Consider the following 69,915-nt stretch of genomic DNA (forward strand, 5'->3'; position numbering starts at 1 on the left):
TTGGGGAGGCGCATGAAAAGGGCAGGATTTGGATATCAGCAAGATATCAGGCCAGAGTTGACCTTCCCAAACCATCCACTTTCTCCAGGGAATCTGTATTACTGGAGATCCATTGCAATTCCAGGAGATCTCCAGGTCACGCCTGGGAGTTGGCAACCTTAGATACCGGGCTAGCTGGGCCTTTGGTCTTACCCAGCAGGGTTCTCCCGGCATCCCAGGACATGTCAAAAAAGGAGAGGGATACCTGCCCTGGATCAGATGTGGCCCTAGCAAATTTCAGTGGCATTTTAAATATGCAGCACGAATTACGGGGGATGTTCGAGGGTCCCGGGACACAGAGGAGAGGACAGCCCGCCAGTAAAGCTGTTATGGGAATCCCCCCTCTATCCAGGGCTGCGTGGGGAAGGGGGAGCGGGGCTAAAGGCACGAGGGGCTTGGCGGGTGAACCGTCTCCTCCTTCCAGCGCTTGAGAACCTGTTCAGGCTCTCTTCTGTTTATTTGATTCTTGCGTGGAGCCCAGTCCCAGATGGCTTTCTTCCCCCGCTGGCCAGCCCGACGCGCTACGTCTCCCCCGGCTGTTGCTTTCAAACCACTCTAAATATTTACTCTTTGTTTAGGCTGGGAAGGGCCGAGCAATGCGTCGTGAGCCATGCGAAAGCTGCGGCCTTCTGAACGCCGACTTGGTGCTCGGCGTGGGCATCCGTAACCATTGCCGGATTGCGGTTGGAGCACCGGGCTAGGTCCAAGAGACCCGGGTTCAAATCCTAGTCAGCTACAAAGCTCAGTGGGTCAACGTGGACCTCAACCGTTCTCTGTCTCTCTTTCTTGCAGCCCCTTCTTCCCTCGCAGGGAAGTCGGGAGGATCCCGTGGGAGCAGGGAGAGCTGCATGCACAGCCCTGGAAGATCTCTCCCCCCTTGGTAGCCGAACGGAGCTGGGTGCGAAACGTGTGTCGGAAAGAGGGGGTGGGGGCGGCGAAGTCAGAAGTCAGAACTGGCTGTCGTTCCTCGGCTCTCTCCCCGGCACGACACCAGAGGAGTCAGCCTGCCAGTCGGAGACACCATCTGCTGCTTTCCCTGCTGGGTGCCTCCGCCACAGGCTCCCCGGCAGCGCTTGGACAGCCAAGCTGGTGTTTGGGCTGCTGTCGAAAGACGCGCTAGACAAAACAGAGAGCTGTGAGCAACACTTCCCGAGAAGCCTTTCCCAGCCTGTGCAAATGTCAGGTCGGGTGATGCCACGCAAGGCTGACTCTGCGCTCGTGCGCATGCATTAACCCACAACGACGCGCAATGGAGCCCAGATGCATCCATCGTCTCGGCCCACGGGGAGAAGGTTACTTCTAGAAACCCTGGAGAGGGTTTGGGCAGGGGAGGAGTCTTGGGGAGGGGGAGATGGTGCCCTAGAGCCAAGCTGTGGCTCTCCAGATGTCCATGGACTACAATTACCATGAGCCCTTGCCAGTTTGGTGTAGTGGTTAGGAGTGTGGACTTTTAATCTGGCATGCGCTCCCCCACATGCAGCCAGCTGGGTGACCTTGGGCTCACCACGGCACTGAGAAAGCTGTTCTGACCAAGCAGTGATATCAGGGCTCTCTCAGCCTCACCCACCTCACAGGGTGTCTGTTGTGGGGAGAGGAAAGGGAAGGCGATTGTAAGATGCTTTGAGACTCCTTCGGGTAGAGAAAAGAGGCATATAAGAACCAACTCTTCTTCTTCTTTATCTCTGCTGTTGTGATTCCAGGATTTCTCCAGGCCTCACCTGGAGACTGGAAGTCCTCGCTGAGAGAAAACACACTCATCTTCCTCCGTTCACCCTGATTTTGGCATCGGGCCGGCAAGTCCGTGCCCGTTCGGCGTTCGGAACCCCCCCAGCCGTGTCCCCTTAGAAAAGCACTTTACTGAAATTGGGAGCGAACAGGACCAGCGGCTTAATACATCTTTGCCGTTCTCATTGTTTGATGTCGAAGGGGGGAAGAAAGAGAGAAAGAGAGAGAGAGAGATTTTTTTGAAAATTACCTCAGCCCTCGCTGTTTACTTTAGAAACAACAGAGCAAGAATTTGGCCCCGGGTCCCCCTCTTTTTTTCTTCTTCTTATTTTTTGCCGGGGCTTTGAGCGGGTAATTAGAGCGTCTTCCGTGGCTAATTAAGCTCTCCGGTGAATGAAAACAAATTTCCTGGAAGGATCTTTGGCTCGTTCTGGATTTGCGCAAGGCACGGCTCTCTGTGCATCTTCCGTCACTGTTCCCCGAAGGGACCTGGTGCCTTTCTCAAGCTGCTGGACTGGGCGGAGGGGGTGGGGGAGACATTTCGGAGCGTGGCTGTTCCTAGACTTACCCCCAGACCCCCTAGAAATGCCGTGCTTTAGTGCACCCTCAGCTCATGTAGGGACATGGAAAGGCCAAGCTGCCCTGGCCATTGCTCCGCATGAAAGGGGTCAAACGTTCCCCAACACGGTGCCCGTGGGCACGCCCAGGGTGGCAGAAGACCGATTGTGGCAGAGAGGCAGGAAGAGAGGCCTGGGTCAGAGAAGAGAGAGGTTGAGCCGGCCCAAGAGGCTGCCTCCCTCGAAGGCAAAATCCTGCGTTGAGCAGGGGGTTGGATTAGATGGCCTGTATGGCCCCTTCCAACTCTATGATTCTATGATTCAAAACGCAGATGGCGGCCACATGGGGAAATCAGGTGTTTCGTTGTTGGGCAGGACAATGGAAAACAGACAGAAAGAAGACACTGGATTCCTCTCCCTTTCAGGCATTCCCCTGGAACCAACGTCTGCCACTGTCCCACCAGCATGTCTTCTCCACAATCCCGCTTCTGCACCCCCACAGAAGGCCAGAGTCCGTGTCCATCTCCCTCCGTTGTCTTAGAGAGCTCCTTGGGAGAGATCCCAGAGCTGCCAAGAATAATGGAATAACAGGAAGTTGTCAGTCTGTTCGCAGAAGGGCATGCCGCATGGACGGGTCCAGGGGAGGTTAAGGGGCAGGGAAACAGTGAGGCTTGGCGACGGGAGAGAAGGCTCAAAGCATCCTTGTTCTGGGAAGGTCAACACGGGCCGTCGGATTACCTCTGTCAGCCTCCCTCAGAGAACTCCGGAGGGGGGGGCAACTCTTCATCCCCGAACACAACCTTACTTGTAGGTGCGGCTGCCAGCTTGGCTGGGTCAACATGTCGCCAGGTGATGTCCCAAATCCCACCCCACGGCTGGCTGGAAAGAGCTCCCTGAGCGTACGTGTGGGCCACCGTCCGCATAGGCCCCGTGAAGCTCAGCCGCAGAGAACGGGACAAACAAGCCGTCACGGTCTCCAGGGGGGCTCCTGACAGGACACCGCTAGTTGAGGGTGTGCTGGGGGCAAGAGGAAGTCTGGTCTAGCGGGAGAATCTGTCTCCCGTGCGTGCCATCTATTCATGCTCCCTCCGCAGCATGGCAGGAGAAGAAGAACAACAAGGGGCTCACTGCTAACCTGGGTGTATATTTAGCCCCTAGGATAGTCCTGTGAGATGGACGAGGCGGGAAATGAGGCAACAGAGGAAGTCAGCCGGTCTCGAACCAAGGAGTACGGCGCCGGGGTTCAGGCACCTCCTGGCTTGCGTTGCAAAGTCATGTCAAATCTGAGCTTTCCCCAGAAGCGAAAATGACTAAATGGAGGCTATAATTCTTTGGTCACATTGCAAGAAGAAAAGACGCAGGGAGAAGACAAGCAGGCTAGGAAAAGTAGAAGGTGGCAGGGAAAAGGATTAGGGTTAAGGGTAGGATTAGGGTTAGGGGTACCTTCCTCTCCCCACAACAGACACCCTGGGAGGTAGGTGGGCCTGCGAGAGCTCTGACAGCTCTGCGAGAGCAGCTCTCTCCGAGCTGTGACCGGCCCAAGGTCACCCAGTGGTAGAAGAGCGGGGAATCCAACCCAGTTTGCCAGATTAGAAGCCGCCACCCTTAACCACGACACCAAGATGGCGGGGTATAAATGCAGGAAATAAAATAAACCTCGGTGCCATTAAAACCTCTCCACTGGGTGCCAGGTGCAATTCAAGGTGCTGGTTTCAACTTGAACCGCCGGCGATTGTATGCTAGAAATGTGATTAGTTTTTTTTTTAATCCTTATAACCTTGGAGGGGAGAGGGTTGGCTAAGCGCAGACGCATCTTTAGATGCCATGGAAGATCCACATTCCTTCTCCAGGACCGGGAGAGGGAGAAAAAGGGCCTCCTTTTTTTTTCCGCCTGTTTTCGCAGTGCTCTCGATCTCCCCCCCCCCCCCCACATTAATCGCTCAATCTCGCATTCCAGCCGGGCCCGATGACATCTCCAAAGTAGCAGGGATTAAATTAATTTGTGTAAACATTACTCATCCCGGGGCAGACAGAAAGACGAGGCACCTTGCCGGTTGGAGGCGGCTGAGATACCTACCAGTCCTAACAAGGAGGGACGGCCGGAATGGCACCAAGCCGGTGTTCCAGAATCTGTCATCTTCGGATCGTCCTGTCTCAAACCGTTAACCCCCCCCCCCCGCACGTACCCCATGACTCCCTTTGTTGTGTTGCAAAGAACAGAACCAAGGAAGGCAGAGAAAGTCAGCGTTCTCTGTTTGGGGGAGGCCAGCCGTAACTTTCTTTGCTTTCTCTCCAGTGCAAGGTGGTGCTCTCCCGTGGTGGAGCAGAGAAGTCTTGAGTTCCAGTTCTCCTCAGCCATAGCAGCTGTGTCGGGCCAACTGAGACCATCTGGTCCAATGATTCGTACTCCGCGGGGGCCAAGCCAAAGGCCCTTCTAGCAGAAGGTGAAGGCGACAATGCTCTGCGATTCGGTATCTGTCCGTTCTGAGCTGGAAAAGACCTGGATACTTTGGGGGAGGGGCTGGGAACGGGCAGGAGGGACCACAGCGGAGTCTGATGTTGTGGTATCTACCCTCCAAAGCAGTAATTTTCTCCAGGGGAGATGCTCTCTTTAGTCTGGAAATGAGCTGTAATTCCAGGGGATCTCTAGGTCCCACCTGGAGTCTGGCATCCCTAGCTCAGTGGGGTAAAGGTAACGGTATCCCCTGTGCAATCACCGGATCATGTCTGACCCTTGGGGTGACACCCTCTAGCGTTTTCGTGGCAGACTCAATACGGGGTGGTTTGCCAGTGCCTTCCCCAGTCATTACCGTTTACCCCCCAGCAAGCTAGGTACTCATTTTACCAACCTTGGAAGGATGGAAGGCTGAGTCAACCTTGAGCCGGCTGCTGGGATCGAACTCCCAGCCTCATGGTCAGAGCTTCAGACAGCATGTCGGCTGCTTTACCACCCTGCACCACAAGAGGCTCTCTAGCTCAGTGGCGTACACTGCCACAAAAGCCATGGCAGTGGGGTACACTGCCATTCATTTTCTCCAGGAGAATCGATCTTGCTAGTCTAGATATGGACTCTGGTTCTGGGGGGTCCCCAGGTCCCACCTGGAGGTTGGCATCCCTATCTGTCTATGGCCAACATTCATGCAGAGACCCAACACCCTCTCAACCCCGAAGCCTTTGATGTGAAGTCCTTCCTTCCCCCATGATTTTTCTTCTTCCTCGCAACTGTTCTGCCTTCCATCCCTCCTCTTCAGCAGGCAGGACGTTCGTGAACATTCTGTGACGTCACGACAACTCAGCCAATGGCTTTTGGGGAGGCGGGTCCCGAGGGAACCTCAAGCGAGCCATACTGAACTTTGCCGTATTTGAAAGGATCGAAAGGGAGCGGTGCGTTTTCTCCCCCGACCCTGACTTTTAATGTTCCGTCGCATCGCACACCGTAACATGTTCTGCCTTTGCGCCAGAAACCAGTTTTGGCAGGCAGAGCTATTAAAACAGTTAAGTAGTTACCGTTTAAGGAGATTCCCCCCCCCTCCTTCCCCTAAACGGCGAGGTACAAATAAACACAACATTCGTCACCCATTCCTCCATGGCCACAGAACACCTCCCAAAAGCAACACAGAGGAGGCCCTTGTCTGAGCTTTAATGAGGGACAGAAAAAGAAGCGCTCTTTTTCGGCTACTTTCTCTCGCCTCCCGCAGCCTGCCCGCCAGCACCCCTCCCCGGGGCTGATGCTGCCACAGGGCCACGTGGGCAGGGATGCTGGTGGAAGGAGGGGACCGGCAGGCCCTCAAATACCCTCTGGCCTCACTTGACTTCGGTTTGGGACAGAGCTCACTCACTTGGGCTTGCCAGCCTCTAGGCAGGGCCTGGAGATAAGGCGGCCAGCCTACAGGTGGGACAGCAAAAGACCAGGAGGTGGCACAGTTTGTGGAGATAACACAATGGACCTGAAATAACGGTACAAAGAAGCCCCGTGTGACAGATCCATGCGCCATCAATTTGCTTACAAAATTCCATTCTGTGTTCAGTTTTTTATAGGATTCTTAGGAGCAATGCACATGAAGTTACAGAATTATTGTTATTATTAATAATAATGATATCTTGTTTCCAATGTCACACTGCTGTGTATCTGGGTAAATTCTACCCCGGGTCATTCCTAAGGGTTTAGGCCAGGCTCTCTCCTGCAGGGTTTCGGGAAAGCCTGCGGTTTCTTGACGGCTCTGGAAGGGTTTCCTGACGAGTTAATTAATTTTTATGTATTTTTTAAAAAACATTTATTGTGGTATGGCTATGTATGGTCATGTTGACCCACCCACCCTTCTCAAAATGGCTGCAATCCCAGGCAATCTCCAGAAACTTAAACTACTTTTCCCAACAAAATATCCCCCTTCCCCCCCACCTAAAAGGCAAAAACAGGGACAGGGATCAAGACCCCCAAACCAGGGCTAGTCCCTGGCCCATAGGGACAGTTGGGATGTCTGGAAAGGTTAACATGATGGATCTTCTTTCCCCGGTCCAGTTCCTGGAGGAGCTGGGAGGAGGAGTGTGGCTCCTCACGGTCTGTTTGTCTCCAGGCATTTTTTACAAAGCTACATAAATCCATGACATTATTATAGACTTTGGAGTCATCTCGGTGTAAACCGAGCAAAAGGCCCCTGACATAATCCAGACCGCTTTCGGTTTATAAACTGGACCCGTCTCTGGGAGTCAAGTTCTCATAAATAAGAGCTGCCGGGATCCAGAGCCTCGCTGTTGGCAACCCCTTTATTCGAAAGTGATGCAGCCGTCTTTCCGACTATTTGGTGCTCGGCCAGGATTCAGTCACTAAACAAGGGAGATCCTTCCAGGTCATGAAAGCTGAAGGCCACCGTGGCCTTCTAGATCAGGGGTAGTCAACCTGTGGTCCTCCAGATGTCCATGGACTACAATTCCCATGAGCCCCTGCCAGCAAACGCTGGCAGGGGCTCATGGGAATTATAGTCCATGGACATCTGGAGGACCACAGGTTGACTACCCCTGCACTAGATGGTTCCGTAGGGCCAGGAAGAGGCGGTGAATGAGGCGTACTTACGGAATGTGTGCCCTGACCCGGATGGTCCAAGCTGACCTGGGCCTAGTCTGCATACAATAGATAATGCACTTTCAATGTGCTTTCGCGGCTGGATTTTCCTGTGCGGAACAGGAAAATCTACTTCTAAAGTGCATTGAAAGTGCATTCTCTCTTGCGTGCAGACTAGGCCCTGGTCTCATCTGATTTCAGGTCAGCCCTGGTCAGCATTTGGATGAGGTACCCCCAAGAGATTTGGGGAGGACAGTGACGTCAGTGGGGTAGAATGCCTTCCAGAGCAGCCGTATTTCTCCAGGGGAAATTTGCGCGCTTTGAAGATCAGTTGTGATTCCAGGAGAACTCCAGGTCCTGCCTGGAGGTTGGCAACCGTAATGGGCCCGCCGGGTGGCTTCATTTCCCCGCTGACCCCGTGAAGCGCCTCTGCTCCCCCAACCCTCCCGAAAGCCCTTGATGCGATCTCAGGAGATGAAACGAAGGTAAATACCCAAGATGAAATGTTTATTTTGTTTTTTTTTTAAGTATAGTAAATTTTCAGGCCTATCATTTTAATTGGCAGCTTAACTTTAGCACTCAAGGAATGGGATTCTTGGGAGACAGCCAAGGATGACGCTGCTTCAACGCACTCTTAATCCTGGTTAATGGAGACCTGCTCCCTGCCTTGGGGAGTGCTGCTTCCCCGAGAAAATCAGTTCTCTCTTCCTGCCCTAGATTGAAGATGAACAGCAGAGAAGGGAAAGCGGTTAGACTGAGACAGAATATCAGACGATAATTCTGCCCTGTGTGGAAATGCTTGATGCAGACTGGGCTGATTTAGTTCCTGCTGGATTCCTTAGGTTTACATATCAAGGAAGATCGCTCTGTGTGGAACTTCCATCTCCAGGGGTAGTATACCTGTGAAGATCCACTAGATGGCCCCTTGATCTGATCCAGACAGACCATTTCACTAGGATGAAATTCAGCTGCCTGGTGAGAGAATTTTGTTCTCGGGCTGCAGAGCGAGAAAGGGAACCAGTCATAATAAAAAGGAAGAGTTATCATCTGATATTCTGCTGCGTTATAAATAGGACGGGAAAGATACGGCTGGACCACACAGTTCTGTTAGGCAGGTTTATAACACGGACGTACCGCACGGACATATATAAAAGACCAGTTCGCCTCCCTGCCCCCCCGCCCCGGCTTTTTGTAAACAGAACAAGTGTGTGGTCCAGAGACGAGTGTTGCCAAATGACTTCTCCTCCATCACTTTAAATCATCCCGAACCCACGAAGGCAGAAAGCGCTTTGCTCCAGCCAAAAGACAGAGCTGTCATGAAACGGGCGCCTTTCAAGGCCCGGTGGTTTGCCTTCTTGAAAAGACGGGACTTACAGCAGCACCCTCCTGCCAAAATGGACCTTTGAGGCCGCTGTCAACGAAAAATCCATGAAACCGAAAACCAGGGAGCGAATGATGCCTTTGCAACGAACTCAGCCCATACTGGAGCAAAGAAATAGTTAACCTACGAAACTCACCGCTACTGGGTGCAGTGATGGCCTCTTCACTTAGGTGGCTGCAAAGGGGAGTGAGACCGGTTCGTTCAGAAAAGCACCATCAATGGCTGGCAAATATCGGGATGGTGTCATGTTTCTCTTACCTGCTTATTCCCCCCCACCCCCCAAAAAAATATTTTTTGTTTTGCTTCTCCATTGTGCAAAAGGAACTCCCCATTAGTTCTCTCTCCTCGCCCCACAGGTCCCCTGCAAAATATTTCAAAGTGGTTTGAATGTATTAAGCGTCAACTGCATGTAAAACTTGTGTATATATGTACAATGCATTGTGTATATGTACAATGCAAACAAACGTGCAAAAGGAGGACATTGTTTTACCAACATCCATGCGCGACACAGGAGTGAGAAAGAAGGCGATGGACAGAAGGAGGTCTGTGGGGACAAAATCGGGTTGCCATCTCCAAGTCTGAACATTTCTGGAGGTTTGGGGGATACAGAGGCTGATTCTGTGAAGGTTCAAGGGAGTGGCAGGTGACAGTGGATGAGCAAGAGGGTTGGACTAGATGACCCATGAGGTCCCTCCTTCCAACTCTATGATTCTATGATTCTATCCTGGGGAGGGCGAGATTCAGACACACCCATTTGCTCTGCCAGCTGTGGGCTGAGAAATACCTGGAGATGTTGGGGGTGGGGCCTAGAGGGGAAGGGAAGGGCCTTATCTAGGTCCCAACACCACAGCGCCAACCCTCCAAAGCAGCCTTTTTCTCCCCCGGGGAACTGATCTTTGCAGTCAGGAGATGAACTGCGAAAGCGGAAGAGGCCGGCTACCCTCCTGAGCCTCCGTCTGAGGCAAGAGAAAACCCTTCTCCTCTCGCAGGCCTCGCCTGTCCCGGCCTCACTTTGGCACGATGTTTTCACCTCCCGTGGGAAAGTGGAGGGTCGGCCCTCGCTGGCCTTGAGAGCGCTCCAAACAGGTGGCGTTAACGAAGCCTGGTGAGGTAACGAAGGCAACACTGGCCCTGCTAATGAGCTAATTGGCAGGTGCACAGCCGGGGAGTTGTCCGCCGACCAGATGCCGAGCCGGTCAACGCGACACTCCCCTCTGGGAGAGTTTCCCAAGGTTATCTGCTAGCGAGAGGGCCGTTACGATGGCTTCCTCCAAACGGATAAGCGGCCAGGCGCTTAGGAAAAACCTTGTGATGCCTGGGCAGTGTTTCATGGGCAGGAGGTGCCCTGCAGCAGCAAGCTGTGGGGCTGAGAGGGAAAGGCCAAGTCCTTACGGGCTGGCCTCTCTTGCTTCCTAGTGGCGCAATGCCAAGCACTGCTCCAAATTCTTGTGTTTACATGGTGCCTGTTGCTGCAGGGCGGGGAGAAGATCAGTTTGAAGGTCTCCCCCTGGCCCGGTGGGAAAGCTGGTATCTGCCACTGCTCCAAATGAGCCGGAACACGGGCCGCCAAGATGGCCGTCCTCCTGCTTGCAGCCTTGTCACAAGGACAGCTCTGTCCCGGGGCTCTTCCGAAACATCTTGCACCCGTGAAACCCACACCCCCCAGCCCCCCTTTTTTTACATTCATCGATCAGCTGAATGACACCTTCGGGCCGGGCCGGCCCACGTTAATGTCTTCCAGCTCGGAGAGATGGAATGCAACCGGGGTGGGCACGCGAAGCGTCCATCATCGCCAAGTATGGACCAACTTTGGCTCCCGTGCGAAATTTCCAGCCACTGCGGAGCCAGACGCATATGCATTCTTCTATTTGAAGTTAAACCCTAATCCTTTGAAAGATTTGCAGTCTGAGCTAAGGAGTCGCTCACCAGCAGCGTGGCGTCACGTGAAGAGTTCCCACTGTGCCTCGAAACCAAGGAAGTTTGGGGCTGGGGGGGAGAGGGGGAGAGAGAGAGAGAGAGAGAGAGAGAGAGAGAGAGAGAGAGAAGTATTGGCGGTGAGGTGCATTTTGACGGCTTGCTCCCGGGGTCCAGTACTGAGACAGATTGTCCCAAGAATTTGTTCTAACGTGTAGAATAGAACAGAATAGAAATTTTATTACGGGTTGCACCAGGCGTACAACAGAGGGAATTATACAATGCATCCCAGGTAAAACATGATGTTAAAATACAAATATATATATATATATATATTATTAAAAGTTACTTTCAAACTTGGTAGTAAAATGTATAGGGGATTTTTAAAACCAGAGCAGAAATAGCTTTGAGCCTGAAACAAAATCCTCATATTTCATTTTTCATGGCGGACTCTACCAGCTCCACGAACTCTACATAATACTGAACGAAATTTAGCAGCAGGTTTAGTGATTCTGGGGGATTCATCAGACAGTAATTTATTAATAATGTCTGTGTTATGTGTTACAGTTTGTCTTAACTTTTGCTTTACAAAGGGATGGATGAACTCAGCTCGGGCCTCGGCATAGAAAGGACAGCACAGAAAAACGTGTTAAAGGTCTTCTACCTGGCCAGAATTACAGGGGCATGTATCAGTGAAGCCAAACTGGGGTGGGGTAGGTGGGTTACCACGGACGGTGGGCAGCCTCTTTGATTCGTCCCAAGCCAAATCCCACACATTCTGCCCGACAGGGAATGTCTTACAGCACCCCTGTCGTTTTTGGGGATGGGCTAATAGGTCATCTACCTGTTCCTGGAATGTCTTGCTTCAAACAGCAGATGGAGCTCACAAGATTGAACTGGTGTCCTTACTCACTCTTTACCCAGAAGATTCTCCATGAAATCCCACAATCTGTTTCTCCCCCCAATTTGGTCCATCGAGGTCTGTGATGTCCAGCCAGACTGGCAGCCTCTCTCCAGGGTCTCAGGCGGTGGTCTTCCACATCACCAACTTTTTATAAAACTGGAGCTGCTGGGGATTGAACCTGGGACCTTCTGCGTGCCAAGCGGAGGCTCTACCACTGAGCCATCGCAAAACAGCAGGGATGAGGAATTCAAAAGCACTTCTGGCTCTGCCTGGGAACTTCATTTCAGGCACGCTTTCCTTTCCGTCCTTTCGCCCACCCTTAACAAGTCCTTTGCCCCCCAATCTGCTGCCAGGCAAAACCCTCAGGCACGAGCCAGCTCCCCAGCCACGCTGGCAAACTGACCAAGCCTGCAGGGATGCCAACTAGCCAGATGCTTTGGCTACGCTGTGGCTGCTCCTGTTTGCACGGCACAGCGATCTCTGCAGCTGCAGCCCTGGGCCATGCAGACCCCACCCTCTCCAGAGGTTCTGCAGTTGAGGAATTGTGCCCCCACCCACCTCTCTCCCTTGGGAGCCACAACCCTATATAGTTCTTTGCCAAGCAAGGATGTCGGACAGTCAGGGAAGCAAACATCAGCTAGCCCCCAAGCCAGATACCAGGAAGAGTAGCATGCAAAGAGCAGAACTGCAGGATAATCATAAAGTCCCCCTCCCCTGCTATCTCTTAAATCGGTCTTACTTCTGGATTTCTAGGCAGGTCCTTGGCCTCAGGCGTGACTTCTCACTCCCATACATATCTTGCAAAACAGAGGGATTAAACCCACCCACCCCCCAGCAATCTCCAACCTTAAAAGTACAAGATCTGGCGTGGAATCTCCTTTTTGCCCACCAACCCCTCGGCAAATGGCTCTGCTCCTTCACAACAGGGGCTTAGAGGGATGAGGGAAAGTTTGTTTCTTTTCGGCTTTCCGTATCTCGTCAATAAATCAAGGAAACCACGAACTGCCTTCCCCTTGCAAAACCTCAGCAGAGCTGCTGAGGATAGGAAGTATTGGAGGCCCTTAATTTACGGGATCGCCGAAAGTTCGAAGCAGCTTGACGGCACATAACCAGCAGAGCATCGATAGATTTTGTTCTCTGCTTGTCCCTGTCGATTTGGTAGATGGGCTGGCCTTCCGGAATGGACGAGGGTACAGTTTTGTATGCCATTTTGGAGATCCCCTGAAAATACATCTTATCTCCAGATGACCAAGATCTTTTCCCCTGGAAGAAATGGATACTTTGGAGCATGGGCTCTCTGCACACTGACTTTTCTTTTCACGCTCCAGCTGCACACCTATTTTCCAGGCGCTTAAAAAATAATTAGCCAATTGCTTTGTATCTGCCCAACGCCTATCAAGCCGGGGGAAAGAATCACCCCCCCTCCCCGGTGAGTTTCCTGGCATGAAGACGGTGCCAAGCATTGCCAGGAAGGCATGGAATGTAACGGCAAACAGTCAGCATTTTATGAAGGCTCCAGTGCCAGGTCTGAGCCGGGCAGGCGCTTCCTTGCCTGGTTTGGCAATTGCAGCAGGAACGTGGCCGGGGCCGAAATCCAAAGCATCCACAGAGGTCTGTCCACAAGCAAAACAGCTGAAGGACTGCGAAGGAGCGGGCCAAAATCATTCCAGTGCGTTTTGTCTAAGGCAGGCTTTCTCCGCTTTTTTACTCTGGAGAAAGCCCTGAAACATTCTTCAGGCTTCGAGAAACCCCAGAAGTGGCGCAATCATGAAGAATACGGCCGGGAAGCATGTCTGTGGACACGCCCACCCGGGGCCCCTCCCCTTCCCACCCCCTCCAGGCCCATCATTGGGCATTGGGGGAATGGGCGGGTCAACATGACCATATATGGCAGGGGTAGTCAAACTGCGGCCCTCCAGATGTCCATGGACTACAATTCCCAGGAGCCCCTGCCAGCGAAAGCTGGCAGGGGCTCCTGGGAATTGTAGTCCATGGACATCTGGAGGGCTGCAATTTGACTACCCATGATATATGACTGGGGAGCCCCACCCCCAAAATTGCTTCTGTAGCAAGTAGAGCCAAATTCAAAATGTCTGCCTCAGGAGGCGGAGCCAAACAGAAGACCTCCCTCTTCACACCTCCTGGGAAGGAAATCGGGAAGGGGGAACGGAACCACACGTTGACTAAAGGAAGCCCAGTCCCCCTTATCCTTCAGGGAATGAGATATGGCAATAACAAACTCTGCCTTACGATGGCCATATTCATTTTCTGAAGCGCTCGGTGGCCGTCAAGGGAAGTTACTGATGGGCACCGCGTCGGGGAACCCCGTTCTGGTCCAATCCAAGCCTAGGAGAACACAAGACAGAACAAAATGTTATGAAAACGACCAAACAGGAGAACTTCCTTTGTTCTCCTTCGAAACATTTGTTTTCTTTCGTCCCGTAATTGGTTTTGAACTGTTTTGTGGGGAAGCAGGGTCTCCGGTCTGAAATCCTTTGGTGTGTGTTCCTTGGCTCGACTAAGAGTTAAAAGGGAAGAGAGATTGGGCAACGAAAGCATTTCCCGATACAAAATCTCCCTCTGGCCCATCAAAATGCTACCACAACCGTGTCGCATCCACGTTTTCCGCCCCCCCCGCCCCCGCCCTTTTCAGGGAATGATTTTTTGAAAAAATGCCACTCAGCACATTTGCAGCCTCCCAAGCAAGGATTTAATCGTATCCTCTGTTGCATCCTGAATGTCAATAACATGATCCTCCTCCAAAAACATAATGTTATGGGGTGGGGGGGGGGGGGAAGAACCACAGAAGATATCCGGCAAAACTAGCCGACTCTCGTACAGACTGGAGGGTACTGAGTGCTTCCAAAGAAACCACAGATGTAGAGATGCAGATTGCATTTGGCCTGATCCAAGGGATCCGTCCTTGATACGAAAATGACATGCCTAAGTGGGCACAGGAGCCCAGACAATTCGCCAGCAGTGAGAGGATGTTCCAGATAAGAGACGGTTAGGGCCGTTTCCAGAATTGACAGCCTGCAAACGGGAGGGAAAGGCCTGGCTCCGGCCTAGCTAGTGAAGCAGAAAGCAGCCTTCCTCGGGACCAACCCTGGGTCAAGTGACTTGGCGCCTGGGGTGCATTAAAGCCATTTACAAGCGGCCGAGATGGATTTATAGGGCCTTCCGGAGAAGGAACGAGCTCTCCTAGGGGCCAGGTTGTGTGGTACCAAGTTGTTCATCAAGTGGATACAAGGAAGATACTCAAGATCTAGGAGAGCTGCCAACCTCCAGGAAGGGCCTGGAGATCTCCCAGAATTACAAGCGCTGTCTCCGCACTATGGAGGTCCATTCCCTTGGTGGAAAGGGGACTTTTGGAGGGCAGACTCTATGGTATGCCAGACTCTATGGTATCCCTGCCAGAAGCGGAGGGGAGGCCCAGGCAACATCGCCAGCAATCTGACTGCGACACTTCCAGCATCGTGACGTCTAAGGCAAGGATCTGGCATTTGAGCCACAGCTCTATGGTAAAAATGGCCTCTACCATAGAGCTTTCGCCCAAATACCAGAGCTTCACCCAGAGAGAGCACCAATGTGACGACATAATTTCCGTAGCATTCCGGAAGTGATGTTGCCGGTGATGAAGCCCAGGCCTCCCTCTCCCTCCTGGCAAGTCCTCTTGCTGGCCAACCGATTGACCGCTCAAGACCTTGAGTTCCTTCACTAAGCAGGACAGATCGATATATCCGGTAGTTCCCTTCCCGGTTTGTTCCTGACTTTTGTGAGTCGGGAATTTCATTCCTCCCCCTGCCAAAGATTCCTCACTCTGCGAACGGCGTGTCATCTCTGTCAGGATCCATGCGCTGGCTGTACTTCCGATACATATGTCTGCGTATTGATCCAGTCTGTTTGATGCATGTTAGCTAGACTCCGGGTTGGCAGGACGTGTCAGCAGCTCTTGAGCAACGGGGCAGCCGCTGATTGAGAGATATCCCCTGTCCCCCCCCCCCAGCACCCAAAATAATTGTGCACCATTCGGCCACGTTTGTGTTATGCATTAATAGCCTTGGCCAGTGAGTCACTGGCAACAATATTGTGTCCCAACCTGCAGCGGGGAGGAAAATATGGGGTTTACCTGTTATTAGAGGAATGAGAGATGTGTGTGTGTGTGTGTGCGTCTTTGTGTGTGCGAGAGGGAGACCGAACACACCAAATAGCTCAGAGCTATAGTTCTATGTCATACATGTTAAGTTGGGAGGCGAAGACAGCTCTTTTTAACGACATGTCAGGATGGTTACTGATTCAGAGAGCAAATATCTCCTTTGGAGCGTCTTCCTACTTTTCTCTCCTCCTTCCCCTCCCTCCCTTTTCCTTCTAGGCAGATTTAATGTCGGCCTTGGGAATGTTTCAAAAAGTCGCCGAAAGAGAAGCACACAGGAAGCCCCGGTCAAAGGCAGAGTTGGGACGCAGCAGGACGCAGGCTGGCATGCATCTGCTTGCACATGCGCATGGGCAGGACGGCGGGCAAGCCTCTGACTCCAGCCCTGGGTTTCCTAGGGACCCTTCTGTGTGCTAGAAACAGATTTGAGACGTGGAGTAAGAGGAAGACAGGACTTTAACAGCGGAGGCTGAACAAGTAGCCTCACTCACAGAGAGCCAGCTTGGTGTAGTGGTTAGGAGTGCAGACTTCTAATCTGGCAAGCCAGGTTCGATTCTGCACTCCCCCACATGCAGGCAGCTGGGTGACCTTGGGCTCGCCATGGCACTGATAAAGCGCTTCTTTTTTTTCTTCTTCTTCTCCTCCTCCTCCTCCTCCTCTCATATGCACATGAAAACTTATACCTAGAATTCAACTTTGTTGGTCTTAAAGGTGGCTCTGGACTCACTTTGTTCTGCCGATTCGGACCAACACAGGCCTTTCACTGTTTTTAATTGCAGACTGCAAACAGGTGTCAGCAACATACATTTTGGGATGGAGTCACGCCCAGAATTTTTGGAGCAGTGCCTTCCCCTGACGTCACTGCACTATTGTTTTCTCCCTCCATTCCTGGGGTCACCTCTGGAACCACCTGCTGAGGCCAAGACAAGGAAAGAAGAGAGGAAAAGAAGAGAGGTATCGAAAGAACATTTGGCCCAGAGGTTTATGCTCTTTGTGGGGGGATGGAGGGGACCACAGCAAAGCAGGAGAAGGGGGAAGCACACTGGGTCCAAACCTGAACAGATTTCTGGCTCCAACTTGCCAGGTGTGCTCCGTGGCAGAAATTGGGGGGTGGGGAAGGCTGGGCTCTCATCACGAGTTTGAAAGATTCCTCATGTGGAAGGAGGGAGAGAAGGAAGGGATCAGGAACTCAGGATGTTGTTATGAGCTCTTGATGAAAAACAAATCTGTTTGCTGTGCGTTGCTCAATTTTGCTCCCATCTGCACCTGAGACCAGGTTTATCTCACCTCTGCGTGGCACGCATGTTTTGCTCTGTGTGCGCACCAGGCTGTTTGCGGTGGTAAACACCACGTATAAGAACGGACTTGCCGGATCAAGTCATGGAGCCTTCCTGTTTTTGGCACAAGCAGGGCGGGGAGGCCCACCCCCTGTTTCTTTGCCTCTTTCTTCGGGAGGGAGCGGGGCTCTAACAGGTTTCTCCATGGAAGGCCATGTGAAGAGAGGGAGAGGACAAAGCAGTGAGTGGAATGGACAATGTCCAGGCATGCTGAGACCCCCTCCGACACCGAGCAGGATGCTGAGAAGACCCTTTCAGGATCGCTTGTCAATTCCTCTGACTTTGGGGCTCAGATCACGAGTCCTTCTAGTCCAATTTCAATTTAGGGTTGGGAAATTCCTGGCGATTTGGGGGGAGGGAGCAGGGAAGGCCAGGGCTAGTGGGGACCTCAGAGGGGCACAAAGGCGCAGAGCGCAGCATGGCAACTGTCCCGCAAGGGCCAAATCAGAGAAGAAACTCTCCGATCTGAGACAGCATCACTGGCATATTTCTGCTGCTAAAGAGCAGGCGACCGTTTGGATCGGGGCTCAGCTCTCCTTCCTCTCACCTAGGCAGACATCAGGCCCTCCTGGGTTTTAAGCCGCTCGCCGAAAACGGAGACAGAGAGAGAGAGCGGCTGCTATCAACACCGATGCTTATCGGCCCTTAAGGGAGCGTGGAGCTCTCTCACCCCCACAGACAATTGGCAGGGGAACCCCTGAAGAATCCAGCCTGTTGAAATGGCAGGAGACGGCTGGGACGGGGGCTGTCGATCGAAGGCTGAGATGTCTCTCCCCGCAGGTGGACGGCCAGCCGGTCAATCTTCTCTGATTTTTCCGACCGTTCTGTTGAGGGCAAACAGGCAGCCGGGGACGGGGAGAGACGACCAAGAGCGAGGTCTGCAGAGTGGAGCGCAAAGAATATATTTTCTTTTTGTTTTCATTCTTTGCTTTTCTCCCCACTGGGAGAATAATAACAACAACAACAACAACAACAATAATGACGATAACAACAACAGCAACAACAACAATAATAATAATAATGTTTTTTTTTTTTTAACAGCTTATTATGTAGAGATGTCAGAGATCCTCTGGAAGGACTTGGAGATCCCCTGGAATTAGAGATCCTCTCCAGACTCAAAAGATCAGCTCCCCTGGAGGAAAGAGCTGCATTGGAGGATCAAGTTCAGAGCATTACGCTCCGCTGAGTTCACCTCCCCACCCCAAATCCTGCTTACCTCCAGCTCCACCCCCAAAGTGCCCAGATATTTCCCAAGCGTCACATTCACCTCTGTCCAGACCATGGCGGCTTGACCAGTGTCCCAGGATACTCTTGGGGCAGCTGGCTGTCTCTCTCCCTGCTGTGTTTCAGCAACAGGAGACGGTCGCATGGGAACCGATCTTCCCGATCAATAGAGCGTCATCCGTCTGAGGCAGGCCCCTGATTAACGGCGCGAAAACAGACTTATCGCCTCGTTCTATCTGCAGGTACAATCCAGCCCTGGAGCCTTGGCAGGAGGAAGGCCTGGCACAGGTGTTGCTTGATGAAGTTGTCCTTCGCAGCTCCCCCGAGCGCTGGGTTTCCCATGAGAAATCCTGAGAGAGGCATCCACAAAGGCATTTCCCAGTCCATTTTTTGGGGGGGGGGGGTTCCCACAGGGCGTAGCGTGTCCCACAGGAGCACAGATGGCCGAGATGTTATCACGTCCTCTAGGGAGGGACAGGCATTCAAGGACAACAACTGTTTCCTCCCAGTTACTCATCCTCCTTGGAAGCCACCCTGGAGTCCCGAGTTTGAGTTCAGCCGTCTTCGGTTCCAGGATCTCCAGTGATGGTCAAGAAGGGTTGGGAAGGAGCTGGAGATTTTGCGGGTGGAATTAGGGATGGGTGGGATTGGGAGCAGGAAGAGACCCCTGTGGAGTATAATGCTCTGGTGTCCTCCCTCCAAAGTAGCCCTTTTTTCCAGGGGAACTGATCTCTTTATTCTTCCACTGGTCACAGCTTAGCATATTGGCATGAAATGTATTAGCTTGACGGTGTGAGAAATGTACCAGTGTGGTGACAAAGAGTGGCAGGATCTGATCTGGAGAACCAGGTTCAATTCCCCACTCCTCCTCCACTGTTTGACCTTCAGTCAGTCCCAGTTCGCTTAGGGCTGTTCTTGCAGAGCAGTTCTCTTAGAGCTCTCTCAGTCCCACCTCCCTCTCAGAGTGTCTGCTGCGGGGAGAGGAAGGGAGTCGTGTCTGTCGGCCGCTTTGGGACTCCTTCCGGTAGTGAAAAGCGGGGTATCAAATAACCCCTCTCCTTTCCGTCTCTGTACATGCTCAGAAGCACCTCGCCTTGCCTTTCCATGTGGGTCTCTTCCAATCCCATGGTCAAGCAGGGTGCATGGGGAGAATGCCAATGTCAAACAGGGCATGCGCAGAATGCCAGGGGGAACGTGGATCAGCTAATCCGCGGGCAACAACACGGCCGATGAGGTCCCACGTGAACTTCACGTGGCAAAAAGCGCCCCCCCGCCCCTAAAGATGGAGCAGTTTTGGAAGGAGCCGAAGTCACCGTTTCCGTCCAAACGTGGTTCTCCGCCAAGAGGCAGGGAACGCACAGCCATGAACTTAAACAGAATTAAAAGCAGTTACAAGCAGGTGTTTTATAACATTTGAAGGCAGGGGGGTGGATGAAAGGAGGCTGGTGGACGACCGCAAAAAAAAAAAAAAAAAAAGATCCCGCCAAGCAAAATTGCGGTCAGTTTTGGCAATATAAACCCCCCATTTCATGCTTGGCTGAAAGGCAGGCCCTCCCCCCGTCTCTTGCCCGCCCCTTCCCTTCAGAGGGGGGAACTTCAAAGTCCAACATGATTTGTATTACATTGTAAACTCACACATAGCAACCCTGGGGGGCTGGGGGGGGGGAGACCTGAGCTGACGCCAGGGCTTCAGCATGGAGACTGGGGGTGGGGGGAGCCTTGCTGGTAAGCTGGAAAAAAAGCAGGTACCTCAAGTGCTTTCCCACACAGGCAGGCAAGAGGGTGGCCATGTGCAAAAGGCTTCACAGAGTTATCTGAGTTCTGTGCATCTGTGTATTGCTTGCTGCGGGCCTGGTCCCACCGTGTAATCTTGTGACGTTTAATGCATCAAGTTAACACCTGTGCTTTGCTTCAGTTCTGGTTCTGTTTGTTTATTTATGTTTATTTATTTTATATTTCTAGTCCGTTTGTTGGTTCAACAACCCAGATCCTAGGTTGGTCTCACTCTGTGTAATCCACCTGTAGCCTTTAGTGGGAAAGGCAGACTGTAAATAACACAGGTAGGTAGGTAGGTAGGTAGGGGATGGATGGATGGATGGATCATAACCTAACCTCCTTCAGTGGGTTGTTGTGAAGAAAAATGGAGAAAAGAACATTGGAAGTCCCCAGCCAGGGAGAAAAGTGGGAGATAAATATTGTAAACAAATAAATAGGATAGGAAATTGAACAGAAAACACAGGTAGGTAGGTAGGTAGGTAGGTAGGTAGGTAGGTAGGTAGGTGATGGAGGGACAGATGGATGGATGATAGTCAAACCTCCTTCAGAGGGTTGTTGGGAGGAAAAATGGAGAAAAGAACAGTGGAAGCCCCCAGCCAGGGAGAAAAGTGGGATATAAATATTGTAAATAAATATATAGAACAGGAAATCGAACAGAAAATAAAATCACTTGGCTGGCATACGTTCTGCAGCACAGGTCTTGCCATCTCGGTCTTTCAATTCAGTGTTGGATGGTCGCGGCGAAGACCTGCCAAGAGCCGAGGCGGAAAAACAGCAACACATTACCTTATCGTTCCTGTTCTGGAATGGAGCCAGATTTCAAGGGATCGAGAGAGAAGGATGCAATGATGTTTCTGCCATGTAAGGCAGGCGATGCGTGGAAGGTGCCTCGGGGGGAAATCTTAGGAAACATTACCTCCTACAGAAAATGACTTCCCTCTCTTGCCCCAACCCAGCTGGCTTCCCGTCCCATAAACACCTGACTTCCCACCATAAATGAGCCCGCATGGTGTAGAAGCTCCAGATGTCACACTGGATTCTCAGAGACCCGGGTTCGAATCCCCACTCTACCACGGAATTTTGCTGGTTACTGATCCGCTAGCCCCTGGTTCACAAATCAATGCCGATTGGTGGGAAGGGGACCTTAAGGAATTTAGTCTGGATCTGACTAAGGGGGGGACCAACCTATAGGGACCGCTACTAATAAACAGAAACCCATTGGTTGGGGAATATGCAGGCATGCCCACCCACGCACACATGCTTCACTTGCCAGCTCTCCAATAACTGTTGCTAAAGCACAGAATGGTTTTGTGGGGTGTGGCCAGAGACCTTTCAACACCAGCGCATGAATCTCTTCCACAACATGGAGTCTGTCAAAAGATCTGGCGGGAATTCTTTGTGATATGTTCACCCGCCCAGTTCTTCTGAGCTCCCATTATAGACAATTCCATGGGCCTGACCCAGAAGTATTTATACCCAAGCCAGGTCAGGGTGACCCAATCAAGCTGCTTCAGGGGTAGGGCCATCCAACCGCGGCTCTTTTCTTTCCCAGAGCCCTGATCAATCACAGCCTCCTTTCGGCTCCTTTTCTTGCCTCAGCTAAACATTATTTAGTGTGGCCTCATGAATCCGGTGGGGAAGGGAGATGAGGGGCACCAGCAGGGAACGGCGTGATATCACTTCCGGGGAAAACCCAGAAGTGGCATCAAGCCACTCTGGGAATTGCAAATGCTGGCAGGGGCTTGTGGGAATTGTAGTCCATGAACATCTGGAGGACCACAGGTTGACTACCCCTGCCCCAAAGGATTTGACCTCCACATCTCTCCATTGCTGGGGGATAACGCCGATGGCCTCTCCCTTTTACCCTCCCTTTCCAAGAAGGTTGCCAGCTCCCCATAGGAAAATAAGTGGAGGTTTTTTGAGGGGTGGAGCCAGAAGAAGGCGAGGTTTAGGGAGAGGCGGGACTATGGTGAGGGGTAACACTAGGCAGTCCACCTTCCAAAATGGCCATTTTTCCCCAGGTGAACTAATCTGCTACCTGGAGATCAGCTGTAAACACGGGAGATCTCCGGCCTGCTTTCCAAGCCGAAATCTGCCCCCCCACCCCCCTGGTTTCCCTCCAAGGGGTTCTGCAAGACAAGCCAGGCGGTCGGTAGGAAGGGTTAAAAGCCCTGCCAGTCACAGAGAGTTTGCAGAGCCGGGTTTTCGTCTCCGTCGGCTGAGGAAAGGCAGGCAAAGCAGACGCTAATCCAATGTAAATACCCTTGGAGTCAGTCTGGAGCAGGGCATCAAAATCATTTACAAAAACCTGAAATCCGACGAGGGCTTTAAGAAAGGGGGGGGGGAACCCCACTCCGTAACCTGTCAAATCCCTGCCAGGGAAAATATTCTCAAGGGCTGCGCAAGAGCCGAACCCACGAACCTGTCTGGGTGCCAGAAGGCCTGCTTGCGTGAGCAGCTAGGGAGAGGGGAGGCGCAGGGGAGCGATCGCACCCGGGGATCCATGGGGTGGTCCGGTCCTGGAGCACAGGAATGCTTGGATCGTCCCCCTGCCATGGTAAAAGTCATGCGTCTTCCACTCGGAGGATTTCTAAGATGAATTCTGGGGTCCAGGTCTCTGAGTTTTGTCCAGATCATTTTGCAATCATCATTTGTTTAACTTTTTCCCCTTCCCTGTTCATTTTTCTCCCCTCTGTGCTAGGGATGGGGACATTTCTCGAGTCAACGGCGTGAGAAAACAAGCTTCGATTCCAACGGTGGGAGAGGAGCGCTATGTGGGTCCACCGCCATGTTTGCTGACTTTTATATTGTATCTTGTGATGTCTGGTTTTAATGGGGTTTTATTGGGCTTTTAATGAAGGACTCTTGTAACCCGCCCCGAGCCTGCTTGGGAGTGGTGGGAAATAAATCGCACAATAATAATAAATAAATAAATAAATAATAATAATAATAATAGTAATAATAGTGCATTCAGCTTCTGTTCTTCTGCTGCCAGAACAATTTTGCAGCATCCTAAAGAGGAACAGGCTCATTACGACAGATGGGTCTGTGAGCCAGAATCTGCCGGCCCAATCCAGAAACCAAGTGCGTGAACGCGCAACTGAAAATGCAGCCAGCTTGGTGTCGTGGTTCAACAGCAGCCTCTAATCTGGAAAGCCCAGCTTGGTTCCCCACTCCTCCTCCCCAAGCAGCCAGCTGGGTGACCTTCAGCCGTCCCCAGTTCTCTCAGAGCTCTCTCAACCTCACCTACCTCACCGAGTGTCTGTTGTGGGAAGTGGAAAGGAAGGTGATTACAAACTGTTTTGAGACACTTTCGGGTTTCTTCTTCGGCTCCTGAAAATGTATGCATGGGGAGGACACTTACTTTATAGCAGGAGCGGCCACTGTCCATGGACTACAATCCCCATGAGCCCCTGCCAGCTGGTAGGGACTCATGGGAATTGTAGTCCATGGGCATCTGGAGCCCCACAGTCTAGCCACCCCAGCTCTATGGCATTATCCCCCCTTGAAGCCCCTCCCCTCCCCAAACCTTGCCTTCTTCCAGCTCTACCTCCTAAATCTCCAGATATTTTCAAATCTGGAGTTGGCAGCCCCAAAGACGACCAAAGAGATCCAAAGCAAGTTAAATGGCCATCCTGGTTATTCTGAACGCTCCATGTAGTGTTCTTACCATAGATGTCGGCTCTGGGGTGGAAGCAAACCAGAAAGGACAGAGGGGCAGGTAAGGCAGAGATTGCAGCCCACAGGTTCCCAGTCCCTTAACCACAATTGGGATCCAGAGAGCATTTGGCCTGCAGCGCCGATACATAACAAGTCACTCATCGAAGGATCCCATGCGCCCTGCGTGCTTCCAAACGAAGCTTTAAGAAAGACACAAAACTTTGCCCAGAGTGAATTTTCCACATTTTTTTATAGCTATGCCAAACCGGCTCCATAAAGAAGTCAACACTCCCCTCGCCAGCCGGCGGAGCCCGTGCCAGGTCATTTTGGCAGCCAGTACGGTGCACATGATATGTTTACAACTTTATATGCGTGCCCCCGGGGGCGGCTGTGTATACAATGTGACTAAATATACAGATTTATTTATATATCTTATTAAAACATAAGACGACAAAAGGGAAAAGCCAAGAGTCTTTGCCTATAGCGGCCGCAGTTGCTTGTTTCTCGCCCTTTTCTAATGACAAAAAGACAAAAGTTGCCCACCCTGCGGGAAGTGTTTAACTCTAAGGGATTGGCAGCAAAATGCAGGGTGCAACTGCTTAGGGAGAGACGTGACATTACAGGAGACGCAGAGCTGCCGCTGAAAACATCGGCCTTGTGTCTCCTTTATCCTTTCTGTCACATCTAGTTCTACGTGTGTTGGGTGTTTCCATAATTCATGGTGCTTCCTACTGCTGTTGTGGAGGCAAGGGAATGGACAACAATCTGAAGGCATGGGTGAAGGGATGGCCATTAGGAGGGGTATCCAACCATGGCATTTCCAGCGGCAGCCCTGAGATCCTTGCAATTTGAGCTCCACTCTAAAGGACAGGAAGTGGGAGGTGACTTGACACAAGACTGCCATTTCCAGCGGTAGCCCTGAGACCCTTGCAATTTGAGCTCCACTTTAAGGGACAGCAATTGGGATGTAACTTGACACAAGAATGCCATTTCCAGCGGTAGCCCTGAGTTCCTTGCAGATCTGAGCTCCCCACGAAAAGAATTACAAAATACCAAGGTGGGTAATCTCGCACCTTTCAAACCAACAGTGTCAACAGTCCATACAGCACCTCAGATTTCAGCATCTCCAAAAAAGAGGGTTTTTGCCATGTTTGCCAGCCGACCTGCATCGTTCACGCCCAAACACACTGAGATGTCAGTCCAGCTTTCCCCCCACCCTTCCTTCTTGTTAACGTAAAATGACCACAACGAAACGCACAACTGCTCTTTCCCGACGAAAACCGCGTTGATGACGTGGCCCCGATTTCTGCCGTCCGGACTTGAACCCTTCACTCTTCTTACAGCAGGGCCGGGAGCTTGCGGTGAAGCACGGATAAGTTAAATAATATACCGTTCTTTTCATTATAATTATTAAACTATTTGAAACGCACACGACAATAACAACAGCAGCAACACGGAGCCGTCACACGAAACCTTTCCAAGCAGCGGCCTCCGATTGCTTCAAAGCGAGTTGGAATGCAGGATCTAAGCTGGGGCGGGGGAGGTAGACGGACCCCCGAGTTTCGACTGGGGTGGTCCCACCGTTCAAAAATGGCTGGAGATCTTCCGGAATTACACCCGGTCTCCAGGTTAGAGAGATCAGTTCCCCTGGAAAACAGGACTGTTTCTGGAGGGGGGACTTTATGGCATGATACGCCCCAGAGGCTCCGCCTCGCCACAAGCCCCACCCCCCAAATCTGTAAGGATTTCGCAACCCAGCTCTGGCGACCCTAAATCCCGCTTGCTGGGACAGCTTTGCAGGGTTGTTTTTAAAACAGTCGATTTACTACTCTATTTAAATCCTACTGCTTCTTTTGGGAAGCTGCAAATGAGTCAACCCTCAAACCCAGTTCCCTCCAGTCCATTTTCATCCAGACACTGGTTGAAATGCCAGCATCCAAGAGGAGAGCCTTACAAAACTCTGTGATTTAAGCTGTTTTGTGATTTTTACAAAAATAACCATTTCCTGTGATCAGGCAAGCCAAGGTGAAAGGGTATTTTCTGTTCCGTCCCACAGCAGGTGAACAGAATTATCACCAAAGCGGAATTTGAAAATGTGCTTTAAAGAATTGGCAATACAACCAGGGAGCGGAGGGGATCAAAAAAACCAAAGGGAACTGTTAAAATTGGGTCATGTTTTCAGTCCTTCCCTTCTCTGAGGTGCTCAGGGTTGCATTTGTGTTGCACACCCTCCTCTCTTTTATCCTCACGACAACTGAATGAGTGTGATTGGGAAGGCAGCATGGCCAGCCTGAGACTACCTATCCCAACAAGCCAGGGGAGATTTGAACCCAGCTTCCTAACCACTACACCACACTGCCTCTCAAACACCCCACCTAAAGACATAAGGTCTCAGATTGGATTTCCCGGGATTTTTGCATCGTGGTTTCAACAGAAACCCGAAAGGATCCCGATTCAGTTCTCAGAAATGGCCATTTCCAGGGAGAAAAAAAAATGGCATTTCTAGGACAGGAAAACAGATTTGGGGTTTGCTTATGCAGGGGCCAGAGCTGTCCCCCGCCCCCCCTCTCCGACTCCTCATGGTGGAAGGGAGATGCACTTGCTTGGCTGAGCCAGGAATGCCCAGAGGCCGTTTTCTGGGAGAGCGTAAGAGTCAGAGTTCAGAGGTTATGACATTTTTCATCCCCCGCTGTGCGGCAATGACGGTCATCCGGGATTAGATTCCCATGAACATGCCCATGAAATCAGACCCGTTCTGGATGGTGATTGGTGCGCCAGCGCTGTTATCTATGAATATCGAGGTGTACTGTCCCGCCTGGAGCATGGAAGCAAAAAAAAGGGGGGAAGAGGGAGATATTAGGGAATACATACTTGTCTTGGTTGGACCCATAGCCTTGTTAGTAAAAGGTTTTGTCAGGGCCTGGATCAGGTTATCAGAAGGCGTTACACTCCCGTTCGGTCTCTGCCTTTCGGGATCCACGGTTGCTTCTCCCGTGCGAATCGGGAGAACAACCCTTGTTAGGAGCATAGTACATGCTCTGTCCCTGTTGGAAGATGCACAATCTGCAGTGTTCATGATTGAGCAGAATATCAAGGGCATCCTGCAGTGAAGGGAACCGCCTGAGCCCATGGGGTCGGGCCAAGCACACAGCTGTGCCCACCAAGGCAGAACAGCCCCCCGCCAAGAAGGGACAAAGTCACATAGGGCACAGGAAATGCCCCCCAGCCCTCGCACGAGTTTGGCCAGAGCTCGACTCCCGTGCCAACCCTTTTACCTGTAGCTGCAGCAAGCCGTGGACATAAACGGTGAAAACCTTGCTGTTGGTTTCCAGGCCGGCAATGACTTCCAGAGACCTACGGGGACACAAAAGGAAGAGGGAGGTTAGCGACTTCTAATCGCCTTCCGTTCCTCTCGCCACAACAGACATCCTGTGAGGTAGGTGGGGCCAAGAGAGCTCTAGGAGAACTGTGGTCCAAGGTCACCCAGCTGGATGCATGTGGTGGAGGAGGGGGGAATCAAACCCAGTTCTCTAGGTTAGGTATCACCCATCTTAATCACTGTACCAGGAGTGGCTAAATTGTGGCTCTACAGATATCCATGGATTACAATTCCCATGAGGGCCTCATGGGAATTGTAGTCCAAGGACATCTGGAGAGCCACAGTTTAGCCATCCCTGTACCCTATACCAAGCTGGCTCCTATACCTCTGAATAGGAGCAGCTGGAAGCAAACCACCAGAGAAGACAAAATGAGTGGGTTAACGGTTAGGAAAGCAAGCCACAGTTCAGGAAGTCCCTGGTTCAAAACTCTACCATGCCCTAAAACTCAGCATGGGCCAGGGACTCTCTCCTTCAGCCGAGCCGCCCTCACAGGGTTGTTGTGAAAACAAAACAGATGAGAGAATGACGTAAGCCCATTGGGGAGAAAGGCGGGATATCGATGAAGTCATACGAAAAGTCAAAAACAAGCCCTTGGTAAGGAACCTCAGCCAAATGCCGCATCCGGAGAGGTGCAGAGTGACGGGGTGCACCTGCATGCATAAATCTCTCCTCCTTCTCTCGCCCCTATACTCTTGCGCATGAATGGCAAACTGTGCTCTACACACCATCGCACCATTACAGTCTCAGCCGTTGCCAGCCGATTGCCGGTCGGGACTTGCTCTCCCATCGACGGGCCTTTTTCCAACCAAAGCTCAGTTTGCCACGCCCAGCAGGTGTGGGTGAGAGCCGAATTCTGCCCATCCCCATCCCTCCCAAAATCTGAGGGGCTTGTACAACTGATCTTGCTTGTGAGTTATTCATTCATTCATAAAATTATTAATGAAATAACAATAAAACAACATGCATCAAAATCTCATACCTTAATATCATAATCATAAATTAACAATAAATATTAACTATTAAAATTGTCTCTATAGGGGTGGGAGGGAGGGAGGGGTTCACTCGGAAACTGAAGGACAGGGGGTCTCAGCCTGGCTGGGGTCGGGCAGAGAGGCCAGTGGAATTTGATGTTACTTCTGGCCTCATAGAGTTTTTGCCAAGTATTAAAGTGTTGCCAAGATGCCATGAGCCTTCTGATGTTCTAATGAAGGCCTCTCTGCCTCTCGGCCTCCTTCTTGGCCCTGATCGGCCACGATGTGAGACAGAATATGCTGAACCACTGCTCTCATCCGGCAGGGCTGTTGCCACATTCATGAAACAGGGAATATTTCCACATCCCCGTTGCCAATGTCTCTTAGGAAGGGTTCTGAAATTCTCCTCCAAGAATTTCTTGCCCAATTTCGGATGTCCAGACAGTGAGGTTTGGTTTCCAAACAGGAACCTGAACACTTGAAACGTCTCCCTTTCTTTAAAAAATGTCCAAACTGTGTACAAAACAACAGACACGCACACAGTTTGACGCAAGGACCTCTTAACTGCCAGAGCGGAGGGTCCAAATCAGATCGAACTGCGTGAGTTCATCTCCATAACTGTCCAGAAGAATGAGGGCTGAAATTTTGGGCCCTCTGCATTCCACGACAGGAGCCCAAACAGTATTGCAGCAGCACCCGGAGGACTCACGTGTATCGGTGGCAGAGAGATTCGATGCAGATCAGGACCCGGACGTTGTCTCTGGCTCGTAGCTGCAGTTTGCTTTTGAGCTCGCTGTGGTCTTCGGGGGGGGGGGGGGAGGAAAAGCATAAGTGAAATAAAAAACTATCTCCGACGCCTGAAAAAAGGAGGCAACAGACCCGGAAACTTGAGCTCACCCACCCTCATCTAGCAGAAGCAGCTGAGATACTAGCACTCACCAATGTGAACGTTGGCGGAAAACTGATAAATGCCGGAGAGCAGAGCCGTGAAGCGCCCGGTCACCAAGTTTAACCCAGTTCCTCGGAGAAAAGCTCCTTTGCTCAAAGGCTAGGGAGAAAGAGGGACACAGTGTGTTAACCGAAAGGCTCTCCAGATGAGTCACGGAACCCGACTTGACTGACCCCAGATTTGCTCCTGGGAGTTTCAAGAAGACCGCTGACTTTTCAAAGGGAGGCGTCTTGCGAATAATACCTAATCCCCTTTTGTGGTCTTTTCCCTCCTCCGTCTTTCGGGTTTTAATTCTGTAAGGAAAGAGAGCAGGCCCAAAGCCTCGGGTTTTGCAACACCCATACGAGGGAGACGTCTCCCGTCACAAGGCTGGTGGGAGATTAGCGGGCGAAAGCTAAAATAAACGCTGGGCGGCATGTTTCTTATTGGCTTTGGCGCGCATGGACTCGGCTTGGCTCGAGTTCGAGAGAGAGAGAGGGAAAATTCGCCTCGGCGTGCCAAGAACGAACCCAAGGAGGTTCTAGCGCGGCCACATCAGAATTTGGGGGGCTCACGTCAGTTCTCAGATGGTAAGGTTGCCAACTCCAGAAGTAACCTTGACACCTCCCGCTTCTAGAACTTTAGACCATAGAGGTCAGCTCCCCTGGACGAAACGGCTGCTTTGAAGGGGAGGGGCTCTGTGGTCTGGTCCTCGGAAGAGGTCCCGCCCCTCCCCAAACCCCGCCCTCTCTGGCTCCGCCCCCAAATCTCTAGATATTTCCGAATCCCGAGCCGACGACCTTCTGACAATTTTCCTGCCCTCTCATACCATTCAGGCATCATTCTTAATTAGCATAAACTGTGGCTGTCCAGATGTCCAGCTGGCTGTCCAGCTGGCAGGGGCTTATGGGAATTGTAGTCCATGGACATCTGCACAGCCACAGGTTGGCCACACCCTGCTATAAAGTAAGTGTCCTCCCTGTACATACAGTTGTCAACCTCCAAGTGGCAATATTACCACGGATCTCCAGGCAACCACGGTCAGTTCCCCTGGAGAAAGTGGTCAGATGACATCGGTCTTGGCAGACTGGACCACTTCCCACGGCAGGTGGGAAGGACCCAACCTAACCCTGGTTTAGACCAGGACTCCCAACCTCCCGGTGGGGCCTGGAGCTCTCACAGCATTCTCTGGAGAGCCGTCCCCCCCGGAGAAAATGGCTACTTGGGAAGGCAGACTCTGGGCCACAATCCCCGGGTGGAGTTTTGCCCCCCACCCCCAAACCTCAGGGAATTTCCCAACTCAATGTTGACACCCCCAGTTTAGATGGGTCTGCAAGGCAGCCCAGCGGTTGCTTCCTTAGCGCCCCTGGCAACTTGTTGGCTCCCTTCCCCGATTGTCTCCCGGTATTCAGGTTCGCCACCAGGCCCATTTGGCAGCTCGGCTTTGCCCACTTCATTAAAAGCAATTAAGCTAAACGGAGGCGGCGACTTAATTCCCTCGAAACCGCCCGGCTGCAACGGAGAAGCAGTTTTCCGGCACCAGAAAATTACCACCTGATAAAACATTCCTGTTTCTTCACGTCTCATTCTGCGGCTTTCGCCTCTCTCTCCCTCTCTCTCTCTCCCTCCCTCCCCACACACACCCGGGGATAAACGAGACAATGGCGAACTCCAGGAAAGGAGCATTGGGCATGGCATGCCGGTAGGTTAACCCCCCTTGCCGGTTTGCTCTCGGCAAGATGCCCTCTGCCTTGCTCAGCCGGGGCGACGTCAAAGCCGCGAGATGTCCTCCTGACAGAGGAGATAATCCGGGGAAACGCCAAGCCCGTCGGGTCCTGCATGCCACGGTATGCGCGGACGCACCCAAAGACGAGGGTGTTGAAACGCCCCGGTGACAGGGCCCCTCTTCTTCCTTTCGTCACCCGTTGGGGAGTCCTCCCTCGGCCGGGTGGTTGGCGCCCACAGCTGCGTCCGAGACACTTCCTCGCGTTGCCGCAGTGCGGGCCAGCCCCAAAAAGCTGGCACAGATGTGCCCCTTGGCATGGGAAGGCACCAGGAATCCGAGGAGCGTAATTAAAAAGGAATCGACTCCTTTTGCGGCCTGTCCACTGATGGCTATTAAGATGTCTCGGGTCTCCTTTGCGGGGCCAATTAGAGTGGCACCAGGATTATCTCTGCCCTGGCCTAGGCGGCAAAGAGCCACCGAACAGGGAGTGCCTTACCCACATGCGCACCCCTTGCGCAACGCATTGGCTTCCAGACGACACTGGGCCAAAAGGTTCCCGAGACAGGCTTGCACGCCAAGGCTGCCTTGTTTGGGAAAAAAGCCAACATTTCTACTGGATAAGACAAAATGAAGCTTGAGATCAAGGGCACCTTGAGGACCAACAGGATGCTGGACTGGATGGACTGCTGGTCTGACCCAGCAGGGCTCTTCTGGTGTTCTTAGGAAGGCCTCGGCCTCTCTGCCCTGTGGCTGGACCTCCAGAGGGACTGGCTGGCCACTGTGTGAGGCAGGAGGCTGGACTAGAGGGACCACTGGGCTGCCAGCCACCTCTCTGAGGACCAAGTTGTCTGAAGGTAGCTGGCAGAGACCTTTGGCTCCATCCCTTCCTCCTTCCTTCCCCTCTGCTCCCCCTCTACTGCTGCTTCAAAGACACAAATCTGCGGCAACTGCTTGCACCTGAAGAATAAGGAGAGCTGCTCCCAGCTTCAGCCCTGGGTCCTTTGAGAGGACGGTTTCCCTCCTCACACTTAAGGGATCAGCTAAATCCCCTTTTGTCACAGTGACGGAGCACAGCGAGCAATTTTAAAAGGCTCATGAAAGGGTAATTAGGGGAGTCATTATTTATGAGAGAAAGATGTTAATTATTAGTGTGTGTCATTCTTTCCAGCCTTCCAAAAAAAAAAAAATCCCTGTTCTTTTCTTTTCTTAATTGCCTTCTGCATTTCTGACATGAAAACCCACAACTTTTTGGTGAGAGTCTTCTAGAAGTTTCTGTCGGCTATGGGGGAACCACTGGTTTTCCAGGCTCTTCCTTCACAGAGTTCATGCGCGGGTCTCTCTTCCTCAGTTGGACACTCCCTGCTCCTTTGAGACCACTCCCCCCCCCCATTCCCTTCTAAGCAACAGTTAGACAGTTAGGACTCTCTCTCCTCCTTTATTTACAAAGTTGTTTCTCTTCTCAGTAAAGCTGTTTATTCGACACCTCCTTTTCATATGTAAATTCTGCCAACACAAACAGCCTCTCTAACTCACCCACGTTAGTAAGTGCCCGTCTGAGCCCTGCTTTGTTGTAATATTTCCCTCTCCGTCCCAATAATATCTGCATCACACGACCACATGAAGCTTTTAAAGATGGGGATGCCGGGGATTGAACCTGGGACCTTCTGCATGCCAAGCAGATGTTCTACACCCCCCGAGCCGCAGCCCCTCCAGCTCATCCCTCCAACCTCACGTTCCTTGAGAGGTCCTCACCATCTGGAAGTTTTGGAGTTCCATCAAGGTTTTCTTGTCCACGATGATCTGCCCTTTGAGCTTACAGTGGAAAGCTTCTTCTATTCGCTTGTAGGGTGACAGTTCCTCCAGAGACAGCAGGAGAGGAGGCGCTTCGCTGGGAGGGGCAGGCAGCATGGGGGATGTCCGCCGTTCAGTCGCTTCTGAAAGAAAGGAAAGCAGGAGGCCTGAGCTGGGGTGTCCCACGTTGGCCCTGACAAGGTGGTTTTCCTTCCAGAGGATGGGTCTGTTTGGCCCCGATTCACACAACGGAGCATATGAGGTGGCAAATTTGCACAGATACGACTTTGACTGTCCCACCAGCTTCACGTTAATATTGGGCCTCTGCACCCCACATCTGGGAAGTTACACGTAAACATCTGGAAAGTCCTGCTAGATCAGAGCAAAGGCCCACCTATGTGTGTATTCTGTTTTTCACGGTGGACAACCCAATTAGAATCATAGAATCATAGAGTTGGAAGGGGCCATACAGGCCATCTAGTCCAACCCCCTGCTCAACGCAGGATCAGCCCAAAGCATCCTAAAGTAGTTGATCCCTTAGAAGTAGGTTCTCTCATTTACCTGCCCAGGGAGGAGAATTATCAGGCTCCAGCTGCCCCCAAAGAATGCGGGAGCAGGAGAGAAACAAAATGGCCTCCCTGTCATAACACTCTAGGAATTTACCCGACTATGATAAAGATCATAGAGACTACGAGAGGCAGCCTGGAGTGTCACCCAGGAGTGACATCATACCCTCCTCAAACACTCAAAAGGCCCCAGCATTTGTAGAGGCACCACACAAGCCCCACAAACAGGGCATGAAGGCAACAGCTGCCCCTCATTGTTCCATAACCCCCCGACTCACCCCGATGGAGAGCACCAAGTAAATATCAACTTTTTGCGGTTCAAGTAGACCAGTTCCTTCCAGATGTTTTCCCCACATCAAACCTGCTGTCTGCTGCTGGCCAATCCTCAGCCGCTGGCAAAGGTCACATGTTCCAACTTCCTCCACTCACCTTTCAACATCTCCTTGAACTCCTGCAGCAAGACTTCCTGGGTGACCTCGGCACCTGGGGGACCCGGCGGCCCCGGGGGACCTGGCGGGCCAACAAGCCCACGCTTGAAATAAAAAGGAAAGACAGTTACATCAATAACATGCATCTTAAGCTGGGCTTTATGCAGAAGCCGTTCCGAGAAACTCTGAACTACAGTGGGTGCGTCTTGCCCACTGCTTAAGCAACCCCGATGAACCCTCATACTTTGGCTCAGGTTTCTGTAATCCTAGCCATATTACATTGCTTACTAGTTATCGCAGCCCGTTCCTTGTACTGACTTCCACTGTGCAATTCCCCGTAAGTCTCAGCAAGAAAAGGGGACTTTAACTATCAACCATACGCAATAAATAAGTTCAGAGAAAGTTAAGGAGTCCCACCAGATGGATGAAAACGATTCTTGCTGCCGGCAACCCCAGCCCTTGACCCAGGCCCCACATGGATCATTGGCAGAGCCCGTTTTGGGGCTCTAGATTTTGATCACCCTACAGCAGGAGTCACACACACCCCATCCCAACCTTTTTGAGCCGTTGGACCCCTTTAGGTCCAGCATGCATAAGAAGATAGGGAATGTGGAATATAATCATATATACAGAGAGAGGGAAGGAGCCAAAAGGAGGATAACGGGGGGGGGGGGGGTACAATCGGTCAAAAGTAGATAAAACACATAGAGAAGACCAAAGAGGGAAAAGGGGGTATAACAGAGAGAGAAGACCAAGGGGAGATAATAAACACACACAACGAGCAGAAAATCAAGAGGGAAAGACACCAGATTTGTACAAAAGCAGCCAACCACTGGCTCTGCCTTCATCATGGCCCCCTCCTACCTTATGGCAGTACATGGCAGGTGCCTGTGAGCCCCATGTTAGGGAACCCCATAGCAGAATGTTGGGATGGGGGAACGGAATATTGGGAGGGTGAGAAGGGATGTTGAGAGGACAAGAAGGAATGTTGAGAAGCTGAGAAGGAATGTTGAGATGATGGAATGTTGGGAGGAGTTTTAGGAGAATGACGCTGGATATCAATGAAGGGGACTGAATGAATTCAAAGGTCGGCAGGGACAAAATGTTTAGGGAAGGGGATGGAAATGTCGGGAACTGGCTGCTTTAACACTGGCCACAGACTGTTAAGGCCAGCTACACTTTCAGGAAGAACCTACTAATTTCTTATCTTTCCCTCTGCATCTCTTTTTGTTGTTGCCATCATCAGGACGATGTACAAATGAAATCCATGTGCGACGTGGGTCGGTGATGCGAGGGTCTGGAGACTCAAGCATCTAAGGAGAGAAGAAGAAGCATTTGAGGGCAATGTGAATTTCACCCATTTTATAGCAATTAAAAAAAAAATAGTTCCAACATTCAACGTTCCTTGTCCTTTGGAGAACCAGAAAAGCATATTTTCTGGATCTGAAATCAGAGATGATGAATTTTAGATTTCTTTTTAAAAAATCTTACCCGGATTACCCAACATACTAGAACTCAAGGCTATCAAGTAAGACTTACGGGCAGGAGATTCAAGATGGGCAGAAGGACATACGTCTTTGCCCAGTAAAAGGTTAAAACGTGGGATTTGTTGCCAGAGGATGCTAGAGAAAGCCACAGGCAGAGACTTAACAAAGCTCTCCCCCCCCCACCCGAGTAAAATTGAATAGACCAAACTGGAGAGGATGTGGCCGGGCTCAAAAATAAGGAACCAACTTCCTTCCATCTCAGACCCCTGGGCAAAAGACAAAGAAAAATTGCTTCTTCTTCCGTGGGGCATCTTTGGAGTTTATCTTTATTTGCCCCACTTGCAGCATTTTTGCAGGCCATGGTTCTGTACATACCTCCTGATGGCAAGAAACAATGAGTCGTGCAGAGATGCATCAGGCACCCTCCTCTGTGGATAGCTAATTCTGCTGCGTCAGGAGTAGGAACAGAGATTCCCCACCACCATCACCACTCCCTTCTCCTTTTTTCATTCTTCAGCTGTCCTGGAATTCCCTTATTTGATTCCTCATTCGTTTTGATTTGACCAGGAATTGAAACGACTGAATTGTTGACTTGAAGGCTGGAAATAAATTCCAGACTAGGAGCATGTGTTGTATGCTGCGGGTGACCATCCCTCCCTTTATGATACTGATCGGCACATGTATATTGATGGAGCATTTCCCCTTAACCGACACCCTGGGAGGTAAGGTGGGACTGGGAGAGCTCTGAGAGAACTGCGTAGCGAGAACAGCTCTCCTCTGTGGCCGGCCTGTGGCTTGTGTCGAAAGCAGAGTCCGTGCCCTCCGGCCCACCCTCCAAAGCAGCCGTTTTCTCCAGGGGGAACTAATCTTGGTCCTCTGCAAATCAAGAGTCATGGTGCAGGTTCTCCAGGGGTCCCCTGGAGGTTGGCAGCCGCAGCAGCCATCCTGCACACACCCAGAGCTGGTTGCAAATCCCTCTCGGAGTGGCAGCCAGGCCTCTCTTGCAAACCGCCCTGATAGACAGCTGAAACGAGGGTCCTGCCCTCGCCGTGTTATTCTTTCATTAGGACAGCATGCATGAGCCATGCGAGGGATCAGCCGGGAAGCCTCGCTGGGGCTCTTGGCTGCAGCAACGGCGCTCCCAGCCCGAGACCCACTTCTCCACCCACAGGGCGGGCTAGAAGCCGTAGCAGCTTCAGCCCAGGGGTGGAGGGACTTGCCATGCACAGAAGACTGCGTGACAAGGGCACATTTCTAAAAAAAAAAAAAAAAAAAACCGGGGGAAATTCACTCTGGAATACCCAAGGTGGAAAGCAAACTGACTCTGTCGTAGAGCCCCAGAGCTGTGGGAAAGGGTGCAGGTTTTTTGTGGGGGAGGCGAAAGGCATCTGGGGGATAGCAGTGTTACTTGCAGAATTTTTATTTCAAGCCAAGTGGAGTGGATGGCTAGCACACAGGGAAACCCGGTGCATCGGCAGGACTCAGGAAGAACCTGGATTCAAATCTCCGCCTCGGTAATGGGCCAAGTGCACACTCGCAGCCTAGCCTCCCTCGAGGAAGCCTGTTCCACTGAGGAACCGCTCTGACTGTCAGGAACTTCTTCCGGATGTCGAGACGGAATTTCTTTTCAATTAATTTCATCCCATTGGTTCTGGTCCGTCCCTCCGGGGCAAGAGAGAACAACTCTGCTCCATCCTCTATATGGCAGCCTTTAAAACCCTTTGGTGTGAACAGCCAGGCCTCGCCCCCTTTCTGAGCACTTCGGTAGGTCTCTAGGGGAGCAAATGCTGGCAGGGGCTCATGGGAATTGTAGTCCATGGACATCTGGACGACCACAGGTTGACTACCCCTGCTCCAGTTGATGGCAGGGAGAAAAGTGTCTTCCCCACCCTCCAGGGGGGGGGGTAATTAGCTCCTGTTAACTAATTAACCGCTATGAGGTAATTACCCACCATTAAGCCCTTTGGATTAGGAGGAAAAACGATACTTCTAAAGGGTTGCAAAACCTTAATGGGAAGAAAGAGCCTTGAAGAGGCATTAAGGCTTGCATCTGGGGGGAGGGCACGCCCCTGCTTCAAGGGCATGCCCCCTTCTGTTCCCCCCCACCTCCCCCCCCATCTGCTAACAAGTCCCAATCTGTTCGATGCACCCCCTCCAATGTCCCTTTGCCTCTTCTGGCATCGAGCGCTTGATCGGGAAAGTCAAGTTCCCTCCAGGAATTACAACCGATCTCTGGATGTCAGAAATCAGATTTCCCAGAGGAACAAGACGCGTCCAGGATGGACCTTACGGCATCAAACCTGGCAAAGGTCCCTCCTGCCCTAAAAGCCAAAGTCCATCCCCAAATCTCCAGAAATTGCTAACTCAGAGTTGGCAAACATTGGGCAGTGTCATGGAAGACCAGCGGGGAGGGTCCAGATTGGGGGACTCTTGGAGAACTGAGGCTGGAACCTGGGGAGGATAAGGACCTCAGTGGGGACCAGGGCCACAGAGTCCCCCCTCCAAAGCAGCCCTTTCCTCCAGGGGACCAAATCTATGGAGATGAGCTGTCATTCCAGGAGATCCCCAGGTCCCACCTGGAGGCTGGCATTCCAGGCCACCTTCATCCCTAGCTTGGGGGGGGGAGGGGCTGACGGAAAGTCTTCTATCCCAAACAAGCGTTCAAAATGTGGAATGCGCTGCCAGAGAATTGAGGCCTGGCCACAAGCACCAAAGGCCTTAGAAAGGGGGTTAGGCAGAGTGACAGAGGAGTGGGCAGCTGGTGGAATGTGACAAAACATCTGTGGTCGTACGGCCAGAGTCTCTTTTCGCATGGTGGTTCCCCAGTCTGCCAGAGCGGATGCATGCCTGATCAGAGCGCCATATTGTAAGGGTTGCGCATGTGCTCATATGTGTGCAAGTGTGCGTGTGAGTCTGGCAATGTTTCCTCCATGTGCGCTTGTACCTGGACAGCCTGAAGGAAGGGGAAAGGAAGGCGAGGGGATGGAGAAGAAAGCGCCAGCCGATGGCGCGTGCTCCAATTCTGGAATTAATTTTGGAAAATCCTCCCGGATCAACCCGACTTAAGGGGCGGAATGAGACTCTTCTGCGGCAGACGGGGCGGGCCTGCTGACTCCACTGGATCAAGCGGTCGAAGAGCTACAGCACATAGCTGTCCCGTCACTATAACATGCTCCGTTATTTATGCGTGCCATGCTTTTAAGCGTCGAGACTCTTTCGCTTACCCGACTTTGTGCTGGGCACAAGGGAGGCAATCTGTGTGAAGGAGAGGGGAAAGAGATAGCCCTAACTGTCTAACTGTTGTGAAATGGATGTATGGAGGACCTGTGCTCAAAGGAAGTCCCGTCCCCTCCCCTCTCTAAATTCTGATGCTGTTAAGGAGATGATGGCCCATACGTCTCCCAGAATTAAAATAGCGTTCCAGAAGACAGAGATCAGTTCCCCTGGAGAAAAGGGCTGCTTTGGGGGGTGGATTCTCAGGAATCGCGTCTTACCAAGGTCGCCTTCCTTTTCCTCTCCCCTGTGAGGGAGGTGAGGCTGAGAGAGCTCCAATATTACTGCTGGGGATCCCCTGAAATCACAGCTCATCTCCAGGCTACAGAGATCTGTTCCCTGGAGAAAAGGGCTGCTTGGGAGGGGGGACCTCACTGAGGTCCCGGTGGATTCCACCACCCTCCTCCCAGGGCGTCTGTTGTGGGGAGAGGAAGGGAAAGGGGTTTGCGAGCCACTTGCTGACTCCTTCAGGCAGTGAAAAGCGGGATATATATATATAAAAAAAAACCCAGCTCTTCTCCTTCCTCCTCGGTTTGCCCCATCTGTGAAATGGGCATCCACCTTGTACAGACGGATCACCAATGGAAGGCACAGCATGAGGATCAAGGGGAACATTGCAAACATTGAAGGATGGTCCTGGCTGGGACCCCTACCTTGGAGTGGCCGTGGAGCTCCTCGCTGTTGGAGAGGGTCGTGTTGAAGGGTTCCGTGTACTGGTTCGGCTCCTTCACCTTCTTCCGCTCTTTCTTGGCTGCCGCCGCTCGGAAGCGGGAGAGCTCCTGACACAGCAAAGTGGCCAGAACGAACCAGCTCCAGTACCTCATTTTGGCTTGGGTGGACATCTCCTCGCGGATACCCTCCAAAGCCAGAAGCCCAGTGAAGGGTGGGGGGCCGGAGTGGGGGTCTTCTCCCCTGCCTCAGTTCTGTTCCCAAAGGAGTCCAGTTGGGGAGAACCGACAAGGGGCACTTGCCCGGTCTCACCTGAGAAATTCGCCAGCCTCAAGTTCCACAGGTGTGTGAGCAGAGTGGAGGAGCAAAAACTTAGACCTTCGGGGACGGAGAGGGTCTTGGCAGCTGACCCCTGGCTGCTCTTTGCCTCGGTGACAAATCTCACCTCTGGTCACGGAAGACAGCCACGGCGGCCCATTCCGAGGGGTCCATCCAGTTGCCTTCCTTGCTTGCTTTACTGGGGGGCAGGTTCCCCTTCGGGAGAGACCCTGCGTGGTTTCGGAACCCCCGAGGCGCCACCCCGCCACATGCCAAGGGTTCGAATCTGCTTCGCTCCCTCCTTCCCAAGAGTCAAAAGGATGTCCTCGGGCCGGTCTGCAGAGAAAGCAGGGAAGGGGCTTCCGCCGACCGAAACGCCAGCTTTCCACCACCTTCCGTCAGCCGGGGATCCTCTGCAGGGATCCAGAGGCAGGCCTCATCTGCTCGCCTGCCTGCCTGCCTCCCTCTGGGCCGGTCCTCTCTGGAAGGGGAGGTTCCTTCTCCCGGACCGTTTTCCCAAATGCCCTCGCCTCCTCTTCTCCCTCTGCTCCACCTCTGCAAATAAATACTTCTTTTGTGGGAGAGTTTTTCCATCAGCTCGGAGGGGGGGCGGGGGGAGAAGGGAAGAGAACCACGCCGCACATCTGGGGCGGGACGGATCGCATTCTAATGAGCTGTCAGGCCGGCCTTGGCGAAGAAACTCCTGCGGAGACGGGTGGCTCCGTGGAATCTCACCCTCTGCCAAAGAGATTTGCATCAGCCCTGTCTCCCTCTCTCCGCCCTCCTCTCCACCTTTCCCTTCGCCCTTGGCTGGCGTTAGCCAAGAGGCAGGGCCACACTTCTGGGAGCATGCATGCTGGGCGGGGAGGCACGCAGGCAGAGGGTCTGGGGCCAGGGCATCATTTGGGGAAGGGGTTTTGGTAGGTGGGCTTACAAGCCCCCGTGTCCCACACAGGCCCAAGCTACTGCGATTACGTCCACCCCCATAGCTCAAAGGGAATGCTGGAGAGAGATCAAGAGGGTTCAGGGTTGCCACCTCTGGGTTGGGGAATACCTGGAGATTTTGGGGATGGAGCCCGGAGTTGGTGGGATTTAAGGGGAGCAGAATGCTACGGAGGCCACCCTTCCTTCCCGGGAAACTGATCTTTGTACCCTGGAGCGGAGCTGCAAGTCCAGGAGATTTCCAGATCCCACCTGAAGGCTGGTGTCCCTCGTAGCAGGGGTAGTCAAACTTCTGGTCCTCCAGATGTCCATGGATTACAATTCCCTTGAGCGAACGCTGGCAGGGGCTCATGGGAATTGTAGTCCATGAACATCTGAAGGACCACAGGTTGACTACCCCTGCCCTCATAGGGTTCCTCCTGGCCACTAGTAGGGGAAAGGGAGGGGGGGACAGCAAACGCTGGCAGGGGCTCGTGGGAATTGTAGTCCATAGACATCTGGAGGACCACAGGTTGACTACCTCTGGTCTAACGGTTAGTGGGCTGGGGAGTATCAGACGAGCGCCATTCCCGGAGGGGTGTGTAAATCCTTGCGGGTGCTGCCGTATTTTGGGATTCCTTTGCACGAAAGCTCTGAGTCCCAGAGCCAGGAGGCAACATTGGGGAACGTCTTGGCCTCCGTGCCCTGTGGTTGGCCCTCCAGCGGAAGTGGCTGGGCCCTGTGTGCGACAGGATGCTGGGCTGGAGGGACCCCTGGCCTGATCCAGCAGGGCTCTTCCGACATTCCTGTGTTCAAAACCCGCTCAGCAATACCAGTGGCCAGGATTTCCTCAAAGCTACACAATCTGCAGAACGCAGAGAAAGAGAGAAAAGCTTTCTTTATTTCAAAAAAAGACGCCAATTATTCCAGTCGGAGAAGCCGGGGGTCTTTGGCACACAACATGCGTTTGCTCTGTGGGTGCCACAGACGCCAGAGGTTCTTAGATGTGCATGGGGGGGGGTTGCGTGCAGAGGTGGAGGAACGAGGGGTGGGGGGAACCGGAGCGCGGCCCTCCCCGGGCTCTGTCTGGGCCGCCGGGCCGCCTTCTGACAGATCGTCCCATTAACGTATCATCAAGTGCAGCTTGCAAATTTGGGATGCCGTCAGCAGCTAACCTGAAAAGGGGCAAGGAGGACCAGGCGACGCCAGGGAAAGTTAAATATTATTAACCAAGAATGGCTGCAGCATAGTTCTCCAGGAATGCAAGATAGCTGGGGGGGGGGGGGATGATGGAGGGGATGCTCAATGGGTTAACTGTTTCATCGCCACACTGAAATTGGGCATGCTTGCTTTCAATGAAGTACAGGAACATTCTAAGAACAGAGCAAGCTGCGGGGAAGACTACCCACAGGTCATGGAATTAGCAGTCCCCCTCCCTGACTTGTGCTGTCCCTGCAACTGCTTCTCAGGGATAGATCTCCTCTGTCCCTGGAGGCTCCATTTAGTTAGCACGGCATGACGAACAACTGTGGTTTGGCTCGTCCTTCGTGGACCCATCTCGCCCCTTTTAGAGTCATTGGAGGTAGATCTTCTCTCCTGGAACTCTTCCCGCACAGAGTCATCCGTCACAGAACCCAAAGGCTTCTGGGACATTTTATCTTCCCAACGACCCTGTGAGGTGGAGCAGAGCAAGGTAGAAAGCTACTGTTGCTCTCCCCTCCCTAATAACCCACAGGGGCTCCCCTCTCCTGCCCACTTATGTCTGCCCCACGTCTCCAAGCATGGAGGCTTCGCCCATATTGTGAAGCTCCACCCCCATCATGCTCCTCCCCCTCTGCAAGATTCCAGCTCCCAATGCAGCACTAGGGCCCGCCTCCTCTATTCAGGCTCCACCCTTTTGGCAGCTAAGCCCCACCCCCTGGCTCCATCTCCTGCCCCTGAGACCGAAGAGCTTTGATCTATCCCAGCTCAGGCTTCGAGAAATTCCAGATGTGGCGCAATGGCGCAGAAGACATCTTGGAAGGAGAGCTGTAGACACGTCCACCTGGGCCCCCTCCCCACCCCGTCATTGGCAGTATTTTTTTGGGGGGGTGGGAATGAGTTGACATGACCATATACGGACATATCACCTGATAAATGCTTAACCAATTAAAAATAATGTATAGAAAATTAATCAACCCCCACCCATTTGGGAAACCCTTCCCGGGCTGTCAAGAAACCCTGGGATTTCCAGAGAAAACCCGACTGAATACAACCAAGCCCTCCGGGGCCCTTGTGCTTTTGGGGACCCAGCCAGGCACCTTCCACTGAATCCGACCCTCAGTCCATGAAAGATCACACTTGTTTGCTCCGCCAGCCTAGATTTCCTACTCAGTCTGGCAGCTGCTCTCCAGGGTCTCAGGCAGAGCTCTCCGACCTCACCTCTACCCGAGTCTTTTAAAGACAGGGGTGCCGAGACTTGAACCTGGGGCCTTCTGCATGCCAAGCAGTCCCACTGAGCTTCGGCCTCCTCTGCACACCGGCCGGCAACCTGCACTCCTTCGGTCTGAATTTGCCCATTGAGAGTATCTTCCTTGTGCCGACTCTCTCATCTTTGTCATTTCTTCGTTTGGCCTTTTGTGCTCCCTTCCCGTTGCAGTTTAGGCTGCGGCCCGTTCGGAGCAGAGCCCGGGACATTTTCCCGGAGGCTCGACTGAACAATCTCCGAAACTTAAATTTGTACGTAGGCGTTAACGTGGAGCTTGGGAGAATTTGGGACTCCCTTTGCAGCCAAAAGTTAGGTGGCCCCACAGCGCCACCTCCTGGCAAGAGAAAGAAACTGTTGAGCGAAGGTGGCACAGTGAAACTCAGCGTCTGGCCTTGGGAGATACACTGCCTCTGAACAGGGAGGCTCTATGCTCACAGATTGCGGGCTTTGGTTATTGCGGGCTGAGACAACCAGTTGTCTTTGTGCCCACGCAACCCCCGTCCTCAGGGATGCTGCCTGTCTACACAGGAGCTGCTTTCCTAAAGTGAACCAGAACAGAATTGTGCTTAGCCCAAACAAGGGTTGTCAACCTCCAGGTGAGGCCTGGAAAACTCCCAGAGTAAAGGGAGGAGAAAATGGAAGGTGGACCCAACAGAAGCACTGTTCTCAAACCCCACCTAGCACAGGCTCCACCCCCTCCCCAAATGCCCAGGAATTTCACAGCAACCAAACATGGAAGAAGAGTTAGTTTTCATACCCTGCTTTTCACTGCCAGGAGTCTCAAAGCGGCTTCCAATCACCCTCCCTTCCTCTCCCCACAACAGACACCCTGTGAGGGAGGTGAGGCTGAGAGAGGATTGCTGGGTCAGAACAGCATCTCCATCACTGCGCACGGACCGAAAGCATGCTCCAAAACGCATGGGGACCTCCCGTGTGGCTGCACGAGGAGATTCGCAGTGACAAAATCACACCATCTGGAGTGCCGATTCTCTTCTTGAGGACGGCTTGGAGAAAACCCACGAGGGAACCCGCAGGATTACTCAGAATGCTGCCTCGACAACCCCCCCCCCCCCCCCCCATGATTCCCACTCGTCCCTCCCATTCCCGGGAAATTTAAGGAGAAGAAAGACGCCTCGCTCCGGATTGCAACAGAGAAAAACGTAAGCCTTTCTAGAAACAGAGATACATTAAGGTCTTCTCGAGGCGAGAGCCGATGAAAAAGCACGTACAGGAAGCCAAAGTGAAGAACAGTCATAAATTAAACCTGATCCAAAAAAAGGAAGGGAGGGGGGGAACAGCCTAAAAAGTAAGGAAGGGGGGGGGAACACCCTAAAATATCCAAAGTATTTTATAAATACAGATCTTCAGTCAGGTCCTGGCAGGTTCAGCCCCCACCCCCCCCACCCCAACCATACAATTTCTTCTTTCCGAGGTTTCTTTCCGCGGCAGGGCTCTATCCGACGTTACCTTCTCCTTCCCTACTGCCGAGGAATTGGTCAAAACCATGTTATTTACTGTTTGGCTACCCTAAATGGCTCATGGGTTTATTTAATGCTATCGAAATGTGCTAGCTGCCCCCCCCCACCCCTTCACCTTCTTGCAGCTCCCTCGAATTATCCCATCCAAGCAGACATCAAAGCTATTTTAAACAAAAAAAAAAGATGGGGGGGGGACACAGCTGCTCTGATTCTACAAAGGCAGATGGGTGGGTCGCATTCTTAAGAACACAGGGGGTAACCTTTATTGAGAGGGGGAAGCAGGACGCCTGCGGAGAAGGGTTGTTCATGGTTTGGAAAGGCACTGGTGTTTGCTTCTGAGCCAAGGTGTAGATTGGGGGGGGAGCATCCAGCGAACTCCCCCCCCCACACACACACACACCTTTCCCAACTGTAAGTCATCTCTCAGTCTAGCTATTAAAACCCACACTGCAGTAAAGTCCTCCCCTGTTCTATCAGAGTGATCCACTGCTTTGACTCTGGGGCTGAGGAAAACAGCCCATCCCCAAAAATTACAGTGCAAGGGGCTCAGCTTTCCCCCCCAGCCTTGTAGGGCTAACGGTGGAGGTTTGCCCACCCACGGGGCAGGGGGTTATGCAACTCTGAACTGGCTTAGGAAATCCGTCAACGATCCCATTAAGGGGGCAAGACTGCGCCGTCTGAAACGTCACCCTTCCCCTTGACAACAAACTCCCGGTAGGAGGATCCCTTCTCCCTGGCATGCTAGCTATCTATGAGCAAGGTGGACGAGTGAACAAGGACAGCTTTCGAACGTAGAGGACCCCCCATCCCTAAAAATGCATGCAACCCCTTCATGAGAAGTATCACCCTACTGCTTCTGCCAACTGCACAAACTGGGCAGAGGCCTTCACAGTCGCCCGAGAACTCAGCGGCACCCAGAACTTTACAGGAATTCGCTCCAAATTCCTTCCCAAACCGTCTGCTCTGGATTTTCTCTTTATTAAAATCAAAAGTTAAAAGAAGGTAACATCCTGCGGCCAGCTGCAACATGAACACGATTGCAACCCAGAAATGCGCGTTTAAAAGCTGGTGTGTGTCTTGGGGGGGGGGGGGGCTTGTTTGAAAGAACACAACGAACACAAATTCCAAGAACCCTGCATCAAAACGCCTGCAAAGCACTATCTGACGCTGGCCCCGTTTCACAGTCTGCTGGGTGGTTTCGGGGTTGTGGGGGAAGGGGGAGGAGCACAGCTTTTTCCAGTTCGGATTAAGCCACACACAAAAAAAAAGTTACATTATTCTGACAGCTTAGACAAAGGACACGCACGCTTAAAAACGCACGCCGCGTTCCTCCCAAGAGTGCAAGGGTCACCATGATTATCGATAGACCGCCAAGGGTGCCCCCCCCCACCATCCCTTTTGACAAAAGGAACCGTCTCCCCCTCCTCTTCCTTTTAGCAGCAAGCTTCACGGTCACCACGCTCTCGGGAGAGAAAAGCGGGATAGAAATCTTTGGGTTCCCTCGCCTCAAAATCTAATTAAAAAAAACAAAACAAAAAGTTTTAGCACTTGCTAAATCGACGCCGTCTGGCCCTCGGGAAAGACTGCCATCTCTCGCCTGCTTCCTGGAGGATCCGGTTTTTATTCGTTTCACGGGCGTAAGGTGGGAACCAGAGGACGGGCAGCCAAGTGGCTCAGAAGAGGGGCGTTTGCAGGGGAGATGGGAAGGCCACCGATCCCTTCCCTGGCTGAGGGGGATTTTCCTCTGCTCCCAGCAACTAACAGCCCTCCAAGGCAAAGGGGCCGGGGGAGAGGACGAAGGGAGAAACCGGAGGGGAAGAATTCAACCTCCGTCTCCCGCATTTCGATCTGGCACGACCTTCCGCGCCTCTGGAGTTCCCCGGGTGGTACCCAGAAAACGGTGGGCAAAACGGGGCTTCAATGCCAACACCGCAGCAAATCGGCTTGCGGGATCAGCAGCTTTGGGGTTTGCTCTTTTTGACTCTTCAGAGAAAACTGGTCCAGTTGGGGAGGGAGTGGATGAGCGCCCTCTTCTCCATCTCTGCTCGATCCCAATGATGTCTGCGTCCAATTTTAAAGGTTGGATTTGGTTTCCCCCTCCCGCAAACTAAACCCATGAGCCAAACCAAGTTTCGTTTTTACCTGTACATCACATTATTTATCCCGGGGTTGGAAGTCTGATAACCCAGAGAGTGTCCCCAAAATGCCGGAGGGTTTTGTTTGGATTTTGCTGCCACTACTGCTAATTTGGTCTTGGAACCGCCGCAGAGCCTCTTCACTCCTGGGCTATGCTTCTCAGGACGTATTTGACCGTGTAGGCAAAGGCCGCAAAACCGACTATAACAAACAAGTTCGCCAAAGCTCCGCCCAGGAGTCCATGGTTCCGATTGGCCTGCTGGAGGCCCGGGTGGTTCGCGGCGGCCAATGGCACGTGCCCGTTGAGGAGCGGCAGCCCGTTCTGGCCGTGGTGCGTTTCCCCGTCGGGAACGACGTCGGGCAGCGGGAGGGCTGGGGGCCGGCTGTGGAGCTCTTCCTGTGCCTTCTGCTTCTGCTTGATTTCCTGGCGTGAAGGAGGAGAGAAGGAGAGATCAGGGGAGGTTCATAAAGAACCCAGTTGACTGCAGGACGAACCTAAGTTTGGCTCCAATTCAACAAAGGGCACTCAGTATGAAAGCTAGGCTCAAAGCCATCGCCTTCCCTTCCCTCTCCCCACAACAGGCGCCCTGTGAGACAGGTGGGGCTGAGAGGGCCCTGACATTGCTGTTCTGCGAGAACAGCCCTAAGAGAACCGTGACAGACCCAAGGTCACCCGGCTGGCTGCATGTGGGGAATTAAACCAGGCTCGCCAGATTAGAAGCCGCTGCTCTGAACCCGGACACCAAGTTGGCCCCTGTCCAACCCCTCTTTTTACCCTAACAGCCTTATGCCAACTGGGAGAGGAAAGCTCCGTCAACTTGCAGCGGGCTGATAATGACCCCCCCCCCCCGGGACAATTTTTCTACAGAACACCCCCCCCCCCCGAACTTCCTCAGTGGACTCCCAAGCCCAGCGCTGACCAGGCACAACTGTGCTGAGCCTCCGTACTCATGGGCTAGCCTGGGCCAGCTAGGCTGGAGGTTAAGATTAAACACATTTGCCAGCACAATCTTACCTCTACCACTTCGGGGAATAATTCACAGAAAACTTTGTCTTTCAGGTTAAACGCTAAGCTCTGTGATGCCAGCTGCCGTTTCTGTTGAGAGAGAAGGGCAAAGAGATGGTCATCAAAAGGGGGGGGAGGCAGGCAGGCCAGGGTTCATCTTCCAGGGGTCTCTGCCCTGGTGCCCTTAAGAGGGGGGCGCCCACGAACAGTCTTTTAGATTCAGACACACGTAAGGTAAGGAACTTTCGATCGGACGTCGACGCTTGAGGACGGAGGGGCGTCTGACTGAGGAGCCTACTCACGGTGAACTCCGACGTTTCTATGCTCCCCAGAGTGGGGCCTTTTTCCACCATAAAACTAAGCAGCCCTGTTAGGATTGTCGAGACCGACCAGGCCGGGTTCCATGTGTCGGGGTGGAAATCGGTAATGGAAAGACATAGCCTGCAATGAGACGGGGGTGGAAACGTTATTCCAAGAACAGTCGGCGAGACGGCCTGGCAAACGCGAGTTCCCAGCAGTTTCCAGACGGACTGGGGGACGAAACGAAAACCATTTTGAACTATTTGGCTTGCAGCGCAGCTCTAAATCAATATGTCACAAACCGCGGTTGGGTGAAAGAAAAAAGGTCAGGGCAAAAGGAACACATGCGCATCCAGCCGAAAACAATCCTTTGGGGCAGTGGTGCTTCACCCGGGGATCGGGATCCCAAAATAGGGTGCGTGGAAGTCACCGGGCCAGGAGGGGAAGGGGCGGCCTCTTTGACCGTGCCACGTAACCATGGAAGAAAGCCTGCTGCTTGCTATTGCTACATATTTCAAAACCCCTTTTAAAAACATGGCTCAGTCACAGCTGACTTTTGGCGAGCCTGGAGGATTTTCGAAGCCAAGGACGTCCGGAGGCGGTTTGCCGTGGCCTGCCTCCGTGTCACGTCCCTGGTAAGCCCTTGGGGGGTCTCTGCCCAAATGTATTTTGTAATATATTAACTCCACTGAGCCGCTCCCCGTCTTTTAGCAAGGAGATTCGGGGACCCAATCAAAATGTTAAGATCATAGAATCGTAGAATAATAAGAGTTGGACAGGTCAACTATCATAGAATAATAGTTTTTAAAAAATGCCCACATGCTTAAGGGGCTAGAGCTGGCCGCCCATCTCCTCTCTCACACACGCCATCCAAAACTGTCCTCTGGTGGGGCTTTTCGAGCCCCCCCCCCCCCCGAGTTCACACCGACCAGTTATTGTTTCCCTTTTAAATAACAGATGCTGTAAACCACACGTACCGTGTATTGCATTTAAATCTTCCATTAGGCGTTATCATATAAATACTTGGAGGTTTGAAAGGAAATTCTCTGGGGAAAATCAGTTTCCCATGGTAATAGCCACCTACGATGGGAGATAAAACAAAAACACGGTTACTTGCTTGGGAAGAAGACAAAGAGCTGGGGGTTTTATACCCTGTTCTTCACCACCTGAAGGAGTCCCAAAGCAGCTTACCCTTCCCTTCCTTTCCCCACAAAAGACATCCTGGGAGGTAGGTGGGGCTGAGAAAGCTCTAATAGAACTGCTCTGTGAGAACAGCTCTGAGAGAACTGTGACTGGCCCAAGGCCACCCAGCTGGCTGCACGTAGAGTAGGGAACCAAACCCTGTTCTCCAGGTGACAGTCCGCTGCTCTTAAGCACAACACCATGCTGGCAGCAGGAGGTAATACACAATCTGCCTTGCCAGTGCATCTGCACGTATGTATGTATATATATATCCATAATGGCAATACCAAGTTAAGAATCTGGATGAGCACTTTCTCCCAACTTTCCCCCGCCAACTGTCCAAGAATTATCTTGAGCAGTAACACCCAGGAAAGAGAAACAATGATTTTAACTATCATTTTTAGATTCACTCCTGGGCATTGTTTTTACTCTGTTGTAAACCCCCCTGAGCTTTTCGGAAGGGTGGTATAAAAAAGCAATCATCGTAAAATTAAATAAATAAATGTTAGCTCCGCCCTGCCTCCTCCTCCCGAGGGCATCACTCTTTATTAACTCGTACAAAAGTTACACATTTACCTTCATACGGCGTCAGCTCCGGACCTCGAACCACATAGTGCCTGAGGGAAGCAAGGAAACCCGCGTTACGTTTCTCAGATTTCTAGGGAAGCATTCATTTCTCTCTTTTCAAAATGCTTATTATTCCTGTCCCCATGCTTTCGGAAAAACGCACCAGCAGGCTCAGAACTCCAAATCCCATCCCCACCGTTACAGCTCCCCAGCCCCATCACTGCCCCAGATGTAAGAGAAGCCACTTTCTGGTGCTTACCATTCGAGGATATTTGATGGGAGAGGTTCCGCACAGATGTAAGGCACTGGGTCTTTTTTAATGCGCAGGTAGTCCTGTTTGAGCCTCTGGGTGGCTGTCGTGGGCGCCCGCTTGGTACTGCTGCTGCTCATCTGGGGACGGAGAGGGAAAAGGTTAGGGCGATGCACCTCCTCTTCTTGGGCTGCCGCAGGGGCATGATGGCTGAAAGCAGGTGCGTTCAACCACCCTCACGCCGCACCTCCCAGCTGCTGGGTTTATTGTACCAGATTCCTCCACGCAGCCTCAGAGGGTTTTTAATTGAAAAGGGCTTATTGATGAACTAATTTGACTGGCTTGATGCTGCCCATGGACTGATGTTCAAATGCCCTATTTCCATCTTTTCTCTATTGGGCGAAATGTAAAAAACAAAATTGCCTTGGAAGCACAGAAGCTTTACGCCAGGGGTAGTCAAACTGCGGCCCTCCAGATGTCCATGGACTACAATTCCCATGAGCCCCTGCCAGCGAACGCTGGCAGGGGCTCCTGGGAATTGTAGTCCATGGACATCTGGAGGGCCGCAGTTTGACTACCCCTGCTTTACGCGGTATCCCCGAAACTCCACATTTCCCAGTTAAGGGGAAGATGCTATTCAAACAAATGACAAAGATGATCTGACTCCGATGGTAACGAGAGACAGAAATTTTACTTGCAGAAACATAAGAGCCTCTTACAAGACATTCATTTAGGTGCTTTTCACTTATTGGGAGAAAGGAAAATTTCTAAAGAAATAACTGTTGCATTGACCAGACCCCTTGACCCCTGAGAAGGAGTCTATCTTCCAGACCCCTTCAGAGCATCAGTTTCTAAAGTGAGAAGAGCGCCTACTCATCTCTCTTCTGAATTCTAAAGTGTATCAGCGAGTCTATTGTGCGGAAGGAAATACAAAAGCACAGCCCGTTTCTGGAACAGGCCTCCAATGACAAGCCAGCCGTTCAGTTCTGGCACACAGAAACAAAGTGAAGCATTTGGGCTCGTTGGGGGTGGCGGAACAAGGGTTACGGAGTGCTGGGAGCCACGGAAGGGTGAGGAAATCCAGCTTCTGGGGTGAACATCATATGTGCTCGGCCCCCAGCTGGCACAGAAGTATCTCTGGGATGAGAAGAATCCGCTATGACCTATTTCGAGAATTCTGGCACTTCAGAGAAAACCCCAAACCTCCAGGGGCTCACACTCCTGGCTCTTAACCCAATTATTGACCCCATTTGCAGGGGAGCCCTGGCCACAGCTTCCCAGGAGTTCTAGGCTGGAAATGGGCTTCGGCTAACGTCAAAAGCAGGCTCTGAGAGGTTTGGACCGGGGTCCCTGCCTTTTTGGAGTCTGTGAGCCCATTTGAATTCTGACAAAGCCATGGATGCAATCGCAGAATGACTGATGTGCCAACCACAAAGTATCAGGGAGCAAAATTACATGGAACTCTCACAGTAATTCTTCAAGATTTCAGGAAAAAGCTCTGTTTCACAGGATGCCTTTTTATCAGCACAGCCAATCAGAAGGTCTGCTGAGCAAAAGCCCTGTCTGGCCCCCACCCACTTTCTGAAGGTACTCTTGTCAAGTGCTGTGGCGCCCATGGGTGGCACGTTGAAGACCCCTGGTTTGGAGGGCAGCACCACCCACTTTGGAATGCAAGAGTGGCCATGCTGGATAAGGTCAACAGCACAGACCCCCCCCCCCCCCCCGTTTCGCACAATGCCCAACCAGATGCCATCGGAAAGCCTACAAGCCAGGCACAGAGGCCAACCCCTGTTGCGCTCCCCAAGCCTACTGCCTCTGTACATGGAAGTTCTGTTTCCTTGCTGCAACTAATAGCTGTTGATGGGCCACTCCGTGGACTCTGTTCAATCCCTCCTTAACACCAAGTGCGGGGAATTCTCAGAGTGAACAAGGACTTCCTTTCTCGGTCCTGAATCTGTTGTCCACCCCTGGGTGGCCCCGGGTTCTAGCATGGGAGGAAGGCAGGGAGTTCTCACCTCCGCCAGCAAAAGTCAGTGAGAGGAAAAGGAGGAGGGGAGGGAGAATACGCAAGCACACAGTGCCCCAAGAGAGCCCCCATACTGCCGCCCTCTTTCCATTTCAAAACTGATGCTATAAACAGCTTTGCCTAAGAGGAAAATTACTACCACCCCCTCTTGCTTTTTGTTAATTGGGGTTGTCCGCAGTCTGGAGCAAATAAAGAACTCCCCGCAGGCAACCAAGCACTTTTCAATTAGAAGGAAGGTTCTTTTTGCATGCAGATTCAGGTGGGCGGCCTTGTTGGTCCGAAGCACCTTGAAGACCAACCAAGTTTAATTCACGGTAGGAGCTTTCACACGCATGCAGGCTTCTTCAGTCACCCTCCGACTGCATCAGGAGAAGGGCGCTTGCACACATATACCTTGAATAAAACGCTGCTTGGTCCTGAAGGTGCTGCTGAATCCCAACTTTTGTTTTTTGTGTGTCTTCTACTCCCGCCCCCACCCGCCCCCACCTTTTTACTGGGAAGATATGACAACTAGAAAGAAAGGCTGCAAGGCCAGTAACTTGCATCTTTATTGCTTGGTTATTTAAGCATCGTTGTTCTAATGGACCCCTCCTGCCAACTAACCCCCCCCCCCCAAACACGCAGCCTTATATTAACATTTAAGGAAATCTGCTCCAATGTGAAGGAGTGTGCATTTGGAAACCCCCTAGCTTCCCAGTTCCTGCTGCTGAACTGGACTTCGTTGACCTCAGGGTTGGCCCTGGACTCAAACCCCTTCTCCTGTCTGTTTGTTAACAATTGTGTTTGTATGCTTTTTTATGGCAATTCACAGATCTCAATTCCTGCCTTAACCCCATCTTGGCTATTGTCTCTTATGCATCTTCGCTCCACCCAGCCCTTCTGGGCAATTAACCCCCCCACACACACACCTATATGGAATGGTTCAAGAGATTCGGTTTCACTGTACCTGACTAAGTACGCATGCACACGAGAGAGTATGCCTCAAATTAAACTTGGTTGGTCTTTAAGACACCGCTGGACTCAAAGTTTGTTCTGCTTGCAATACAGGCAATTGGGGATTTACTAGCCCTGCCGAAGGCTGGCTTCATCGGCAAAGGAAATCCGAGGCTGATAACAACTATGAATTTTAAGCTCCCTGGGAGGGTTCGGCCTTGAAGCAGCAGCCTTTGGCAAAGGTTGAGGCTCTGATAAAGCCGGCCTGTGAGCTAGAGCAATGTGTGGGCTTCCCCAGGGAGGGTAACAAGGAGAAAGGAAACAACTTGGATAGAAGGGATAAGGCAGCTTGTGACATAATGGCTTGTGGCATCACTCCAGCTTCTGTTGTAAACTGGGCACTGGGATGACAAACATAGTTGTATTTAACTGAGCTGGATGCCGGAGTGAAAGACAACAGACGGTTCTTAGCATCACGCCTGATTTAGGGAGGGATTTTTCTTCTGTTCTTTGGAGGGCGATCAAAGGGCCTGACCCAGTATGAATTTAGAATTAAAACTGAGAGGCAAACTACGTTCCAGTACAAGATGCTGAAGGCAAGTCACAGAGAAGAGCTGCTCTCACAGAGCAGTTCTCTTAGAGCTTACTCAGCCTCACCTACCTCGCTGGGTGTCTGTTGTGGAGAAAGGAAGAGGGGATTTTCAGCCACTCTAATACTCCTTTGTGTAGTGAAAAATGTGGTATAAAACCCAACTCTTTCCCTCCTGCTGCTGAACTAAGACAGATGCTGGAGTAAATAACAGACAGCTGTTGGCTTAACACCCTATCGAGGGAGGCATCTGCCTTCTGTTCTTTGGAGCACTGTACCAAACTCAAAAGGACGAGCAGCAGGACCTGACCCAGTATGAACTGCTAATTAAACTCAATCTCAGCAATGAGCAGCTAACTTCCACCAAAAGACGCTGAAGGCAAGCGACCGGGGAGAGAGCCGTTCTCTCAGAGCTCTCTCAGCCCCGCCTACCTCCTAGGGTAGGGTAGTCGACCTGTGGTCCTCCAGATGTTCTTGGACTACAATTCCCATGAGTCCCTGCCAGCAAACGCGTTTCCGGGCAGGGGCTTATGGGAATTGTAGTCCATGAACATCTGGAGGACCACAGGTTGACTACCCCTGTCCTAGGGTATCAGTTGTGGGGAGAGGAAGGGGATCGTCAGCCGCTTTGAGACACCATTCAGGTAGTAAAAAGCGGAATATAAATCCAACTCTTCTGCTGCTGAACTAAGCCAGATGCCTGGAAGAGGAAGAGAAGGCGGCTGCCAGCCGCTCCACACCCCACTTAGGGAGGGATTTCTCTCCTGTTCTTCGGAGCACCATCCTGGACTCAAAGGACCCGGCCCGGGATGAACCCACCGTCCATCTCCCAGCACAAGGCTCTGGAGGAGAGACGCGGGGTGCAGGGGACGGGGACGCGAGGCGGGATTCGAACCCTGAACCCCAGGGGCCCAACAAGGCCTGCAGGCGGGAGGACCCAGCGCCCTGCTGCCCCGCGCTCCCCGGACCGGCACCGTCCCGCCTCCCCTCGGCGCGGGCCTCCGCCTCGCTCCGCAGCAAGGGAGCCGAGCCCTTGCAGACCGGCAGGCCAGGCGCCGGGGGCGCGCTTCCCCGTGCACGCGCCCGCCCCCCCTCTCACCTCTCCCCGCCGGGCCCGGCGCCCCCTCGTGCAGCTTCGGGCTGGGGAGTCCGGCCAGTCCGCCTCGACGGCTCCGCGGGTCCCTTCCGACAGCGCCGCTTCCTCCGCCGCCACCGTCCAAGATGGCAGCCCAAAGCAGGCCCAGGCAGGGACCGGCTTCCCTTCGCCCGGCTTCCGCTTCCTGCCCAGAGGCGGACGGGCACTTCCGGGAGACGCGCTAGGCCGCGAGGAGAAAGCCAGAGCGAGGGCGGGGGGAGTCGTTCAGGGAGAAGGGGAAATGGCCCTTCTAGGACGCTGTTTGTCTATGGCTCGGATTCGTTCCGTCGTTGCGCCTCGGCTCCGGCTCGAAGTGCGCCTGCGCAGTGGGAGCTCCGGGTCCCTCTCCTCCCTCCCCGCCGCCCACCCTGGCGGTTGCCATGGGGACCGGCGGGCAAACGCGAAGGCTGACTTGCGGCCTAGCGGGAGGAAATTTTAAAGGCGTGCAATAAAAGATCCCGAACGCACGCGAGCCCATGAGCCCCCATTAGGGTTATTTGCTTTCCCTGTTTATACTTCTGTGACATCCTCTGGAAAGCAAACAAGGCAGGCCCAGCCCCCGTGGGCAATGCAACTTGATGGAGCACCATGTGCAGCGGATTACGTTTAGACTCCAGGGGCACCAAAAGGGCCAACAGTTCAAGGTATGAGCTATCCTGTGCATGCACACTTGTCTCTGAGGAAGCGTGCATGCACGGGAAAGCTCACCCCTGGAATAAAACTTGGTTGGCCTTAAAGGTGCCAACCTTTAATCGTTCACAGTGCTCTATCAAGTTGCATGGCTCATCTCTACAGAGATCTGTACCCTAGGGCAGAGGTAGTCAACCTGTGGTCTTCCAGATGTCCGTGGACTACAATTCCCATGAGCCCCTGCCAGCAACATGAACATCTGGAGGACCACAGGTTGACTACCCCTGCTTTAGAGGGTGGAGTTTATGGCCTTACAGAAAGTGCAGGGGGTTGGACTAGATCAGGGGTAGTCAACCTGTGGTCATCCAGATGTTTGCTGGCAGGGGCTCATGGGAATTGTAGTCCATGAACATCTGGAGGACCACAGGTTGACTACCCCTGCCCTAGAGCAAGGGTGGGCAAACTGTGGCCCTCCAGATGTCCATGGACTACAATTCCCATGAGCCCCTGCTAGCGGCACCTGGAGATCACCTGTTATTACAATAGATCTCCACTTGAAAAAGATCTAAAACAGCAGTTGGAAGGTGGACTTGATGGTATTATATCCAACTGAGGTCCCTCTCCTCCCCAAACCACATCCTCCCAAGACTTCACTGCTCCCCACCCCCCAATCTCTAGGTATTTCCCAACTCTCAGAGATTTCACAGCAACCTCTCGGGCAATTTCCCATTTCTTAATGCCCAGGCAGGCAGTTTGCCAGGCACCTGTGGTTAGCGATGGGACCTGCGCAGGTGCCAGACTATGCTAATCCCTGATGCCAGCCCTGTAGCCGCCCAACCCGAAAAGGTGGGGAGAGCAGGGCCTCATGCGATGATCTCAGCAGCTGGACAGGTTCCTACAGAAGAAGATGCTTCTTCAGGTTCCTGTTTTCAGGTTGAATATGTTTTGAGACTTAGACTTATGTCAGGGATCCAACCAGAGGTGAGTGTGAGCATAAGGATGCCAACTTCCAGAGGACCCCACGGAAGAAGACCAGCTGATCCACACAAGACTCGAAGACCATTTATAAGATCGACGCTCAGGCGAAATAATAAACCAATGTGGTGAAACAGTTGTCAGTTTATTTGATGAGTTCACAACAAGCCCGAACGGCCTCCGGATTCACAACCTGCTTTCAAGAAGGCTTTTATTCGTCAGTGGCTTGTACTGTCCAGTCACCCTCCAATCCTTTTTCACTATAGACATTATTCTCGTAAATCTCTCTTAATATACATCGGCCAGAGGTTCATCAGTTAGACAGAGGACTCTATGCCTGACTCCAAAAAAGGTCCTCCTTCCAGGAGACAGCTAGAAATCAACTGATTTCCAGGAAACAGGAAACCATTTGCCTGGAGAATATGTCTGCTTCCCTCCATGCATTTCTCAACTCAGACCTAAAAACCCTAAGTAAGAACCAACAACTCTGTCTAAAAGCAAAAGCCAGTTCAATTAGCCAGCAAGGCCAGGTCTGCTGGAGTTAACCCCATGGCTCTCCCGTCTATCAGGCTTGTGATTTATAAAATGCTTTGTTAGGTTTCTTGGAGATTAAAGGAGCCATCCTGCAAAGCCGAATGCTTTGGGGATGAAAAGTGCTCTCCAAAGCACCAACGTATAATTAAAGGGTTTTATTATTTTTTGCTCAGCCGAGAGAGAGAGAGAGCTCTGACTTCTCCCAGCAACTCCTACAGTATAAATATACATGTGGGTTTATGACACGCCACACAGCCGGCTTAGGTTTTTTCTTGCTGGCTTTCACACCTTTGCCTTCGGGATCATCCCTGAGCCTCCTCTGCTTTATATTCCTTTGCAAAGAATGAAAACAAGAGCTCTGTGGTGCCCAGTCCGTGAAGCACTTCGCAATCGTAATGTGGAGTTTGGCAAGTGGCTGGCTAGTCCACCTCATCCAAGTTCTTTCTCCACTCCCCTGGACGGTTTTATAAATCTGGCTGCTGTTGCCGAGTCACCTAGCCGGTATTTTAATCGAAACATGCATGGTAGCATGTCATTAGGTAAATTCGTCTCTCCAGATGCTTTCAACACCTCTTCCGTCTTGCAGATGGATCCGTAATTACACTGCCGGAGCAGCGTCGCTGCTTGTTTGGAAGACAGGATCCAGTCCCTATCGTGGTTGGACCGGGAATGGATCTTTTCCCGTCAAGGAAGAGAAGAAGACGAGGTTTTGCAACAGATTTGCAACGGATTTGTCTCAGGTGCGGAGGGGAGGCCGGTCCCTTGCCTCTGAGTCACAGCCAAAGTAAGTGAATGTTTCTCGATGCTGAAGAACGCAAGCAGGGCCCGGTCAGATGTGATGTGAAATACAAGCTGGCGGTTGGGGCAGCACGATCCTGGCAGCGCCAGATTGCGAAAATCCTCGAGGATTTATTCTTTCCCTGGAGAAACCCTAAAGAGTTTCTGCCACCTGGATAATATTGAGCTAAAGTGGACCCCTATTCCAACTCCGTGTTAGTTGGGTAGCCATGTTGGTCTGAAACAGGAGAACAGCTTTTGAGTCCAGCGGTACCTTGAAGACCAACAAAGTTTTGTTCAGGATTCTCAAGGTGCAAGACTGCAAACCCCTTTTATGTTTGTTGATGCTGGTTTTCCTAGCCTGCTGCAAGCTTGAGACACCTGTCTGAGGAAGGGTGCTATGCACACCAAAGCTTACACCTTGAATAAAATTCAAGGTGTCACTGGATACATTAGGTTACTTCAGAAATTTAGGCTACCGTACTGCATGTGGATCCTTCAGGCTTCGACATGTACCATTCTTTTGGGGAGACAATGTGTCTCCCAAGGGTCGGGTGTGTGCCCTTCATGTCTCAGGATCAACTGCTGGTATCCCAGGAGAAGACCTTTCTCCACTTGAGACCTTGGGCAGCTCCAGCTGAACTGGATAGACATTCTTCTTTCACTGGGAGGTTTTACCCAGTTCGGGGACCTAGTTCAGTGTTTGTTTCTTTTCTGAGTTTTCTTCCCCGCCCCCCTTTTTGTGTCTTTCTTATCGTTTCTCCCATTTACCAAACCCCATTGTCACCCAATTCAAGAAACCGTGGGGGAAATGACAGAGAAACCATGGAAAGGCAAAAACAAAACCTATGTGAGGAAGCTTGGGGGTGCGGTGCGGGTCCCAACCCCTGCAGTTTGCAACCCAAACCCTGCGGAAGCCTCTGCGTGCAAATCAGCCGGTCACCTTTTTGCCCAGCCCCTCCCTTTGGGTTGTGTGCAAAAGGAGAACAGAAGCCACGCCTAGGGAAGCTTTTATTCCTAATATTTATTTATTTTATGACAGAGCTCAAAAGTAGGAAGAAATACAGTCCCCCCCTCCCCCATTCCCAATGCAGCTCCTGCCCACAGGAAGCAGCAAGAGCAGAACAATAAATTAAAGGGGGGGATTTTTATTTTTTTATTTATTTATTTATTTATTTATTTATTTATTTATTTATTTATTTATTTATTTATTTATTTATTTATTTATCTATTTATTGCCTGAAGCAACAATACAGCTCAAGGCTGCCCAGGATTGCAAAGACTTTTTTCTTTGGAACAATGGGGGGAAGTATTCCACGTGGATGACATGAGCAACAATCCCATGCTCGCCTGATGTGCAGGGTTGCCAATTTCAGGTTTAGGATGTTCCTGGCGATTTGGGGGGTGGAGCCTGAGAGGGCGGGACTGGGTGAAGGGAGGGACCTCAGGGAGCCATAACACCACCAGGTCCACCCTCCAAATCAGGCATTTTCTCCAGAGGAACCAATCTTTGTTGCCTGAAGACCAGATGTAATTCTAGGAGACCTCCAGGCCCCAGACTTACATGCATGGTTGTTCTGCCACTTGCATCTCTGGAGTGGGGTGGGGCTTACGGCCATCAAGCCCCAGGTAGCGCAAACCTGTTTCATGCTTGCTAAGAGTGACGGATTTGAATCTGGAGGACCGGGCTGGATTCCCCACTCCTCCACATGCAGCCAGCTGGATGACCTTGGGCCAGTCACAATTCTCTCAGAGCTGTTCTCGCAAAGCAGTTCTCTCAGGGCTCTTTCGGCCCCACCTACTTCCCCGGGTGTCTGTTGTGGGGAGAGGAAGGGGAGAGGTGTTTGTTAGCCACTTTGAGACTCCTTCAATATTAACTTGTGTCGTTTAGGGTTGCAAAAGCCCTGTTAGGAAAAATCTGGAGATTTTGGGGGTGAAGCCTGGGGAAGGCAAGGTTTGGGAAGGTGATGGACCTATAATGTAGGGTTGCAGCTCCCCCTTGGCCACCAGCAGGCGGGGAGGGGGGAGGATAGGGTTGCCAGCTCAAGGAGAACTGAACCATTTTCTCCAGGGGAACTGATCTCCGTCGTCTGGAGATGTTATTCCGTAGGATCCTCACTTGGAGGCTGGTGTCCCTAGTAGAATGTCATAATGTCGTCCGGACATCAATTCTAATTCTGGGAGACCTCTAGGCCCCACCTGGAGGTTGGTAACCCTACTCACCATGGAGAAGCAGCAGCCCTGATCTGGGAGGGATTGTGAGGCATAACTGGGGTATGGAAGGGGGTCGCAAGAGAAACCACACGGGATCAGGCCAATGGCCCTTCGAGTCCCACATTCTGAGTCGTTGGAGGACATTGAGTGGCTGAGCTGAAGGAGTGGAAATGACAAACAGGGAGCTGTCAAAACAGAAGGGCAGGGACGCAGGGTGGAGCAGGGGATGCCGATTGGCAAACGGCAGCTGAAGGCCGGGAGAACAAGTCTCCCTTGGGAGTCTGCTGTGGCTGAGGTGAGATGTTTGGCTGTGTGGCTTTTCCTTTTGCTTGGCCACACCCGGGTGGCCACTTTTCCATATGCCTTTCCAAAACTTTTCACGCTGAAGTGCAGCCACCCGATCCCAAAGCACAATACATAATACAACTGCCAACAGAACTCTGGACTGAGAAATTCCTGGAGCTTTCAGAGTGGGCCCCAGGGGAGGGACTCAGAGGGAAATAACAACAACAACAACAACAACAGTAACACTAACAATAAGCAGAGCTGTTGTTTTGTACTCTGCTTTTGACTACCTGAAGGAGTCTCAAAGTTGCTGACAATCCCCTTCCCTTCCTCTCCCTACAACCAACACCCTGTAAGGCAGGTGAGAGATTTGTGACTGGCCCAAGGTCTCCAGCTGTTTGCGTGTGGAGGAGGAGAGGGGGATTGAACCTAGTTCTCCTGGCTAGAGGCTGCCACTCGTAACCACTACACCCGACTGGCTCTTTCTCTAAGGCCATAAAGTCCACCCTCTAAAGCAGGGGTAGTCAACCTGTGGTCCTCCAGATGTTCATGGACTACAATTCCCATGAGCCCCTGCCAGCAAACGCTGGCAGGGGCTCATGGGAATTGTGGTCCATGAACATCTGGAGGACCACAGGTTGACTACCCCTGCTCTAAAGCAGCCATTTTCTATGGGGGAACTGACGAAGATCAGTTGAAATTCTGGAAGATCTCCAGGCCTCCCCTGGAGGTTGGCAGCCCTAGCTGCACTGTTAGCAGCAGTGTCCCATTTCCACTAAGGATTATTTAGATTTTTCTCCATTCCCGTTTCTATTTCACGCCCCCGTGGTGTGCAGAACCTAGAACTGCTTGTTTTTGTGCCGTTTTTCCGTTTAATCGCGCTGTATTTCCCACGCTCACGTTTCGACGCTGTTCACACATCAATAAACCAACACTGTGTTTATACTGAACACATATAAACGGAATAGAGGACGGATTAAAAAAAAAAACACTTATATAAACCATACAAGGTGCGTCCGCAGTACAAAGTTGTGCGGAAAACGAACGGGGGGGGGGGGGAATCAGGAACCAAAACGGTCGGCAAAGTGATTAAAGACCCGAGACCCCATCCACTCACCCACGCTGAGCCACTGATAGTCACAGGTCTGGCTAGACCCATGGCAGGCTTATCAAAGCCCTTTGTGTGCGTGCATGCGCCACCTCAACCTGTCAGGCGCCACCAGCCTGTGGAATGAGGCACAACTTTAATTAACCCCTTAAAAATTCGGCAAAAGCCACACAGCCCCCCGTAAACCGTTTCACGACTTGGAGGTTTCCGTGCCTTGCCATGTGAGGAGAGGAGCTACCGTTTTGCTGAGTCAGCGTTGGCAAGCCGCACGGAGGCCTCGCCTCACGCACCCTTTGTTATCAATTGTGAATCAGCTAGACTGTGCAATAGATGGTTCGCCCGGTCATAATTGTGTGTGGAAACAACAGTTCCGAGGAATCAACAAATAAAATATTCTCCTGTTGCCAAACTGGAACCCTTCCCCCAAAAACCCCACAAGAGACTGACTTGCACGATCCGCGTGATTTGGTGATCTTCCCTTGCGATCACCAGGAAGAAATTCAGGAAGAGGTTTGCCACACGTTTCTGGTTGTTTTTCTCTTCGGTGCGGCCAGAGGTATTAGCTAACTGCTGAATGGCAAACTCCTCTTGAGCAGCGGCAAAAGAGGCAAGGAGGACCGGCCCTGTGGCATTTTGCTGGTGGGAAATGGGCATTTTGATACCCTTTCGTACACCCTTGTTCTCCCAACATGTGTACATCTCTCATTACAATCTGTCAGAAGCTTATTTCTGTCTGTTGTAGAGATGCCAACTGCCAGGTGAGACCTGGGGGTCACTCAGAATGACAGCTCATCTCCAGACTATAGAGATCAGGTCCCCTAGAGAAAAGGGATGCTTTGGAGAGTAGATTCTACAGCATTGCATCCCACTGAGGTCCCTGCCCTCCCCAGGCTGCAGCCCCAAATACCCAGGGGTTTGCAAAGCTGGATCTAGCAACCTGCTGCTTAAATACTGAATAGCTTTATTGAGAACAGAAGCAACTTTGTAAAGAAATAGAGAAAGGAGAGAGAGAAAGAGCCCTAGAAGTCTAACTGACTAACTGTTCTTCTTCATCTGAAGGCAAGCAGGGGGGAAGTGCGCTCAAAGGAACAGGAAGTCTCCAACTGAGCCAATCAGGACACAGGAGGGGATTATTAGAAAAAGACCAGGGAGTTCCTGATCTAACTATGCTAGCGACACGTCTCCTCCGATGCCCTTCTTCTGGGGCCATGTCCAACGTGTGCAAAATTAGCGTGCAGCTCTAACTCCGTCTGCCGGCATGTGCTCTTCCGTTGTCTGCTGTTGCCTCAGCCTCAGATATCAAGCCGAACGGTTTGGCTCATGGCCAAGGCTAGCAATTACTTTGTCTGCCTGCATTCCCTGGCCACCGCACATGCAGGCTATGCTATGCGTCACTTCCAGTCTCGTGCGCTTGTGCAAGGGCCATGGTTGTTTTCCAGCACTGCTGGGTTCGTTCCCCCAGTGACCTTGCCTGCAGTTTCCATCCTGAATGGAGGGGAAGGCAGAGGCCTCAGTCCCTTGACAGGTGCTGGCCTGGAAGGCATTGAAGGGAGCTTTTTTTGGGGGTGGGAGGGGTCAGCAGGTGGAACATCCCTTCCAGCCAAAGAAGACCTTTGCCATCCTTCCCAGTTCTGGTTTCGACGACTCAGATACCGGGGATCGAGAAAATCACCATAGGGTGGCCAGCTCTGGGTAGGGAAATAAATACCTGAAGACTTTTTTTTTTTGCAGGGGAGCTGAGAGTGGGCAGGAATTGGGGCTGGGAGCGACCTACATGAAGAATAAGGCCTGCCCTCCAAAACAGCATGGGGAGTGATCTCTTTCGTCTGATGAGCTCTAATTCCAGGGGCCCTCCAGGTCCTACCTGGAGACTGGCATCCCTAGATCAACGTCAACAGCAATGACGGAAGGGCAGAGAGTTCACCAGAGAAGGATGGCGTTTGCCCTTGGAGATCTTGGGTCGTTTCTTGCTGGGTTAGAAGCGCAGGCTCGTTTTTGCACGCGTCGGCTAAAGCAGGGGTAGTCAACCTGTGGTCCTCCAGATTTCCATGGACTACAATTCCCATGAGCCCCTGCCAGCATTTGCTGGCAGGGGCCCATGGGAAGTGTAGTCCATGGACATCTGGAGGACCACAGGTTGACTACCCCTGGGCCAAATGACTTTGGCAATCCTTTGCAGCTGGATTTCCCCTTGCGAAACAAGAAAATCAACTCGCTGAAGTGCATTATACAATTTGTGTAAAATTAACCTTCGACTTCCCCCTGACCTGGGTGGGCTGGGGCAGCCCCATCTCAGCTCTAGGAAGCTAAGCAGGCTCGGCCTTTGTTGGTACTTCGGTGGGAGACTGCCAAGGAAGTCCGGGGTCTCTATGCATGCCGCCTCTGGACATCTCTTGCCTTGACAGGGATGGGCAAACTGTGGGCCTCCAGATGTCCATGGACTACAATTCCCATGAGCCCCTGGGCACACATCTCTTCTTCAAGAAGGGACGGAGAGAGGGACGGAAAGTTTGAATCGGAGAATCGGAAACGGATTGTGACAAACGGACGACAAATCTGACCCAGATAAATAATGATACGGCCAGCTGGCACTCGCTGGCAACATTTGGCAAGAGGGAACATTAGGCCAGAAACCGCAGAGGCCCAATTAATGAGCTATTCGACAGACACTTCCGTACCGAGCGGCGGGCGCAGGGGGAGGCTCCGTCGAGCGGAAAGCCTTGGCAGCCAGGGTGCCTCCCGAGTTGGCTGCGTAAATGAAGACTAGCCGAGGATGCTAATTACCCAGCGAAAAGGGCTGGGGGGGAGGAAGTTCTTCGGCGTTTCCAAGGCTCGATATCTTTCTAACAAGGAGCAGGCGCCTTAATTAGCTTGTGAGACACATGGCCACGGGAGGCCAAAAATCTGCAGGTATAATTATGCCCGTGTCAAGGCCGGTGGGGATTTTGCAAAGCGAGACGTCCGGGGAGTGCCTGTGCATGTGTGCAAAGCAGCACGGCATCGTTGTGCTTTTTTCCCCGGCAGCCAAAATTGGAATGCGCGGACGTGTCTGAAAAGCACCGTTGTCTTGCCTTGGACTTACGAGTTCTCCAGGCAAGAGGCGAATGGAGGTGGCTTGACATCGCCTGCCTCTGCGTAGCAACCCCAGACATTCGTGACAATCCCTCATCCAAGAAGCAACCAGGGCCAACCCTTCTTAGAAGAAGAAGAAGAAGAGTTGGTTTTTATGCCCCGCTGTTCACTGCCCGAAGGAGTCTCAAAGCGGCTGACAATCATCTTCCTTTCTGCTCCCCACAACAGGCACCCTGGGAGGTAGGTGGAGCCGAGAGAGCTCTGACAGAACTGCTCTGTGTGAGAACAGCTCTAACAGGACTGTGATGAGCCCAAGGTCACCCAGCTGGTTGCATTTGGAGGAGTGGGGAATCAAATCCGGCTCACTAAATTAGAAGCCACTGCTCTTAACCATGACACCATGCTGGCTCCAAGATCTGAGAGATGCTGGGTTAGACTAGGGCATCCAGGCGAGGGAAGAGTCAGGAAAATCAGTCCTCCAGCACTCAGAAGGCGATATTTCTAAGGCAGTGAATTACGGGGAGTTAACTGCAACCCAGTCCTTGTAATGATTAAACCGATAAGAAAAATTCGTAACTTTTTATCGGCGTCAGGCAAGCCACCTGACCTTAACCACCAGCCCTTCCTTAAAAAGACGTTCTTGCTGGTCGTTGTCTCCGTTAGTTTGGTGACGGCGCACAGGCCGAATCTGGAGAAGGTTCCCCCACCCCACTCGACACGTCTCTCGTTTCATTTGAAAATTCAAGTTCCTTTTACGAGTGTTAAAGAAGGGAGCACACGGAATAGTGTGCCGGAGACAAAAAAAAAGGGGAGGGTTCCTCATGCACAAGAACCGCCGTACAATGCAAATGAAATTTCAGGCGATGACGATTCAGGCCATAAAGAATAAAACGTTTCCACAGCAAAATGCCAAACCGGCCTCCGGCAATTGGAAAGTTTCATTGGCTTCTTCAGTAGCAGGGACCTTTCCAAGTGCTGGAGCGGGTTGCGATTTCCTGCAAACCACTGGACCTAACAAAAGTTGTGTGCTCTGGGGGAGCGTGTTTTGCACGAGAGAGGTTTCTCTCTGCATTCCTCTTGCTCAGTCCATCTCAAAACCCACTGACTCCCTGCGGGTTTTGGACACCGGGGATTCGTTTTCGGGAAGCTTCTGATCTGTGCTCTAGTGCCCCCTTGTGGTCTGGGAGAAAAGTCAGTATTCTTTCCCTGCACCGTTCCAGTCCCCAAAACGCCTCTAAGAAGCCCATTGGTCTACCCTGACAGGTCAGGCTCCTTCCCCACCAGGCCTGGCATTGACTGGGAAACAGCCAGGCAGTCTCTGGCCTTGCAGCTGTCCTCCTTCCGGCTTCTTTCCCAGTCTGCCAGCGATCGCAGCCTCTTTCTCCTACAGCCCAGAGGGTTGCTGCACATCAGGGTTTGGCCGCAGGGATTTGCACACAGGGATGGGTTTGCCTGGTATACCTCTGTTGTTCCACGTGGTAGTTTTCCTTGTGCTTTCCATGCCTGCCCCCTGCAGCTGCCCCCCATGCCATCAGGGGGCCGAGACACAAGCCTCCAGGTGGGGTTTGGGGATCCCCCGGAATTACAGCTCACCTCCAGGTGACAGAGATCAGTTCCCCTGGAGAAAAGGGGATGCTTTGGAGGATGGAGTCGAGGGTCCTGTACGCCAGGGCTAGTCAACCTGTGGTCTTCCAGATGTGCATGGACTACAATTCCCATGAGCCCCTGCCAGCAAATGCTGGCAGGGGCTCATGGGAATTGTAGTCCATGCACATTTGGAGGACCACAGGTTGACTAGCCCTGCTGTATGCCACTGAGGTCCCTGCCCTCCCAGGGCTCTGCCTTCAAATTTCCAGGAGTTTCTCAGTCGTGATCTTGCAACCCGATCCTCTCATCTCCCACCCCTGCCCGGGGGTTGGGGGGAGACCTTGCAGCTCTACCAGGGGGGTCTTCTTGTTAGGTCTGGTTTGGAACGGGGAGATGCGAACAGCCTGTCTTTTAAACTCAGTTCTGATGAAAATTCCGAATTGTCCTAGTTTGACTGGGGGAGGGGGGTTTCTAAACGATGTGATTTGGAAAACCAGAATGCATTCCCCTCTTTATAAGCCTCGGTGCACGCCCCCCCACCCCCCGCCCCCACCAAGACAGTGTCTGGGTGAACCGGATTTCTAACTGTTCAGCGGAGAAAAGCTCCATCGGGTGACAGATGGCTTTCAAGACAAGAAATGCTGAGTGGTGATTTACTATCACCTGTATCTGCACAGAGATCCTGCACCACCCTGGGGGGGGTCTCCCACCCAAGTACTAATGAAGGCTGACCCTGCTGAGCTTCTTAGATCGAAGGATACCGGGCTGCCCCAGCCCATCTGGGTCAGGGTGAAGATGAAGGTTAATTTTACACAAATTGGATAATGCCACTTTAACAAGTTGATTTTCCTGTTTCGCATGGGGAAATCCAGCTCCAAAGGATTGCCAAAGCACGCTGCGAGTCCTTTGCGTGCGAAACGAGCCAGCGATACCATCTGCATGATCTCTTTTAACATGCCCCTCTTAAATTCTAACCCAGCAAGAAATGATCCAAGATTTCAAGGGCAAACTCTATTCTTCTCAGGTGAACTCTTGACCTTTGACCTCCCGCCATTGCAGTTGGTGCTGACCTAGAGCTGCCAGCCTCCAGGTGGGACCTGGAGATCCCCAGGAATTAGAGCTCCTCTCCCGGCGAAAGAGCTGGGTTCCCCTGGAGAAAAGGGCTGTTTGGGATGGTGGGCTCCATAACATTGTGCTCCACTGAGTTCCCTCCCTGCCCCATTCTCAGCTCCAACCCCAAAGTCAACCCTATTTTTAAATCAGAAAATGATGTACTATTGTATCATCATAATGCTCCATTCCCTAGCTACTCTGAATTCCTGTCATTCTTTAATAAAAAAATCTGCTACCTTTTCAGCTGCAGAGATATAAGGGGAAAGGCATTTCTCCACAATTAAAGGGGCTCAAGATTTGCTTCAGGCAGGCAGGCAGGGAGGGAGGGGGGGAGGAGGAAGGAAGGAAGGAAGGAAGGAAGGAAGGAAGGAAGGAAGGAAGGAAGGAAGGAAGGAAGGAAAGTTTGTTAGTGTTATAACCATAGGCCAGACACCATTCTGAAAACAAAAGGCCCTCTGATAGTGGAACACCACTGGGGACTGTAGTATGGAAAATGGCGCCAGTGTGGGTGGTGCCATCTAAGAAGATCCTGCCCAGCTTTCCTGCCTTCTTTCCCAATTCGTTGCACTGAAACCCGGCTTGGATAGGTCACATGAAAGATGGGGAAACCCTGGGAGGATCACAGAAACACCAGGATGTTGGGAACAAAATGTCAACCCAGCTTCTGAAGAATCAACAAGCCAGGGCAAACCACCCACGCCAAAGTGGCAGGATTGCCGACTGCTGATTCGTAAGCCCTTGCAGACTTGGCGGGAAGCCCAGAGGGATTCATCTCCATGGTCAGGGATCGCTTAGAATCATAGAATCATAGAGTTGGAAGGGGCCATACAGGCCATAGAATCATAGAATCATAGAGTTGGAAGGGGCCATACAGGCCATCTAGTCCAACCCCCTGCTCAACGCAGGATCAGCCCAAAGCATCCTAAAGCATCCCAGAAAAGTGTGTATCCAACCTTTGCTTGAAGACTGCCAGCTTGTAATTCCCGAAGCTCTCTCAGTCCCACTTTAAGGTTGCCAGTTCCTGGTTGGGAAATACCTGGAGACTTTGGGGGTGGAGCTGGGATCGGGCAGGATTTGGGGCGGGGAGGGTTATCCATGGGGTATGCTGCCACGGAGTCCCTCTTCCAAAGCAGCCCTTTTCTGCAGGGGAACAGATCTCTGTCGCCCGAAGATGAGCTATAATGCCAGGGGGGCCTCAGGTCCCACCTGGAGGCTGGCATCCCTGTCCCATTAGGAGATTGGCAACCCTGGCAAGTGACCCGAGACCTGATGCCATGTTCGGAACTCAAGCTTCCTTTGCCTGCCTTGCCAGTTTTCTAAAAGAAGAAGAGCTGCGTTTTTTATACCCTGCTTTCCACGACCCGAAGGAGTCTTAAAGCGGCTTACAATCGCCTTCCCTTCCTCTCCTCACAACAGACACCCTGGAAGGTAGGTGAGGCTGAGAGAGCTCTGAGAGAACTGCTCTGCGAGAACAGCTTTGAGGGAAAGAAACACGACTGGCCCTTCGATATAAGCCAGAGTCACCCGTTCGCATGTACGTTCGAGGTCCGGTCCAGCTACCGAAAACGACACTAAGAAGAAGGGAAAAAAATACAACCACGCCGTGCTCCACGCCCCCTTGCTTTCTCTGACGTGGCCATCTGCAGCCACCCCGAGCTCCTCAGAAGACAGATTTTAAAAAACCCAAAAGACAGCAATCTTTCGATTCCTCTTGAGATCTCCAAACATGTCTACCTGCCAAGGTCGAGAGGGCCTGAGTCACGGGTTGCGCTCTGCAATTGAATGCGTGGATTCCCAAAAGCGCAGCTACCTATGGCGCACCAGAAGCCTTACATTTTAATTCCCGAGAACTGATGTTGACACAAGATCCAGCTGCCATTAGCCACTAGCCTGCAATTAGCTCACCAGATCCTGACCTAGCGATTCGCCAGAACTGAGAGTAGGGCCTGCTTGTAAAGATTCCGTCTGCTTTTGAAGAAAAAAAGGGCCTTTTTCTCTACATCCGACTTTTCCAGTTCTCGTCTTCTTGGAAGTTGGACGGAGGTGCCCTGTCAGTGCTTGAGCTAGGAAGATCCAGCCCCCTTTTTCGTTTGTGAGTCAACGGCTCGATCTACATATATAGGCTGGACAGCTCCTTGGCTGCGACTTAAAACTTTCAGCCTCTCCCCTTGACACTACGCTGGCAGTCCGAGGCTGAGCGGGAAGGTGCGTTGTGGCCCCTGCATCGGCTCCGACTCGGCTCCGAAGGTACAGTGAGAGAAATTCTTCTCGCGCACGGTCTGACTGATGAAGCAGCCGCCTAACTGCTGGATTTGGGGTTATTCCACCAATTATAATTGCAGCCTGCACACAAATACGATGACTTCTCTGCGTTGAGTGTGTTTGGTTGGATGGGTTTGGAGAGCTGGCAACAATCCGGGCTCGGTAGGCAAAGCGAAGCAAGAAGGCAGAAACTCTTTGAAAGGAGAAAGCTAGTGAATCAGGGAGTGCGGTCCGGTTCTGGGTTGGATGCGTTGGATTTCTCTTTGGAAGGAGGGTTTGTAAAAGGGAAAAAAATCATGCCAAAATGTCATTTCTTGTCTCCCTGCTGTATTTCTAACTTGCTTCTGTCCAGTTGTCCACTTAAGCCTGCTCTATGTGTACACAATTTTGGCTTGTATTGCTAGAGAATTTACTTATCGCCTTTCCTTCTCCGTACCCTTCTGGATTCATAAGAATGCCCAAAGAATTTCTTTCTGCAATGGGGGTTGTTTTCAAATGCTCAGTTTCCTCCCAGTTATGCAGGCCGGCTGCCCTGCTGTCTGTCTTTGTGCTGGTTCTCTTCCGATTAATTCACACACTCCCCAGTCCCTCTTGAGAACCGGTGTGGTGTGGTGGTTAAAGAGCAGTGGCCTCTAATCTGGAGAACTGGGTTCGATTCCTCACTCCTCCTCTACAGTCAGCAAGCTGCACCCACCTTGGACCAGTCCGTTCTCTCAGAGCTCTCTCAGCCCTACCTGCCTCACAGGGTGTCTGTTGTAGAGAAGGGAAGGCGATGTGCTTTGAGACACATACGGCCAGCTGGGTAACCTTGGGCCAGTCCCAGTTCTCCCAGAACTCTCTCAGCCTCACCTGCCTCACAGGGTATCTGTTGTGGGGAGAGGCGGGAATGGTGATTGTAAGCCGATTTGAGACACAAGAAGCCAGCTGTGTGACCCTGGACCAGTCACAGTTCTTTCAGAACTCTCTCAGCCCCACCTGCCTTTCAGGGTCTTTGTTGTGGGGAGAGGAAGGGAAAGCGATTGTAAGCTGCTTTGAGGCTTCGAAGCTGATTCGGGGTAGTAAAAAGCAGGGTACAAAAAAAAAACAACCATTTTCTTCCTTT

The 69,915-nt window shown here is 52.0% G+C and overlaps 2 protein-coding genes across 3 annotated transcripts; both read right to left on the bottom strand.

The window, feature by feature from the left end:
• Positions 1–23,960: 23,960 nt before the first annotated feature.
• Positions 23,961–39,993, bottom strand: C1QTNF12 (C1q and TNF related 12). Of its 2 annotated transcripts, XM_077311873.1 has the most exons (8): positions 38,933–39,988; positions 34,716–34,832; positions 33,521–33,623; positions 32,487–32,668; positions 29,020–29,128; positions 28,790–28,880; positions 27,005–27,083; positions 23,961–26,544 (listed from the first exon to the last, which is right to left on the bottom strand). In XM_077311873.1, the coding sequence occupies exons 1-8, from the start codon at positions 39,119–39,121 to the stop codon at positions 26,446–26,448; spliced, it is 969 nt and encodes a 322-aa protein (XP_077167988.1). In that variant the 5' UTR covers positions 39,122–39,988; the 3' UTR covers positions 23,961–26,445. The 2 variants fall into 2 exon arrangements, with proteins under 2 accessions (XP_077167988.1, XP_077167989.1); XM_077311874.1 differs by lacking the exon at positions 34,716–34,832 and having other exon boundaries at positions 38,933–39,993.
• A 5,098-nt stretch (positions 39,994–45,091) lies between these two features.
• Positions 45,092–54,404, bottom strand: UBE2J2 (ubiquitin conjugating enzyme E2 J2). The gene is made up of 7 exons (XM_077311776.1): positions 54,221–54,404; positions 49,583–49,713; positions 49,333–49,373; positions 48,552–48,654; positions 47,577–47,715; positions 47,284–47,364; positions 45,092–46,692 (listed from the first exon to the last, which is right to left on the bottom strand). Exons 2-7 carry the CDS (start codon positions 49,711–49,713, stop codon positions 46,408–46,410), a joined length of 780 nt encoding a protein of 259 aa, XP_077167891.1. The 5' UTR covers positions 54,221–54,404; the 3' UTR covers positions 45,092–46,407.
• Positions 54,405–69,915: the final 15,511 nt, after the last annotated feature.

The sequence above is a fragment of the Paroedura picta genome, chromosome 15 (genome assembly GCF_049243985.1).
Source record: "Paroedura picta isolate Pp20150507F chromosome 15, Ppicta_v3.0, whole genome shotgun sequence".
Taxonomy (NCBI): Eukaryota; Metazoa; Chordata; class Lepidosauria; order Squamata; family Gekkonidae; genus Paroedura; species Paroedura picta.

What these genes read in the sequence shown, in the direction of transcription:
- C1QTNF12 (XM_077311873.1), bottom strand. Translation starts at nt 39,121, where the DNA reads ATGTCCACCCAAGCCAAAATGAGGTACTGGAGCTGGTTCGTTCTGGCC. An exon ending in GAGGGAAAGATAAGAAATTA is followed by an intron (nt 33,624 to 34,715) that starts GTAGGTTCTTCC and finishes TTTTATTTCAAG; the next exon opens with CGTGGGCTTGTTGGCCCGCC. An exon ending in GTTCAAGGAGATGTTGAAAG is followed by an intron (nt 32,669 to 33,520) that starts GTGAGTGGAGGA and finishes CCTTTCTTTCAG; the next exon opens with AAGCGACTGAACGGCGGACA.
- UBE2J2 (XM_077311776.1), bottom strand. Translation starts at nt 49,713, where the DNA reads ATGAGCAGCAGCAGTACCAAGCGGGCGCCCACGACAGCCACCCAGAGG. An exon ending in CCATCAAATATCCTCGAATG is followed by an intron (nt 49,374 to 49,582) that starts GTAAGCACCAGA and finishes TGCTTCCCTCAG; the next exon opens with GCACTATGTGGTTCGAGGTC. An exon ending in TATTCCCCGAAGTGGTAGAG is followed by an intron (nt 46,693 to 47,283) that starts GTAAGATTGTGC and finishes CCTTCACGCCAG; the next exon opens with GAAATCAAGCAGAAGCAGAA.